Here is a 72,089-nt window from a genome sequence, read left to right as displayed (position 1 = left end):
ATATAATATACAACGTACGTCATACTTTAGAACAAAACAACTCACAAATTTACCTCACTTCTAGCCTTGTTAATATCATTAACAAGGTGAATTCAATAAGCACAAAACCTTAGTCAGATGTTTATAAATTATTTCCCAGACTAAAGGAAATATTACAGACAATAATATATGCAAAAGTCGTAGACCATATCAGATCAGAAATGTATTTACAGATGAAAATCAGAATTAGTACTTATATACATCATTGTGCAAATATAACAGATGGGTTGCATATGCATCAAATATTGGATATCCGGATAGTCCCAATTTACATAAGGCTATTATCATAATTTTCACAACTTGAGGTATTATAGATTTTTTTTACTGCTATGGATATTTTAATCATTTTTCTATACATGACTACTCAATTATTTCATTCTTCAAGGATTTATCAAACTTATAACCCATAAGGTTATTTTAGTCATCTTGACACATAAGGGAGGATTAATCATGTACGACACTCACACGTATGTCAAACAATTAAAACTTATAGACAGAGCTCTTGATCGATGTCATAACACCTTTTGCTATGTATTCGTTGATTTTTCTAAGGCTTATTAAGACTAGAGGTATTTCTGTTATTTTACCCACTCAAGGACATTATGGACTTTCACTCAGGTATAAAAGACAACCACTAACAATTCACGACATTTATAAGAAACTTGTGAAATCGGAGCTATCTTCAAATCATTTTTAATTCACTAATCACATCTAGGGGTAATTTGGTCATTTTACTCGCTCTCTACTCAGGTAACACATCATGCATACATACAAAACATGCAAAACATAACATTTATTGTAACACCCCAATTTAGGAGCTAAATTTTAGAATTATAAACTGGTTGATTTAATTGGTATTTTGGAATAAATTGAGGATTAAATTATAAAATTTCAAAGTTAGAATACCATTTTATAAAGGGCGAGAAATTCAATGACTAAACTCATGATTTGTCCATTTTTCTTTTGAAGAGAATTATAAACCTCTCCCCCCTTTGTTTAGCAGAAATTTTTTCCTTTTTCCTCTCCCCGGTCAATGAATTTAAACTCTGATCTACTCACTATCCGGCCATTGTTCGACTAATCGAAACCACCATCGTGTACGTTGTCGAAAGATGAACAAAACCCCTCATCGTGAATCGGTGTCGTTCGTCGTTAATTTCAATAGGAAGTATTGTCGGTTTTAACTCAAATTTCGTTGGTTTTTCGTTAATTCACTTCGATCCGGTCACCCATTTTCGACACCTCCCACACCATCGTGTTTCTTGCATCGTTCCAAGTCCACCGGTGTCCTCCGTGTCTCCGTCGTCGCCGACGCGTGGAAGGGTGAGAAAGTCAAAGTTTTCGAGGTTTCAGAATCGAGCTCTCCACCGTTCAAAATTGTGAACCGAGCTTGGTAAATGTCTCAAAATACCATAAAATATTTTTTAGAATTTTTTCGGACACCATAGCACTGTTCACACGCCGCACGTGCCACCACTTGAGAGTGGGCTTCGTCTGGAAGCCTGGGGAGTCGTTTGAGAATAGCTGTTTGAGCCGAACCGAGCCGAACCGCCTGGACTGAGCCGTTTACTGTTGATCACTGTTGACCGTTTGACTGCGTTGACTGTTGACCACCGTTGACCGGACCTTTGATCGACGTTGACTGATTGTTGACTTTTTCCTGGTATACATATCCTAACATTTTTCGACGTCCTAAGTTTGATTCCGCAATCCGTTTTGCCAAATTCGGACTCGAAAGCCTCGAAATTGTCAGTCAAACCCGTTGACTTTAACTTTGACCAAAAAGTCAAAATTTTTGAAAAGTCATATTTTATGTTTTTTGACGTCCTGAATCTGAATTCGAAGTTCGTTTCGTCAAATTCAAACCCGATAAGCTGGTTTTTACTGATTTATCACCAGATTCAATCTGTTTTACGTAATTAAGCTCTGTTTTTTATGAAATTTCTGTTGATATGTATCTGAGGAATTATTGGAAGTTGATTTCAAGATCGAGGATGTTCGAATGGAGTTTAAATGGTCGATCAGTATGGCATGAAAATCGAGGTAATACATTACTACCTCTTTATGCTTTATGAAACATGTTGATACTGGATAAATACATGAATGTATATGGTTGGTCTATTATGTCTGTTTGATTATGGATGGATTCGAACCGAATACGGGTTAAGTGATAAATTAGTTAAGACTCTATTGAATTACAAGTTCTGTGATTGAATGATAAAGGAATCAGTCATGAATAGGCAAATTATAATATCTCTTATTAAAGGTACTTGGATGATAAATTATGAGAATACTTCGATTAGGTAAAATTATAAAAATACCCTTATGTTGTAATAAGGACAAGAATTGACTCTAGAAGTTGGATAAGAATTTTTAAAGATATATTGATATGATGAAACTACTGATGTGTACAGAAAATACTGGTTTTGCTTAGGAAATCTGGATAACCGATTTCTAAATCCAAGATTGCTTGTACAATATATTAGAAGTTTTGTTAAGGAATAATTTGAGTTTAGAGATTATACGGGAAAGTGATTAACCCCAGAATCTTTAAATTATAATTATCCTCGTTAGGAGTTAATACCAAAATTATTTTGTTAAAAAATTACCCTTGAGAGATAAAAGTATCCCCAGTTGACCTGGAATGAAAAAGTACCCGAGAAGTTATGCCTCCATCGTTGAATTATTAATTTAAAATGTTAAGATCCTACTTTTGTTCATAAAATTTCTGATAATCCGTAAATCTTTGAGTTGTGAGTAAATACGTGAAGGGTAAATTATAGAAGGTGCTCCTTTGTCAGAATTGGTTGAAAAGGGCTGAAATAGATGATAAGGGAAGATTAAATAATAAGATCGGACATAAGGAAAAGATTGAAATATATTGTATTTGTAAAATGACCAAAATGCCCCTGGAATGGAAATGACCAAGAATATCACCAAAGTCAGGAATGATTGGATATCCAAAAGCTCTGAAATGAATGGAATAAAACTGAGCACCAAAATGACCAAAATACCCTTATGTCCTAGACTAAGTAAATGTTTTGAATTAATTAAGGAATCCAAGTAAATATGGGTGTTGTACTACCCCCAAAAGTTGTGGAACACAACTTAAGTGAGCCGATCAACCTTAATGATATGTCAGTACCTGAACGGCATAGATATTACTTGAATGCGTGTTCGTCTTCTCAAGTTTGGCTCGATGATAATTTTGGAAGTATTCAGCTTAGCTCAACTCTAGATCCCATTCAGTACTAAGAATTGGATATTTGTTCGACAAATCAACCACGAAAACCGAACTGAACTAAACGAAAGTACAATAAGTATCTGAAATTCAAAAAATGTTCGATTTACTCTGAAAAACTCTGAAGTAACCGGGATAGACTTGATTGTTAAATGAAATACGTAACCTCAATGACTGAGGATTAAATAAGTGATTTGGATGAGTCTGGAAACGTTAATGAACATACATGATGAAATGTTTTTTTTATGCGTCATGAACTATAAATCAAGCAGGTTAGCATTTCATAATATCGTGGAAGTGTGAAAATGAAATAAAGAGCATTGGAATATCTATGGATAAGGATTTTAGGTATAAAAAAATAGATACCCCGGAGGGATAAAGAATTGACCAGCCGATAAACATTAGTTATGGGAACTATTCATATCGAGTAACTCATTAATCCGATCAATCGACAAAGATTGTAAAATTCCTGAATCGTTGTTCTCCCATATCAGCTCAAATCAGTCAGGTTATATCTGAAAATACAAGTAACTCAGATGTAAAGATTCTGAATACCCTTTTGATTATGTAGAGCTTCCGAAAAATGTATGAATAAGATATGATCCCGATAAGTCTCAATCTGAATAACTTATGATTCCATCAGTTATTGAACTCTTCCAATAGTGATTCTAAATCCCAACATTCTATCGGTATATTGAAGATTTGTGTTTCTATACCTGATAAGATTATTCTGTACTTCTAAATAATATCTATAAACTCTGGTGGGTTCCCAACCCACATGAATATTTTATCTGATTTTCGATTTGAATTCTGTTCTAACATCTGATCTGAAATTTGTTCTGTTTCCTGACTTGGATTCTGTTATGATATATGAACTGAATTATATTTTTGTTTTCTGATATCTCCGTTTATTGACGGTAAATGTTTTATTAGGAGGTATTATTGGAGGAAGTAGGTTCCTCGGCTTTATGCTCAGGACCTTACTTAGTGTGTTGGTGAGTTTTTGGTTCTGGGGAACATACACATTATGGTGTGTTCGGTTGGAGGGATTACTATGGTTTTTGATAAATGTTTTATGGGAGGGTGTTGTTGGAGGAAGTTACCATTACCGTTACTACAGGCTCCTCTACTTTGTGCTCAAGGCCTTACTTGGTGTGTTGGTGGTGTATGGTTATGGGAAACCTACACATTATGGTGTGTACAGTTGGAGGGATTAATATGGTTTTTGAATAAAAATATGTTTTAAACTGCCACAGTTTAAAAAAATATATATATTTTCACTGGTTTTGCGAGAACACACTAGATAACCTATCCTGATCTCCTGAACTCAGTCATCCGAAATATTTCTCTGAATTGAATGTTCACTTTCTGTTACTACCTGAAATATCAGTAGGATTTCCGCTCAACATAAAATCTGTAGATGCATAAACCAATAAGGAAATATATGCTTATCTGTATCTGCACGTTCTTCAGCATCAGTTGGTAGTTCTGTATTACTGAGCTTTCCAAAGCTCACTTTGTTACTCATCTTTTCAGGTTAAAAGAATCGTATCAGTAAAGGAGTTCTTCCAGCATTATTTGTAGAGTATGGTATATATGATTAGGGGTATTTAATTGTATTTTGTTTTATATACGAGTCTGAAAAGCTGTTTTATTTCTTCATACTGATAAATCATTTTATAAGCTACATGTTTTAATAAAAGTTTTAACTTTTCCGCTATTTTTACAGTGGGTCGCTCCGGTGGCCCTAATTTGACACCTCAGATCAGATCGGGTTACCTGTATCGGTCTGAGGGGGTTACATTTAGTGGTATCAGAGCTATGGTTTGAGTCAAAATTTTCATGATAGACCGACCGATCAAATGTTAAAAAATGTTTGATCAGTGCATGCCCCTATACTACAATCGTACCTCTCTGAGCTGGAACTCCAAGGTTGAGTCCCTATCTGTAACGATCAAACCGAAGTTTCTATCTGTTAAAGCTCTACCTTAGCAAAAAGGAATACCAGTAACGTCTGTCTAAATTCTGTAAAGTACCTTACGAGCCATGTGAGAATTACTCATATGAGAAATTTCGATCCAACTCCAGAAATGAAATTAGGATATATTATGGCTCTATAAGTCTATTTTCGTAACCAATGCTGAGTTGATTCCACAAGGATAAATATGTTCCGATTCTTTTATTGGAATGAGGGAGAGTTATGACGAAAATGTATACTCAGCTGGTTAAGGACTAGTAAAGAAATCATACTTCTGTAAAAGTTATTTGAAGATGTGAAAGAACTGTTGGAATTTTCATTTCTACAATTGTGACATGAATGAATTTCGAGGACGAAATTCTTTTAAGAATGAGAGAATTGTAACACCCTAATTTAGGGGCTAACTTTTAGAATTATAAAGTGGTGGATTTAATTGGTATTTTGGAATAAATTGAGGATTAAATTGTAAAATTTAAAAGTTAGAATACCATTTTATAAAGTGCAAGAAATTCAGTTACTAAACTCACGATTTTCCCATTTTTCTTTTGGAGAGAATTATAAACCTCTCTCCCTGTATGTTCAACAGAAAATTTTTCATTTTTCTTCTCCCTGGTCAACGATTTTAAACTCCGATCTACTCACCGTCCAGTCACCATTCGACAAACCGAAACCACCATCGTGTTCGTTATCGAAAGATGAACAAAATGCCTCAAACCTCTCGTCGTGAATCGGTGTCGTTCGTCGTTAATTTCAATCGGAAGTATCGTCAGTTTTAACTCAAATTCCGTTGGTTTTTCGTCGATTCACGTCGATCCAGTCACCTGTTTTCGACACCTCCCACACCATCGTGTTCCTTGCATCATTCCGAGTCAACCGGTGTCCTACTTGTCTCTATCGTTGCCGGTGCATGGAGAGGTGAGAAAGTCAAAGTTTTCGATGTTTTGGAATCGAGATCTCCAACGTTCAAAATTGTGAACCGAACTTGGTAAGTGTCTCAAAATGCCATAAAATATTTTTTTAGAAAATTTTCGAGAATTTTTCAGACACCATAGCAGTGTTCACGTGCTGCACGCGCCACCCCTTGAGAGTAGGCTTCGTTTAGAAGCTAGGGAGCCGTTTGAGCCGAGCCGAGATACATGGACCGAGCTGTTTACTGTTGACCATTGTTAACCGCGTTGACCGTTGACCGTATTTGACCACTGTTGATCGGACCTTTGATCGGCGTTGACCGGACCTTTGATCGGCGTTGACCGAGAGTTGACTGACTATTGACTTTTTTCGAGTATACCTTTCTTGACATTTTTCGACGTCCTGAGTTCGATTCCGCAATCTGTTTTGCCAAATTCGGACCCAAAAGCCTCAAAATTGTCAGTCAAACCCGTTGACTTTGACCAAAAAGTCAAAATTTTTAAAAAGTCATATTTTTTATTTTTCGACTCCTGAATCTGAATTCGAAGTCCGTTTCGTCAAATTCAAACCCGATAAGCTGGTTTTCACTGATTTATCACCATATTTGATCTGTTTTACATAATTAAGCTCCGTTTTTTATGAAATTTATGTTGATATATATCTGAGGAATTATTGGAAGTTGATTTCAAGATCGAGGACCTTCGAATGTAGTTTAAATGATCGATCAGTATGGCACGAAAATTGAGGTAATACATTACTAACTCTTTATACTTTATGAAACATGTTGATAATTGATAAATGCATGAATGTATATGGTTGGTCTATTATGTCTGTTTGATTATGGATGGATTTGAACCGAATACGAGTTAAGTGATAAATTAGTTAAGACTCTATTGAATTCCATGTTTTGTGATTGAATGATAAAGGAATCAGTCATGAATAGCTAAATTATAATATCTCTCATTAAAGGTACTTGGATGATAAATTATGAGAATACTTCGATTAGGTAAAATTATGAAAATACCCTTATATTGTAATAAGGACAAGAATTGACTCTGAAAGTTGGATAAGAATTGTTAAAGACATATTGATATGATAAAACTACTGATGTGTACAGAAAATACTGGTTTTACTTAGGAAATCGGGATAACTGATTTCTAAATCCAAGATGGCTTGTACAAGATATTAAAAGTTTTGTTAAAGAATAATTTAGAGTTTATAGATTATACGGGAAAATGATTAACCCCAAAATCTTTAAATTATAATTATCCTTATTAGGAGTTAATATCGAAATTATTTTGTTAAGAAATTACGAAATTACCCTTGAGAGGTAAAAGTATCCCCAGTTGACCTGGAATGAGAAAGTACCCGGGAAGTTATGCCTCCATCGTTGAATTATTAATTTAAATTGTTAAGATCATACTTTTGTTCATAAAATTTCTGATAATCCGTAAATGTCCGAGTTGTGAGTAATACGTGAAGGATAAATTTAGCGAAGGTTCCCTTTGTCAGAATTGGTTGAAAAGGGCTGAAATAGATGATAAGGGCGGATTAAATAATAAGATCGAACATAAGGAAAAAATTGAAATATATTGTATCTGTAAAATGAGCAAAATGCCCCTGGAATAGAAATGACCAAGAATATCACCAAACATAGAAATAATTGGATATCCTCAAGCTCTGAAATGAATAGAATAAAACTGAGCACCAAAATGACCAAACTACCCTTATATCCTAGACTAAGTAAATGTTTTGAATTAATTAAGGAATCCAAGTAAATATGGGTGTTGTACTACCCTTAAAACTTATGGAACACAACTTAAGTGAGCCGATCAACCTTAATGATATGTCAGTACCTGAACGACATAAATATTACTTGAATTCATGTTCGTTTTCTCATATTTGGCTCAATGATAATTTTGGAAGTATTCAGCTCAGCTCAACTCTAGATCACATTCAGTTCTAAGAATTGGATATTTGTTCGACAAATCAACCACGAAGACCTAACTGAACTGAACGAAAGTACAACATGTATCTGAAATTCAGAAAATGTTCGATTTACTCTGGGAAACTCTGAAGTAACCGGGATAGACTTGACTATTAAATGAAATAAGTAACCTCATTGATTGTGATTTAATAAGTGATTTGGATGAGTCTGGAAACATTAATGAACATACATGATGAAATGTGTTTTATGGGTCATGAACTATAAATCAAGCACGTCAACATTTCATGATATCGTGGAAGCGTGAAAATGAAATAAAGAGCATTGGAATATCTATGGATAAGAATTTTAGGTATAAAAAATAGATACCCTGGAGGGACAAAGAATTGACCAGCCGATAAACATTAGTTATGGGAACTATTCATATCGAGTAACTCGTTAATCCGATAAATCAACAAAGATTATAAAATTCCTGAATCGTTGTTCTCCCTTATCAGCTCAAATCAGCCAGGTTATATATAAAAATACAAGTAACTCAGATGTAAAGGATTCTGAATGCCCTTTTGATTATGTAGAGCTTCTGAAAAATATATGAATAATATATGATCCCGATAAGTCTCAATCTGAATAACTTATGATTCCGTCAGTTATTGAACTCTTCCAATAGTGATTCTAAATCCCAACATTCTATCGGTATATTGAAGATCTGGGTTTCTATGCCTGATAAGATTATTCTCTACTTCTAAATAATATATGTAAACTTTGGTGTGTTCCTTACCCATATTAATATTTTATATGATTTCCGATTTGAATTCTGTTCTAACATCTGATTTGAAATTTGTTCTGTTTCCTGACCTGGATTATGTTATGATATATGATCTGAATTATGTTTTGTTTTCTGATATCTCTGTTTATTAATGGTAAATGTTTTATTTGGGAGTATTGTTGGAGGAAGTATATATGCAGGTTCCTTGGCTTTATGCTCAGGGCCTTACTTGGTGTGTTGTTGAGTGTATGGCTCTGGGGAACCCACACATTATGGTGTGTTCGGTTGGAGGGATTACTATGGTTTTTGATAAATGTTTTATGAGAGGGTATTGTTGGAGGAATTTACCATTACCGTTACTGCAGGCTCCTCTGCTTTGTGCTCAAGGCCTTACTTGGTGTGTTGGTGGTGTATGGTTCTGGGAAACCTACACATTATGGTGTGTACGGTTGGAGGGATTAATATGGTTTTTGAATAAAAATATGTTTTAAAATGCCATTATTTAAAAAAATATGTATATTTTCACTGGTTTTGCGGGAACACACTAGATAACGTATCCTGATCTCATGAACTCAATGATTCGAAATATTTTTCTGAACTGAAAGCTCACTTTCTGTTACTACCTGAAATATCAGTAGGATTTCCGCTAAACATAAAATCTGTAGATGCCTGAACCAATAAAGAAATATATGCTTATCTGTATCTGCACGTTCTTCAGCATCAGTTGGTAGTTCTGTATTACTGAGTTTTCCAAAACTCACTCTGTTACTCACCTTTTCAGGTTAAAAGAATCGTATCAGTGCAGCTATCAACTTCAGTAAAGGAGTTCTTCCAGCGTTGTTTGCAGAATATGGTACATGTGATTAGGGGACATGTAATTGTATTTTGTTTTATATACGAGTCTGAAAATCTGTTTTATTTCTGCATACTGATAAATCATTTTATAAGTTACATGTTTTAATTAAAGTTTTAAATTTTCTATTATTTTTACAGTGGATCGCTCCGATGGCCTAATATGAAACCTCGGATCGGATCAAGATACCTGTATCGGTTTGAGGGGGTTGCATTTATGAAAATTATGAAACAATACGGAGTTCGAGAGGTACTCACCTTAATTTTCTAGAATTCAACTTACCGACGTTAAGCTTGGCCTTCTCATGAACACGGGTAATTCATAACATGAACACGACTCCTGAATAATTTTCCTCTGACATTAAGAAACTCCATTAATATCTAGTTAAAAGATTCTAGGACTAAATTGAATCAATCCTAACTACTATGCCATAACTAGAACTATATTAAAATCAAAGGGCAAGGCCAAAACTTTACTAACCTCGAGGTATTGATGTTACAATTTACCATTTCTTCTTTTTTACTCTTTCTAACTACTCTTATTATTATTATTATTATTATTATTATTATTATTATTATATATTATATTATTATTATTATTATTATTAATATTATTATCTTATTATTATTATTATTATTATTATTATTATTATTATTATTTTATTAAAGTAAGATGATTATAAATATTATTTGATAATAAAAGTTCAATTATATTTTTGTTGTCGCTAATACTTGATATCTTAAAATTCATTTAACTACTTTTATCAAAACAGCTAAAACCTTTTTCTTTAACTACGTCGGCCCTCCTTAAAGGAAAACCAAAGCTTTCCTTTCTTTTTGTCTTATACACAAATATATATTATAATAAACTTAAAATATCATAACTTTAAAAACCCCCACCTCGATTTCTCATGTTCGTCTCCCTGATCGACTTTTCCTTCTGGTTAACTTTTTAATAACAGATCGTTTTATTATTATTATTATTATTCCACAATAATTATTTTCATTATAAAATCTATTTATAGCATTATAAACTCATACAAATTACCATAATATTAATAATATCCTTATTATTACTCAAACATAACTAAAATAATCAAGCAACGCACATTTAAGCAACCAAACTCTACATTACAACATTCATTAATCACATCAAATAAGTTGAGTATTACCTTTTTTATCTCAAAGAAGAAGAAGAAGCTCAAGCTACATTTCTACAACATTTTCTCTAACTTGAGAAAACTCCTCCAACTTGTTTTACTAGTCAAAATACCAATTAAATATTTCTAGTCAAAAACTTTGTATGAATGAGCTAAAAGATGATTAAGCAAACATAAAATGACTGGAAATATTATGGAAAAATAAATTCTTTTCTTAAATTCTGCAAAAGAAATATCTTTTTTTTTTACAATAGATACCATTTCTTGGTGTTGTTGTGCTCAACTTACAGTTCTTGAAGAGATGAAGAAGAAGCTTACCTTAACTTGTGATGGAAGATTGGAAAATTTCGAGCTGGAAATAAAATGGCTCTTGGAAAAGAAAAATCTCTCACCTTTGAGGAGAGAAGAAAATGAAAGAAAACAAATGAAGAAATGGCACAAGAGACAAAGGAGGAAGAGTACAGAGCATTTAAAATTTCCTCATCTTTTACTTTCTACGTTTCCCACGTGAGGCTAAAAAAATCGAGGAAAAAAGGCACCCTAGGTCCCTGTACTTAAAAACAAAAACTAATTTGGCCCTCTTCCCTTTTTATCAATGTGACCATCCAACTCGAAAAAAAATTTAATGTGACCATTTGACCAACGTTTTCCGTCATTAATCAATGAAACCGTTACTTTCGGCTGACGTGCCACGTTAACTTGTCCAACTCAACCGTTTAATGCTGTTAGAATTGGGTAAATTACATAATTTATCATTCAACTTTAAAAATTTTCAATTTAATCACTCAATTTTTGAAATACTCTTATTTTAATCCCCATAACTTATTTTATTATTATTTATGTATGATGTGGCATTTATTATTATTATTTCTTAATATATGATTAAAATAATATTAATTAAATTAATTACAATGAAATTTTGAATCAAATGGGGCTTGAAATTTTTAATCCTATTCCTAATCAACGCAAAATGTTCCCCTTTTTCTCTAACTCCATCTACATCTCGACCGAGAACTCATAGAACCAGGAACCACTGTGTTGAGCAAGCCAAACGGCTCCCTCTAAAATCTAACCCATACTCCTCGTCTCCTCATCTAACCCCTAGATCGAACACTAAAACCCCTTTCATCTAACCCCTAGATCAAACACTAAAACCCCTTTAAACGAGACAGATCACTCGCCTCCTTCAACTCCAAAGTCTCTTTTACTTCCATTTCAGAAATGAAAATAGTGGCGGCTAAAAATGCTAAACAAAACGCAAATACCTTTTTCCAAAGTAACAGTTATGTTGGTCAAAGATGTAAACCATTGATCAAAGGGTCACATTGAGTTTTTTTTTACGAGTTGGAGGGTCACATTGATTGAAAAAAAGGACGAGAGCCAAATTGGTTTTTTTAAAAGTACGGGAACCTTGGGTGCCTTTTTGCCAAAAATCTACCATTAAACCCTATCTGGGATAATTATCCCTTTAGTCATCCAACTTAATTTGGAGTTCAAAATCTCTAAAAAAATCTACCATAATACCCTATCTGGGACAATTATCCCTTTAGTCATCCAACTTAATTTGGAGTTCAAAATCTCTCAAAAATCTACCATAATACCATATTTAGGACAATTATCCCTTAAGCCATCCAACTTAATTTGGAGTTCAAAATCTCTCTAATGAGTGTTCTAAATTGATAATATTTTCTCGTTAGTTCTTCGATCTTATGGATTTATTATTGCTGATTTGGTTGTATTCTGCTTATTTTCGTGCAAGATCTTATTTTCCAGAATTAGTAGTAAAAAGGGTGCATTATGCATTTTTTTATTATTTGATCATAGCTTGAGACATGGTCATGACTCTAGGCATGACATAGTCTATTGTGGTAGTTTCTAGAAGGTCCAGTCAACAACAATTTTCTAGAACATCTAGTCGTCACCTTCTGGAAGGTGGACGAATAGAGATATCTTAAAAGATTTAAAGTTTGAATTTGGAAAACATTTGAAATTATCTTTAGGATTATTTTTCTTTTAATTTCTATGTTTATCTCTAGGATTTTAGAAGCTATAAATACCCTCTCAGGGTAGGCCTAAACACACAATTTAGATTTCAGTCTTCTTCTTGCTTCTGGTTTTATAAAGTTCTTTTATTTATTTTCAAGTTTTCGTTTTTATTTTGCTTTAAGTTTTAATTTTAAACATGATAAGTATGACTTTTGTCATGCATAATTAATTTTCTTATAAGCCGAAAGGCTAAGCGATGACTCAATTCAATATGAGAGAATTGAAAAGCACCTAACATCTTCAGGATGTCTCTCTCAGTTTTCTGAAAAACTTGGATAGAAAATTGACCTATCCTTTAAAAAAACAAAACATTTTTTTTTCAAAAAGAGCTCGCTAGTCAGGAAGTTGTTCTGATTTAAAGTTGGGAGGAAAGATCGACGAATAACATATCTTACTTCCTGTGAACACACTTAGTAGTGGTTCGCTAAGGGAAACTGAGATTGGGTTTGATTTTCAGAGAGACAACATAATTCAAGTCGGGCTTTTCCTAAACTAAAATTGTTTTTGCACTAACGACGATTGTCGTAGTTGGTTCAATTAAAAGTTGGATTTCCAAAAATTGGGTTTAGGAAAATCGGTTACCAAAGTGAAAAGCAAGTTCCATGGATAATGTCTTGTAGACTGTAACCGACATGAATCCTAAAGTGAAAATCCAATTTTGATGATCAAAAACAAATTGATTCAAAGCGAGGCCTGAGGATGCTTTTTTACTATAATTAGTTTCAAATCTTTGTTTACTTTCTTAATTTTCGCTTTAAATTATTTTTCTTTATTCAATCATTTTAATTCAAAACCCCCATTCTCTTTATTACATATCGCCTGGTTTAACAAATTCAAACATAAATTTGGGTATTTTCAAAGTCCCTGAGAATCGACCATTCTCTTTACTACGTATTTCTTATATTCTATTAAGAAGAAGAAATTTATTTTGACATCAAAATGAAAGTTTTCAAATTGGCGCTGTTGTCGGAGACTTCGCCAAAGTTATAAATTTTTGTTTGCTTTTGATTTATGACCAGGACAAACCCGGGTGAATTAGTGGATTACGACCCATAAATCGAAGCTAGAGCTCGAAGACTTCATGCATAGACACTTCGAGAAAGAAGGAGACAACAATTAGATCCATAATCAAATTCAGAATCAAGTTCAAACAAATTCATTAATACAGAACCAAATCTGATGGTCGATGCCACGATCAGAGAGTTAGTCGAAGCTCCTACTAAACAAGAACCTTTATGCATTGATTTTCCCCAAGGCAAAACTCTATACCAGTTAAAAACTGGCCTTATTAATCTCTTTCCAACATTTCACAGATTACCAAACAAGAATCCACATAAACATCTCACAGAATTTCACATGGTCTGATGTAGCATGAAACCATAGAGAGTAACTGAGGACCAAATAAAACTTAGAAATTTTCCTTTTTCCTTAGCCGATTCTTCTAAGGAATGATTATTTTATTTACCCCAAAATTCTATTACTACATGGGCTCAAATAACTCACCTTTTTCTTGAAAGGTTTTTCCTTGCGGCGAAAGTAAGTGAGTTATGAAGAATAATACTTGGAATCAAGCAACTAGAGGGAAAGTCACTCTATGACTACTGGGAGAGATTTAAAAAGATACGTGCTAGTTGCCCACATCATGGCTTAACTGAGCAAACATTCTTTTAATACTTTTATGAAGGATTAACTCCCTTGGAAATGAAGATGATATATTCTGGCAGCAGAGGAACTTTAATGAACATGACTCCTACTGAGGCTATGGATTTAATTTCCAAGATGGTCGTAAATTCTCAATAGTTTCGCCTAACTAATGAACCACCTCAAAGGGTTAATGAGATAAGTTCATATTCCTTAGAAAATAAGATAGGTAAATTAACTGAAGTAGTAAACTCTCTTGTTGCAAGAAAGATTGGAACCAACAAATTATGTGGAATATGTATATTACCTGATTATCCAACAGAAGGTTCTCCACTGATTCAACATGACACATCTGCTGAAGTTAATGCAGCAGGGAACTTTCCAGGACCTTCCCCAAGGGCTTATAATTCGTACATCAATATTTATAACCCAGGATGGAGGGATCATCCAAATTTTAGTTATGCTCAAAACTAAAGGCCAAATCAAGCTTATCAATCAATGCCAAATCTACAATCGTAACAGCTGTAGAAGTCATCATTAGAATCAATCTTCGAGAGGTTGGCTCTTTCCCAAGAAAAATTCCATATTCGTACTGAAGCATACTTCCAAGAGATATACAAGTAGATAAGCTAACTGGCTCAGATCGTGGGACGTTTGGAATCGCAGGTAAACTTCCATCTCAAACCAAGATAAACCCAAGGGAGAATGTCTACACTATCACTCTTCAGAGTGGTATAGTTGTCGCGCCACCTGTTCTAGAAGATGAGGCATTCCAATAAGAAAAGAAGTCCATTGACTCAGGATCCAAAAAGAAGAAAAATGAATTACAAACGGATCTAACACCATCTCCCTATGTTGTGCTACCATCTTTTTTTGTCAAGGTTAGTGAAAAAGGATAAACAAGATGAGGAAAAGGAAATATTAGTGATTTCAGAAGGTGGAAATTAATATACCTCACCTTGAGGTTATCCGAAAAGTTTCAAGATATGCTAGGTTTTTAAAAAAACCTTTATACAACAAAGAGGAAGTTTACTGGGAACGAGAAGGTAAATATGGGAGAACATGTCTCAGTTGTATTCCAACGAAAGTTGCCACTAAAACTAAAAGACCAAGCTATGTTTGCAATACCCTATAAAATTAGTAAAGTTGGGATAAAGTGAGCCATGTGTGATCTTGGCGCCTCTATTAATGTGATGTCTCTCTCTGTTTATAATATGATTACTAATGAGCATTTGAAAGATACAAAAATATAAATTCAATTTGCCGACAGATTTGTCATATACCTAGAAAGACTATTGGAAAATGTGTTGATGAAGGTAAATGACTTTATATTTTTCACTAATTTTTATGTAGTTGACATAGAGAATGATCGCACCAGTACTTCTTCTGATATTCTATTGGGGTGTCCCTTTCTAAATGCATCACATATAAAATTAACGTAAGAAGCGAGACTTTAACCATGGAGTTTGATGGTGAGATCGTTAAATTTGATGTGATAAGGCAATGGAACACCCAGACAAAGAGGTGAGCATAAATTATGTTGACATTATTGATCATTTGGAAAATGAGTTTATAGAAACTAATATATCTTTTGATATATATGCAGGGAGTTAGAAGATTACAATGAGGAAATCAAGGAGTTGGAATTTTTTTGTTCATTGTGATTTACGTTTAATTCTTTCTAAGTGATGAGTGTTCAGAATCGGTAGTATTTGCTTGTTAATTCTTCGATCTTATGGAATTATTACTGCTGAATTGGTTGTGTTATGCTTGTTTTCGTGCAGGGCCTTACTTTCTAGAATTAGTGGTAAAACGTGTGCATTCTATATTTTTTTATTATTTGGTCACGGCTGGAGACATGGGCACGACTCTGGGCATGACACGGTCTGACGTGGCAATTTCTAGAAGGTCCAATCAGCGGCAATTTTTCTAGAAGATCTAGTCAGCGTGCCTTCTGGAAGATGGACGAGCAGAGTTGCATTAGGAGACTTGTTTAAAGTTTGAATTTAGGAAAAATAATTATCTTTAGGATTATTTTATTTTAATTTCTTTGTTTATCTCTAGGTTTTTAGAGACTATAAATACCCTATTGGGGTAAGCCTAATTTCACAACTCATATTACAATCTTTTTCTCCTTTGTAGTTTTATAAAAGTTCTCTCCTTTATTTTATTTTTCAAGTTTTCAGTTTTTCCTTTTATTTTAAGCTTTGTTTTTAAATATGATATGTATAACTTTTTTCATGCTTAGCTAATTTTCTCATAAGCCGAGAGCTGAAGTGATTACTCAATTCCAACGGGAGAATTGAAAAAGGCCTTTAATAACTTCGGAATATCTCTCTCAATCTCTCTGCTTATTTTTCAAAATCATAACAGTTTTCAAAATCAAAGATTGACTTTGGTCAAGATGTTGTTGCGATTAAATGTGTGGGAGGAAGGATCGGCTTATTGAAAGCACATTCGACTTCCTGGGAACACACTTGGCGAAATAGCCTTGCCAAGTTGGAATTGAGATTGGAATTAATGGTTATTGAAACAACAATTCGAGTCGGTCGCCAAGAACTTAAACGGTAATTGATCTATGACAAATGATGTTGATCAGATCAGTTTTCGAAGCCAGAATCAAAGATTGGCTTGGGTATTCGGTATACAAAATATTCACAGGGATTACCCTTGTATACAAAGTAACCGACGTGAATCTCGAATGGAAAATCTAATTCGATGATCTAAAGGAAATTGAGTCAAAGCAAGGCTTGAGGCTATTTTTACCATATCCAATTTTCAACGTTACACTCTTTACTTTCTTATTTCCACTTAAAATTGCCTTTAATTTAATCTCTTTGTATTACTTAATCCCATTTTAAACAAAAACCCCTACTACCTTTCACCTGGTTAAAACCATTCAAACATAAATTTGGAATTTTACCAAGTCCCTGAGGATCGATCCTTACTTATCTTTACTACGAATTTCCTTAATTATTAATTGAGAAGAAGGAATTTTATTTGACATCAAAACGATAATTGCCACTAATTCTAAAGTTCTGCCTTCTATTTTGCAGGCACATGAGATAGAACTGAAACAAATACCGAAACACTTAAAGAATACCTTTCAAGAAGAAAATTATACTTCAACGATTATTATTTCAGATAAGCTTTCAAAACTAAAAAGATCCGAAGAAAAAACTATGAGAATGCCAAATTCTACAAGGAGAAAATAAAATAATTATACGATCGTAGAATTTCTCATAAGAAAGTTCTTAGTTGGAAAAAGCGTATGAAGTATTTCTCTTAGAACCTACCTATAGTCTGAACCAGGTCGTCGAGCTAACAACGTTAAACAAAAGAGCTTCATGGAACCAAATGTTTTCAATCAAGCTTAAACGAGGAAGATTTGTAAAATTTATATTCGAACAGTAAAAAATTCAGTCCCAAAAGAAGAAAAAATTATCACTCAAAGCAATCAAAGAATATATTCCAGCACCGTGCAACTCGTTTCATTAAAAGACGTATGTTAGCATATCCCTTTTGCAGGCAGATGCATTTTAGCCAAACCCAAAATCACCTTTTCCACCCATTTTGAAACATACATGTTGTCACCCATTACACCATATCCCTTTCTTTCTCTTTTTTTCTTTGGCCGCAGGCCTCACCTATCTCATATTTCCTTATCATTTTCAATTTTAAATACTTATTTTTTACACCCTAATTTCACCCATATTAAAACTTTTCCCCCACGTGTTTTTTTAATCAAACAAAACAAATTGAAAACCCAAACGCATCAATCTTCCTCAAACCATAACACCCAAAAGTAGTTTGACGACTCTTCATCTCCACCGCGCTCGCTGTCGCCGGCCTCACCACAATATTCCACCTACATTGATGTGCTTTTACCTGTTCACTGTTGTTCACAATGGTTGGCACACGGAACCAACAACACAATGACGTTGCACCACCCCCAACCATCCTCGGTGGGCGTCACCAGCTCAACGCACCAACTTTCGTTGAAGTGCCCAATGATTCTAAGCCACAACCACCGAAACTTGCTCCATTCCTGGCACAAGGACGAGGCCACACACCCAACTCTCTGCCCGCATCATACCATTCGACGTTCGTACCCACAGTTTCTCTCTGCCACGGACCACACACTATTCATCATCCCTCTCCGTCGCGCTCACTATCTTCGTCATTCTAGTCCATGCTAATCGTGGCCACTTATTTCTTTCATCCACAACATTCAGTTTTCCCCTCGTGTTCCATGAATTTGATGGTATCTACCCATAATCCTAAGGTAAATTATGATCATATTTCCATTCAATCATATTTAATGTACCATCATTTTTATGATTTTTACAGAGAATTTCGATGCCGATTTTCCACCGATGACACCAATTGACCATGCTTCTAGTTCACATCATCAACTCAGGTAACCCACTTCTCCATCCCACTCCTCCAGCAAAATGACTTTCCTTCTCTTGAGAGTCTACTGCCTGTCCATGAGGATCCAGAACGTAATCGATGTGGTCACTCGTATACGGTGCCTGCTAAAGAAACTTTGCAAGGTTGCTTACAGTTCAATAACGAGGAGTTAGTTCATTTTGAATTGGTAAGGCATCATCTTTTTCATGTGGGTAAATATATTCCGACTCAAACTTTGGAAACTCTACATTTACACGAATCTATACATGCTTACTTTACAACCATTGGTTTGAATTTATATCCTATGATTAATTGTGGCATGTTTTATGAACTTGTCATTGAATTTTATGCCACTTTCACTTTTATATAACATCATCTTATTAATGTTACCTCTCTTGATGACGTTACCTTTCGGTTATGCGAAAATTATTTTTCCATATCTTTTTCTAATTTTAACCTTGTTATGTGGTTCATAGTAGATGTCACAAATCGTGAGTATCTGACTGCTCTGCTTGAGATTCCACAGGACTTTGATGTCGATATGGCTTACGAGGCACTCACTAGATTGACTTGTCATAAGTTCAACGCTCGCTCGACTCGATCTCCTTATATACACGACCTGACCTTATGTTATATACACCATTTCCTGGCTTACAATAACTTAGGAAGAAATGACTCTCTTCTTCCTTGAGCTGAGTTGAACTTTTATTTTTATGGTGTATATTAGCCGATAAGCAAGTGAACTTAGGTTTTTGGTTTGCTCGGGCATTTGAGATTGTTATTCGGTCCAATCACCTGCTTATCCTTGGCTCTTATATCACTTATTTAGCTTCTCGCATTGCTGACCAGATTTACTTATACTTTTCCATAGATGCCTTGGATGAGAGATGATTGGATTCAATGGGCTTACTTGTTAGAACCCTGAGTGTACCATACTTTGTTCCACTTGGTGTCCTTACTCCTTGCAGCGAATAGGTTTTTGTTCGTTGCAATGCACCACAACCACCACCTGCAACATCTCGTTTGGACATGCAAACACAAATAAATGAAGTCTACAATCGTCTCAACACAATTAAGATAAACATTGCCGAAATCCTTTCATATTTTCATCCCAATACCTCTCGTCATGGCCATGTTCGAAAATAAATTTGGGGAGTTATTTATTCCTTCTCTCTTACTTTAATTTTTCATTTTGGGACAAAATGCTTTAAGTGAGGGGGAGTAGAGTCTAGGTTCAATTTTCCTTTGCTTATATTTATGTTTTGATGCTAGTATGTGTTGGTTGGATTTGTGGAAAGTTTCATTGAATTTCTTTGTCTTGTTGAATATTTTTTGCATGCCCTGCTTGTTTTAAAACACATACTTTTTTAGGTTAAGATCTTATTGATAATGGATAGCATGAATTATTATCAAAGTTAGATTTCTTGTGATATTCCATGATTTTGTTTGTTTAAATGTGCTTAGCTCAATATATGTAAACAATTTGGTGAGACTTGAGCTTTTACGAGCATAGCATTTTGCTCTCATTTTTCAGGATTTAGTGTGTCAAATTTGACATTGGTTTTATAGAACCTTTATTTTAAATACCATCAAGATTATAAACGAACATGATGCTTAAAAATGATTTGGGCATCTTGAGCCTATTCCCATTCTTTGTTTTCACCACATTTATAAACCCAAGCCTTTTTTATTTTATCCCTCTTTTCTACCCTTTTTTAGGACAAGTGAACAATTTTTCTGGTGTATGATCATGCTTCATGAGCAGAAATTTTTTTGTGGTGTTAGAAAGGAAGTCACGTGCAAAATTAAAATGTTATTCTCAGATTTTAAAAAAAAGTAGTTTGAAAAAATAGCAGAGAAAAAAGAAAACAGAAAAAGTGGAAAATCAAAACAACAACAAAAGTGTGGAACAGTCAAATTCAATTCGAAAGGAAAGGTGTTGTTTGATGGTTTGTTTCTTTTTATCTTGATGTACTTAGTAGATTGATGGAGTTGAACTTGTTATTTGTTAGATCCTTGTCTTGAATTTTTAGCCATATTTTTAGCCTTTTCCCCACATTTACCTAAGTCCCATTACAACCAATAAAAGACTCTTTGATTTATGCATCTTGTTCTTATTAGTAGTGGAGATTAAATTTACTTTCAGGCCTATGGTAATATCGTGTCGATTCTGACGTTGAGCATTTCTATACCCGAAACACATTGAGTGCTTTGAGTGAATCATGGTAAGGTGTTGAGTTAGGTGGCATTAAGATTGATGAATGACCGGATGTCACAATTATATTTTATCTTGTTCCAGTTAGTGTTGTTCACTTGATTGGTGTCTTGACTTGGATGATCAAAGTGGTATCTACTTACATTGCTTCCTTTGATGTGAGACTTGGCAAAGAAAGGTAAATGAAGTTTTTGGTTGATTTGACTAAACCATACTTTAGGACAAGCATGAGATAAGTGAGGGAGAATTTGATGATTGTTATAATTTGATAATATTTGCTCGTTAATTCTTCGATCTTATGGATTTATTACTGGTGATTTGGTTGTATTGTGCTTATTTTTGTGCATGATCTTATTTTCCAAAATTAGTAGTACAAAGGGTGCACTATGCATTTTTTTATTATTTGGTCACGACTGGAGACATGGGCACGACTTTGGGCATGACACTGATTGGCATGGCAGTTTTTAGAAGGTCCAATCATCATCGGTTTTCTAGAAGATCTAGTTAGCACCTTCTGGAAGGTGGACGGGTAGAGATATTTTGGCTATAATACTTTATGAAATTTATGTTTTATATTACTTTAGCTATGCCAATACATCATTAAGTTTTTCTGAGCGCGTGATGATTTTCATGCATAGGTACGGAGAGAAAAAGGAACGTGAAGTGAGGGGTCTCTTGAGCCTCTTTTCATAAAATCATTCCTAATATCAGTATAAGAAAGACATCATATCTTTGATTTATTAGTAGCATGCATATTACATCTGTACGTTGCTTTATTAGATTTGTTTTTCAATGGTCTTTAACAGTAAGTTAGGGCCATTTTATTTTAGTTAGTCTAGTTATGTCTGTATTTATGAATGAATAATTTATATAAAATAATGTGAGAACTGGTTTTCCTAATTAAGTAATTGTTTAGGAAATTTTATATAACTTATGAAATAGTGCTAAATTGTCTAATTGTTGCTTAAAATTTTATTTGTTTTAAACGTTCAAATATTGTTGTTTATTATTATACACAACTAATGAAATTGTTTTAAAGTTGATAACAAAATGTTTTAAAATGAAACAAATATTTAACGTTTATGATCATTGAATGTCTATAATGTTGATGTAACATCTTTAACTTGTATTTCAAGATATATACATGTTATGGGTGTTACATTTATTGGTATCGAAGTAGCAGGTTTAGTCGATTCTTGGCCTAAACCGAGCCTATGTTATGTTAGAAATATGTACATGCCACTAGAATGTCAAAATTACTGATCAGGTATGGTTTGATGATTTTATTTGTGATTTTGCTCCTGACTAACGTAATTTTTGAAATGTATGTGTTAGATGTCAGAAACTAAGGATAAGGGTAAAGAAGTTTATAATACTAAAAAGTTTTATGTCAAAGTATGAATTCTAGTTACCAGAGGTTGTTTCCTTTGAATCTATGATTTTCGTAGAACGAATCAAAGTTGATTCCAGGAAGTAAAAGTTATATGGAATGGAAAAATCCAAAAATGTTTATGAAGTTCAAAGTTTCTTGGGGTTAGCTGGCTATTATTGGAAATTCTTGATGAAATTCTTTGTTGAAAAGATTTTGATATTTCGATATAACAAATTAAGATAAATGAATTTTAACATTTTGATAGACTTTGGATTTGTTTGGATGTTTGAATTTATATATTTGGTTTAGTTAAATTTATTGCATCATTTACATCATGTTAGATATATGACCAATTTTGCCATGTCACATTGTTTATGAATATTGATTATGAAACTAATGGCTAACGTTTCTCTTGATTGTGATCTTAACAACTTAAACTATATATAATCAATTGGCTAAATGATTTCAAAAACCTTGTTTAAAATCTTTTACGAGTCTTTTTGATTTAACAAAAAAGAGGAGAAGTGTTAAATGTTTTAAATGGGAGAAGTGTTAAAGTAAGGGGGAGTAATTTTTCAAAAACGTCGTTTTTAATTTCAAAATCTTAAAATTACTAAATATTTTTGTTATATTAAAAAGGGGGAGATTGTTGAAAACATTTTGATATTTCGATATAACACATTAAGATAAGTGAATTTTAAGATTTTCAATTAAGGTTTTCTAAGTATATTCGATATAATTATTCAAATAACAAAATATTACTCCAAATCTTTCAAATGTTATTTTTTAATCCTTACTCAAGTGTAAAATTAAGTTTTAATCTTAAAATAATTTCAAAACGATTTTACAAAATATTTTGAACCATCTCGAAGCCAAAAATTCCAGATTGCTCAAAGGGAACTGATTCCCCCCCAAGGGGGTACCGATTCCCCCTGAATGGTTTGGCTCCGAGAATTCCAGTATGCTCGGAGGGAACCGATTCCCCCCAGGGGGTACCGATTCCCCCCACTGTTCAACGGTCGAAATATTTGAATTTTACACTTAGGGAACCGATTCCCCCTATGGGGTACCGATTCCCCCACGCTTCAAGCTATTTTATTAATTGATTTCACACTAAAACGTCTATATTATCTTCATTAATGATCCCCAACGTTCAGAAGTGATTCAAGGTGTATTTAAGCAAGCTTAGATGCCATTGATCAATAACAAGAAACATCAAGCAACTAGAATAAAGAGAGAATCAAAGAGAAAGCATCAAACCTCAAGTTTGAGCATTTCAAGCGTATTTTTCATTCAATATTCATTTTGCTTTCAAGAACACTTATTGTGCTCAATTGTATTCATTCTTGAGTGTTCTTTTCTTTGTTCTAGAATTGTGCAAACAATCTACCTTGTGAGGATTTCCTTGTAAGTTTGCAAATTTGTATTGTTCTCTTTGGGATAGAGTGTTCTCAAGAATTTGGGGTATAATTCTTGAGGGTTTGTAAGGTTACTCTTTGTCCTCAAAAGAAAGACAAATTAGTGAATTTATGGAAAATCCTTAGTGTGGATAGCTAAGGTAGTGGACATAGACTTTGATTGAGAAAGTCGAACCACTCTAAATCATTGTGCAATTTCTATCAATTTTCTGCAAAAGCTTCCACCAAATTTTTTATTTCCAATTCACCCCCTCTTGGCCGATTCCGTCAATCGATTAACTAAACAATTGGCATCAGAGCCTAACTAATTTGAAGGTTTAATCACCTCTTGAGTTGATTCGGGAAGAGTTACATCGATAATCAAAGTCATCAATGGCCTCTACTTCAAACTTCGACTCCGGTCTCGATTCGATGCCTGTCAACAAGCCTCCTTTCTTCAATGGGGCTAATTATGCCTATTGGAAAAATAGGATGATGTACTTCATTCAAGCAAGTGATATGGGAGCATGGAATGTTGTAGAAGAATGATACTTCAAGCCTCTCACTCATCCAAGATTATGGAGTGAAGGAGAGACAAAAATGTTCCAGCTCAACTCCAAAGCCATCCATATCATATTTTGTGCTCTTGGACCAGATGAATACGGAAGAGTTTCATCTTGTAGAACCACCAAAGAAATATGGGACAAACTTCAAGTCACTCATGAAGGTACCGATGAGGTAAAGAAATTTAAAATTAGTATTCTAATGCATAGCTATGAAAATTTCAGGATGAAACCAAATGAAGATATCAAAGCTATGACGGATAGATTCTCAACGATTGTCAATGGTCTCAAATCATATGGAGAGATCATTTCAAATGAAAAGCTTGTGAGGAAGTTAGTTTACTTCCTCCCAAAATCGTGGCAATCAAAGAAGACGGTAATCATCGAGTCTAAGGATCTAACGTCCTTAACTCTTAAAGAGCTAATCGGTTCACTCCTCACTCATGAAACAATGCTTGAAGATGAGGTGGACCTTGATAAGATTGAAGAGACACCAAAGGAGAAGGAGAAGAAGAAAAACATTGGAGTTGCTCTCAAATCCACAAAAAAATGAGAGTGATTCGGATGAAGATGACGATGACGAGGAAATGGCATTGTTTGCCAAACGGTTCAGAAAAATGATGAGACCTTACCGAGGAAGAAAATTCAAACGAAATGAAGGTTTCAAAAATGAACCCAAAAGAGAAGGACCCGATCATTTGCTATGAATGCAAAAAGTCAGGGCATGTCAAATATGATTGCCCACAATTGAAGAAAAAGGGTCAATCAAAGAATAAGCACAAGGCTCATGTGGCTACATGGAGCGATGAAAAAGGTTCCGATGAAGAGGAACAAGAAGTAGCAAACTTGTACTTGATGGCATTCGGGGAAGATTCTAAGGTAACCTCTAACTCATCTGATTTTGATGATTTATCCTATGATGAGTTATTAGAGGAATATAATGGGTTGGATTCGGATTATGAGAAATTGTTTTTAAAATATAAAAATGATGTTTCAAAATTGAAAAAATGAAAATAAACTCATATCCAAAACCAACAACGATCTTGAAAGTAAAATCAAAGATTTGCAAATCAAACTAGAAGAGTTTGAAAAGAAAATTTTGGATTTGCAAAATTTACTTTCAAAGGTCAATGATGATCATCAAAAGAAAATTGATGATCTTAAAACTTCTTTTGATAAAGTTAGAACAAAACGTTTTGAAAATGGAGAAAATTCAAAATCCAACTTTGTTAGAAAAAGTTTTAAAAACTACAATCATAGAGGTCCCCAAAGAACCTCTAATGGAAAAATCATTAGAAGTATATGGGTTCCTAAAGAGCTCATTACTAAAGATAAGGATATCCTACACAAATGGATACCTAAGGGGACTAGGATTTTGGAAACTAATGAATATGGACCCAAAAGAATTTGGGTACCAAAAATTAGAAATTAATCTATGTTTGTAGGAAAAGGAGCATTGCTACAAGGCACGAGAAACAAATCCAAATTCATGGTACCTTGATAGTGGATGCTCAAGACACATGACCGGAGACAAAAACCGGTTCATTGAGCTTAACGCCAAAAATGGAGGAGAAGTGACTTTTGGTGATGATTCAAAAGGTCACATTGAAGGTATTGGTACTATTGGTAATACCTCTTCCATACAAATTAAGAATGTTTTTATATGTGAATGGATTAAAGAATAATCTATTGAGTATTAGTCAATTTTTTGATAAGGGATTCAATGTTATGTTTGATATTAATGGTTGTAAAGTCATTGACATTGTATCTAATCGGATTATGCTTGTTGGTCATAGAATAAGAAACATATACATGGTGCATTTAGATTCTATTGATATGACTAATTTGTGCCTAGTTGCTAAGGATGAACATGACAGTTGGTTATGGCATAGGAGACTAGGACATGCTAGTATGAGTGTTTTGCAACGGCTAACTCAAGGTGATTTAGTTCGAGAGTTTCCTAAGCTTAAATTTGATAATGATAAAATCTGTGATGCTTGTGCTAAAGGAAAATAAAAGCGAGTTTCTTTTAAATCCATTAATGACGTATAAACTAGTAGAGTATTACAATTGATCCATATAGATCTTTTTGGGCCAAGGACTACTAGCTTGGGTGGAAAACAAATATGCATTTGTCTTGGTAGATGACTATTCTAGATATACTTGGGTTCTATTCTTAAGTACTAAAGATGAAGCATTAGAAAAATTCATCACGTTTTCAAAAGTAATCCAAAACGATAAAGGTTACTCTATAACTAGTGTTAGGAGTGATCATGGCACTGAATTTGAAAATCTTGGATTTACTGAGTTTTTTAATTCTAATGGTATTAGTCACAATTTTTCAGCACCTAGAACCCCTCAATAAAAATGGAGTTGTTGAGAGGAAAAATCGAACTTTAGAAGAAATGGCTAGAACCATGCTTTGTGAAAATAATTTGCCAAAATATTTTTGGGCGGAAGCCACAAATACCGCTTGTTATGTTGTAAATCGAGTAATGATTAGGCCTATTTTAAAGAAAACTCCATATGAAATTTTCAAAAATAAAAAGCCTAACATTAGCTATTTTCATCCTTTTGGATGTAAATGTTTTTTTTTAAACAACGGTAAAGAAAACCTTGGCAAATTTGATGCTAAAAGTGATGAAGGAATTTTTCTGGGTTATTCCTTAAATTCTAAAGCTTATCGAGTATTTAATAAAAGAACTTTAGTTGTAGAAGATTCTATACATGTTTTTTTCGATGATAATCCCCTTCCGAGGAAGGATTCTTGTGTGAATGATGATGTAGGTATTATAAATACAAATGAAGTTAGATATGACGTTGAAGAATCATCATCAAAGAAAGAAACAAAAGATGAGGTAACTCATGATCCTCTTGAGAATCCAACCATTGAAGAAAGGGAAGTATCTTATCCAAGAGAGTACAACTATGTCAAGGATAGTGAGATTATAGGTGATCCATCCAAAGGGGTAACAACTCATTCTTCTCTTAGAAATATTTGTAATTATGTTGTATTTATTTCATGCATAGAGCCTAAGAATATTAAAGAAGCATTAAAAGATGAACATTGGATTATGGCTATGCAAGAAGAATTAAATCAATTTGAGAGAAGTAAAGTATGGACATTAATTGAAAGACCTAGTAATAAATCTACTGTAGGTACTAGATGGGTATTTAGGAATAAGCTTGATGAGAGTGGTAATATAGTGAGAAACAAGGCTAGACTTGTTGCTCAAGGATATACTCAAGAAGAGGGCATAGATTATGATGAAACATACGCTCCCGTAGCTAGGATGGAAGCAATTAGAATGTTATTAGCATTTGCATGTTTTCATGAATTTAAATTATATCAAATGGATGTTAAAAGTGCATTTTTAAATGGTTTTATAAAGGAAGAAGTGTATGTGGAACAACCTCCAGGTTTTGAAGATTCAAAATTTCCGGATCATGTTCTTAGATTGACAAAAGTGCTTTATGGTTTAAAACAAGCTCCTAGAGCTTGGTATGAAAGATTGTCAAACTTTTTAATTGAAAAAGGTTTTTCAAAAGGGAAGGTTGACACCACATTGTTTTTAAAGCATAAAGGTAAAGATTTATTAGTAGTTCAAATTTATGTTGATGATATAATATTTGGTTCTACTAATGATGTTCTTTGCCAAGAATTTTCTAAGCTAATGCAAAGTGAGTTTGAGATGAGCATGATGGGGAAGCTCTCATTTTTCTTGGGACTCCAAATCAAGCAAAGAAAAGATGGCATCTTCATCAATCAAGCTAAGTACGTCAAAGATATGCTCAAGAAGTTTGGACTAGAAAATGGGAAACCTCATGACACTCCAATGAGCTCTTCTACAAAGCTTGACTTGGATGAAGGAGGTAAATGTGTAGATGTTAAATTATATAGGTCAATGATTGGATCTCTACTTTATCTAACCGCAAGTAGACCTGACATTATGTTTAGTGTTTGCTTATGTGCTAGATTTCAATCATGCCCTAAGGAATCACATTTACTAGCTGTTAAGAGAATCTTTAGATACCTTAAGGACACTCCTAGTTTAGGACTTTGGTATCCTAGAGACTCTAGCTTTAGCTTGCATGCCTTTTCTGATGCTGATTATGGAGGATGTAAATTAGATAGGAAAGGCACCTCTGGTACTTGCCAATTCCTTAGAAATATGCTGATTTCTTGGTTTTCAAAGAAACAAAATTGTGTTGCATTATCTACCACTGAAGCCGAATACATTTCAGCTGGTAGTTGTTGTGCACAAGTTTTATGGATGAAACAACAACTTTTTGATTATGGAATTGAATTAGGTACCATTCCTATCAAGTGTGACAATACTGGTGCTATTTGTCTCACTAAAAATCCCATCCAACACTCTAGAACTAAGCACATTGAAATAAGACATCACTTCATTAGAGACCATGTCACTAAGGAAGATGTAGTTCTAGAATTTGTTGATACTTTGCACCAATTAGCAGATATCTTTACAAAACCTTTAGACAAGGAAAGATTTTGGACACTTAGGAGAGAATTAGGTTTGACCAATCTATCTTCACTTAGTGTTTAAAATAATTTTAGCATTTTTTAGACTAAATGAAAAATGCTTAGAATAGTAATTTTTTTTATTGCATTCATTACTATTAGTTAGGGGGAGTTTATGATTCTTGATGAAAATTAACTTTATATTCAAATATAGTTAAAATATTAATTTGATTGTTTGAACATGATTAATTTTTCATTGCCCGATTAATTCTCAATATATGAGTTGCCAATACCACTAGAGAAAGTTAATTTAGCATTTTGTGTGTTTAAAATCAGATTTTAGCATTTTGGTACAGAGGGAATCGATACCCTCATGAGGGAACCGATTCCCCCTTTGAAGGGGAACCAATTCCCCCTAAGGGAATCGATACTCCCCTGGGGTTCTGGAATTTAACACGGGCATAACACCCAAAAATCCTAAAACCCTCTTCTTTCTCTCATTGTCGTTCTTCCCCTCATTGCCACCGTTCTTCCCCTCTACTCTCTCAAATCTCTATTTTTCCTCGAATCAACGATTTTAATGGGAATTCACTTCAAATATCATCTTCTAAACTTGCTAGCATCATTAAAATTGTGCAAACAACATCAAAATCCACTCAATCTCATCTTTCAAGGTAAATTTTTCTAAACTCTCTATTTCATTGATTTTGAACATAGGACTAGTTTTAATTAGTTCTAGATAGAAATAGTGATCGGACATTGATTGTTTAGTGATTAGAAACTAGATATTACAACTAATTTCATAAAAAAACACAAGAATTTTCCAAAAATTTTGAATTTTTCGAAATAAAAAAAAATTGTTTTTCAAATTATTGTGTTTTAATTGAATTGTGTTGTTGTTATGAAAACTATACATATATTGTTTTTTAAAATCCTATTTTTCAATAGTTTTCAAAAACTTTGCCCATTAGGATTGATTTAGAGAACCTTGAAATATTGAGGACTCAATTGAGTTTTGGGATTGATTGAATTGCATACATGTGTTTTCTAAATTGTAGGTTATCCATTCTATTCCGATTTCCTAAACCATGTACAATCCTAAACATGCTAGGTCATCATCTAGTCGCTCACACCGTCAACCAAATCCACCTCCAAATCCTCCACCTATTCCTGAAATTCCAATTCCTAATCCTAATCCAGTTGATCCCAATTTAACTATCCAAAATTCATGCTTCAATTATCCTGGTCCCAGAAATCATCGTTTTTGGTATTATCAATATTTTGACTCTTACAAAATTAGAGAAGAACGTATCCCTTCTCTTCAAACTATGTTAGATATTAATTTTAAATATCTTCCTCTTTTACAAGAGTGGAAATTTGATAAATTTTGTGACCTTGAACCTATAGTTTACCATTAACTTATTCGCATATTTTATTCTAATGTCGTTTGTGTCAAAAACCGAGCTCAAACTGAGACCATAGAAGTTCGTTCCTACTTCCTAGGACAATTCTTACATATTAACTCGGCCTACATAGCCAAGGCATTAGGATTAGATAACGATGGTATTTCAAATGAAAAATAAAATTTAGGTTCTCGTTATAAAAGAAGGGATAGTGCGAGTGTCTTAAACCTTCGTGAGCGTTTTCTTCATCTAATGATTTCTTGGTGGTTTCGACCATCCGGAGGTCGTTATTCTACTCTTAGAGCCTTGGATCTTTGGTGGTTACATTGTTTCAAAAACAGTATTAAAATAAACCTACCTCAGATCATTTTTGCTGAAATTGTTGAAACCGTAAATCTTGTTCCTAACAAGAAACTTTGTTCATCTCTAGTTTACGGTTGCATTTTGAGTAATCTATTTTCTAAAGCAGGACTTAGAGTTGGTCTAGATGCCTCCTTTCCTCTAAAGAAACAAATTAATCTTGTTTTCTTAACGAGAGTGGAATGGATAAAGGATAAGGAAACCAGTGAATAGGTTCGATCTTCTGAAAATACTCCGGGTGCTAGTTCTTCACGAGCTCCACCAGAAGGTGACGATGATCCTGAGCTTCAACAATTAATGCGAGACATTGATGAAGCCGAAGATGAGCCTGAACAGCCCGAGGAGCAACCCGAGGAGCAAGCACAACGAACGCATCAAATGCCTCCATATTTTCAATCTTTTATGGAGACATTCGATTTCCGATATGCTACCATGGATTCACGCTTTACTTCTATAGAGTCCTATTTATCCACAATGGGAGCTCAACAATTAGAAATCCTCCGAGAGATGTGCACAAACAACGCTTCGATGAATGAACGTATTGATGCACTCTCACATGAGATGGCCGCTATGCGAGCTCCTTTTCCTCCTCCCGATCCGGATGTTTGATTCTATGTTTAGCTTTAGAGCTTTGAACTAAAAGATTATTGTTTCAACATTTTGAATATTTTGGAATATTTGATTTCGATATACTTTGGATTTGTTTGGATGTTTGAATTTATATATTTGGTTTAGTTAAATTTATTGCATCATTTACATCATGCTAGACATATGACCAATTTTGCCATGTCACATTATTTATGAATATTGATTATGAAACTAATGGTTAACGTTTCTCTTGATTGTGATCTTAGCAGCTTAAACTATATATAATCAATTGACTAAATGATTTCAAAAACCTTGTTTAAAATCTTTTACGAGTCTTTTTGATTTAACAAAAAGGGGGAGAGTGTTAAATGTTTTAAATGGGAGAAGTGTTAAAGTAAGGGGGAGTAATTTTTCAAAAACGTCATTTTTGATTTCAAAATCTTAAAATTACTAAAAAAAATTGTTATATCAAAAAGGGGGAGATTGTTGAAAACATTTTGATATTTCGATATAACAAATTAAGATAAATGAATTTTAAGATTTTTAATTAAGGTTTTCTAAGTATATTCGATATAATTATTCGAATAACAAAATATTACTCCAAATCTTTCAAATGTTATTTTTTAATCCTTACTCAAGTGTAAAATTAAGTTTTAATTTTAAAATAATTTCAAAACGATTTTACAAAATATTTCGAACCATCTCAAAGCCAAAAATTTCAGATTGCTCAGAGGGAACTGATTCCCCCACAAGGGGGTACCGATTCCCCCTTGAATGGTTTGGCTCCGAGAATTCCAGTATGCTCGAAGGGAACCGATTCCCCCCAGGGGGTACCGATTCCCCCCACTATTCAACGATTGAAATATTTGAATTTTACACTTAGGGAATCGATTCCCCCTATGGGGTACCGATTCCCCCATGCTTCAAGCTATTTTATTAATTGATTTCACACTAAAACGTCTATATTATCTTCATTAATGATCCCCAACGTTCAAAAGTGATTCAAGGTGTATTTAAGCAAGCTTAGAAGCCATTGATCAATAACAAGAAACATCAAGCAACTAGAATCAAGAGAGAATTAAAGAGAAAGCATCAAACCTCAAGTTTGAGCATTTCAAGCCTATTTTTCATTCAATATTCATTTTGCTTTCAAGAACACTTATTGTGCTCAATTGTATTCATTCTTGAGTGTTCTTTTCTTTGTTCTAGAATTGTGCAAATAATCTACCTTGTGAGGATTTCCTTGTAAGTTTGCAAATTTGTATTGTTCTCTTTGGGAGAGAGTGTTCTCAAGAATTTGGGGTATGATTCTTGAGGGTTTATAAGGTTACTCATTGTCCTCAAAAGAAAGACAAATTAGTGAATTTATGGAAAATCCTTAGTGTGGATAGCTAAGGTAGTGGACGTAGACTTTGATTGAGAAAGTCGAACCACTCTAAATCGTTGTGCAATTTCTATCAATTTTCTGCAAAAGTTTCCACCAAAATTTTTATTGCCAATTCACCCCCTCTTGGTCGATTCCGTCAATCGATTAACTCAAACATTCTTGATGATTGCTTTTCCACTTATCAAGATACTGAGAAAGGATGTCCCATTGTTATGGATCGAAAAGTGTTAAGAAAGCTAAGTTCTTAGTAATTCTGATGATATTTACGTTATCCTCCGAAAAGATTTAAAATGAGTATAAATGAGTGTAGTTGTTGATCTACGAAAATTGAAATGTTTCAAGATTATAGTAACTAGAGTAGGATTATAGAAGTGAGAAAGTGTATAAAGAATAACAACAAGTAGTAAAGTGGAAACTTACCGTAAAGAGTGAAATGCATGAATAAATTGCTTTAAAAAATGATTGGTTATCTATGCAACATGGTTGGGGTAGATTGTCACATGAAGTGATTGTTTCTAAAAAATGTGAAGGGTTTCGAAATAAAAGTAATAGGTGAAAAATGTAAAGTTATCGCCTAATATGATAACAACAATATTGGCAACGAAATTGACATTAAAAGGTTGTTCAACTTTTAGGTAAAGATAATTAACAACTAAATATCTGAAGTTAAATTGGAAGTTTTTTTATAGTTTCAGAGTTTTCATATGTATTTCTTAATAAGTTACTCGGATAACCTCCTGGTCGAGAAGTGGAGCTTAAGATTAGTATTTTTAGGTATAATACCTATCACAATGGTCCCATACCAAATTGTTCCAACCAAACTCGGAGAACTAAAGGCAAAATTACATGAATTACATGATTGGAGTTTTATTAGACCGAGTGTGTTTCTGTGGGGTACACAAGTATTCTTAGTTAAAAACAAAAGATGGATTGATACAATTATGTAGGGATTACCCTTAGCTGAATAAAGTGACGGTAAAGAATGAATACTATTTTCTAAGGATTAATGATCTATTTGATTAGCTTAAAGGTATTTTAGTGATTTCAAAGATTGATCTTCGATTTGGATATTATTAGTTAGTGATTAAAGAGGAAGATGTTATGAAGATAACTTTCAGAACCTAATATGGTCATTATGAGTTTGTAATGATGTCAATTGGACTGACTAATGCCCTACAACATTCATAGATATGATGAATTTTTGGTCGTGTTTATTGATGATGGTTTGAGTTTATTCTAATACTAAAGAGGAACATGACACTCACTTTCGCATTATACGTTAGACACTGTGAAATGTAAAGTTATATGACATGTTGTCAATATGTGAATTCTGGTTATTGTATATTGTTTTTATTGGCCATGTGATTACAATATAAGAAAACAAAGTATATTCCAAGAAAGTACAAATTATAGTAGAATGGAAATTCTTAAAGATGTTATGAAGTTCGAAGTTTCTTGGGATTCATCAGTTCTTATCGGCGATTCATGAATTTTTTTTTATAATTGCTTCTCCACTTGTTAAGATGTTTAGAAATGATGTGTTATTCGTTTGGACTGAAAAGTGACAAGAAAGTTTCGATGTGCTTAAGAAGATTCTGAAAGAAACGTCAGTTTTAGTGCAATCAAAATCAAGTAAAGATTCTGTAATTTACAGTGATGTGTCTTATAATAGATTGGGATGTGTATTAATATAACAAGAAAAAGTGATAGTCTATGCTTCAAGACAATTAAAGATGCACGAACGAAATTATCCGACCCATAATTTGGAGTTAACAGCTGTAGTTTTTGCTTTAAAAGTTTGCACTACTAATTATGATGAGCAGTATTATATTTATATAAGTTATAAAAGTTTGAAATATATGCTAACTCAAGAGGAATTGAATCTAAGGGAAAGGAGATAGAATGATTTTTTTAAATATTTTGATGTGATTATTGATTATCATCTTGGAAAGGGTAATGTGGTAGCTGGCACACTTAGTCGAAAAATATTATCTTCTTTGAAAGCTTTAGATGACTGGTTTTCAATAAAGAATGATGGTGCGCTTGTTGCAAAGTTAAGCTTGAGACTTGCATTGTCATATTAGATTAAATACCTTCAAAGCAAAAGTATTTCTTAAAGTTTCATCTCATAAAAAGTTCTAAGATTTAAGCATCGAGTCCTAGTATACTAATTATATTTGGCCATAGGGGATTAAATTGGGGGAAAATGTTGAAAAGTTTCATATGGTCTAGAATTGATATTAGAAGTGTTCTATATGATTCAGAGATTAATTTGGATCAATTTGGAACCTTGAGATAGTAAAAGGGCTAATTTATAAGTTTTGATAATTGTAGGATATTATTGCATAAATGTGATAATTGGAGTGTTCAATGTTGAATTTTTAATATTTGAAATGTTGTAATTTTAAGTTAAATAAGTAATTTGGGTCAAAGTGTAAATTTGGATAAATTTGGCGATGGAATTCGAATAGTCTCAAAAGTTGGGATTTAATTGTGAATTTTCAAATGTGATGGTATTATTTTAGTATGAAATTTCAATTCTGGAAATTTTATATTAGTATGTTGATTTTTAAGTTTAAATATTGGATTTGGGATAGAATTGTAAGATTATTAAAGTAGGTGGTTGAATTCGAAAAGTCCAAGGAAATAAAGGATGAAATTGCAAGTGAAGGTTAAAGTATTGAATTGAATATATATTTAAGGTGCTGAAAATTTTAGTAATTAATGTGCAATGATCGTTATGGTGAAGGATCATTATGAATTTAATGGAAAAGTTAAGGTGAATTCTAGAAAGAATTCATAATTAGTGGCTTGATTGTGCAATTGGCAAAAGTTAAAGAGCTGATGAAGGAAATAAATATGTATGGAATCAAATGATCGTTTTTTGAGAAGTTTGAAATTTTGATGGAAAATATGATTTAGTTTTATAATGATTTAAGTATCGATTTTATTTCTATCGAATTTTATATTTAAGCTTAGATTATGTTAGTTCGAAACTAACATATAATTTGAATATTTTATGTTATTTTATGGGTGTCATCAGACCAGAATAAATCTAGTGATTCAAGTAATTTGAAAGGGGAGAAAAAGTGCGGTTGAGAAGATTATCGTAGAGAATATTCGATAGCGAGGCAATGGTGAGTGCATAATTAATTTATATTTATGTTATTGAACGAACATTAATGACGGGGTTCTATGATAAGAAGTGACTCCTAAACAATATTTTATTTGTGATTCACGCACATATGTTCATTTGGAAAGCTAACAGATTTATGGAATAAGCTAAGGATGCTAATTAAGGAAAGCTGCCTAGAAATTATGATTCGAACAGTATGTTTAGAAAATCACCATAAATTATAAAGAACTGATTATGAAATAATATCTACACCGTTGGATTTGTATATCATTCTAGTTTCATTTAAAACAAATGGATACTGATTTTAAGTAATATACAAAAAGATATGAATTTTTAATCGAGGATAGGTCAGAAAACATGGCAGCAGATTCTGCTCAAAACAACTTATGTAAGTCAACTTTGAAAAATCACTATAAATTGTACAAGTTGAACTAGAAGGAGTGTTGTATATGGTTAGATTCATATTCGAGTTTGTTTTCCATTTATACATTCGGAATAATTTTTAAGTATGTATATTAATACAAAATAATATTTATTTGAATGCAATGAAAACTACCAGAGTATGGAATTTCAATAAATTATGTAATTAAAGCAATTGAAAGCAAAGGATTAAATCTAAACCTTAGTGAGGCTTATATTTTGACTTATAAATAAAGTGTCAAAGTGAAATTTATTTATTTTGTTATTATGATTGAGGATGACTTGTGATAAGTCAAGCTCGTACTATTTAAAGTATGTTTCTATTTTAAATATGGATTATTTCCATTATGTTAATATAAAATTTTATGAATGATATAGGGTATGAAATGCCCAAGTTTATGTTTTACGATGATGAATTAAAAAATGATTTTGATTTTTAAATGTTGATTATTAAATGGTTACGATATGATTTAAAAGTCCATTGTATGTTGCATCGAGAGTCGTAGGTTAAGTTATGGTACATTCGTGTACATTATAATCTGCACCATTGGTGCATATTTTATGATTTTCACTTGGAGTGCATCTTATGATGATTATTACGATTGACACCGTGAAGTGCCCAGTGCACACATTATGTTCAACTCACGTACCTTGTATTGTTTTACATATACACTGGGCTATAAAAGTAAATATGAAAGTTATGACAAGTATATGAAAGAAAATAATATGAAAATGAAATGAATGTGCTGAAGGATGTTCGAATAAAAAAATATGAATTTTTTATGATATTTGATGTTGATTTACATTATTTTTGATAAAATCATGAGATGATGATTTTCAAGTTTTCAAGAAGAAAACAATTTGAATAGCTTAGTTTGAAAGTTTTAATTTTTTATTTAAATTACAATTTTATGTTATAATACTTTATATAATTTATGTTTTATATCACTTTAGCTATGCTACTGCCTCACTAAGGTTTTCTTAGCGCGTGATGATTTCCATGCGTCTGTACACATAGAAAGAGGAACGTGAAGTGAGGAGCCTCTTGAGCATCTTTTCAGAAAATCATTCCTAATATCAGTATCAATAAGATATTTTGTCTTTGACTTATTAGTGGCATGTATATTATATATGTACGTTGCTTTATCAGGTTTGTTTTTCAATGGTATGTAATAGTAAATTAGGACCATTTTATTTTAGTTAGTCTAATTATGTATGTATTTATGAATGAATAGTTTATATATAATTATGTGAGAATTGGTTTTCCTATTTAAGTAAGTGTTTAGGAAATTTTATATAACTTATGAAACAACCCTAAACTGCCTAATTACTACATAAAATTTTATTTTTTTTAGAACATTCAAATATTCTGATTATACACAATTAATAAAATGGTTTTAAAGTTGATAACAAAAAGTTTTAAAATGAAACAAATTTTAAGCGTTTATGACAAGTGAATGTATGTAATGTTGATGTAACATCATTAACTAATATTTCGAGACGCATACGGGTTATGGGCGTTACAAAATCGATTTTGATCTCAGTTTCCCTTAGCGGAATGCCGCCGAGTGTGTTCCTAGGAAGTCAAACTGACTAACATCCGATTTTTGCTCCCAACTGTAAAATAGAACAACATCCAGACCAACGTCATTTTTTAACTGGAAGTGTTAAGATTTTTAAAAGTAAGGCCGATTGCCAAACTAATTATCCAGAAAACTGAGAATGTAACCCGAAGGTATTAAGTGCTTTTTCAATTCTCACATTTGGAATTGAGTCATCGTTAGCTGTCGGCTAATAAGAAAATTAGCTAAGCATGATAGAAATCATACTTAGCATATTTTATGAAAACAATAAAAGCATAAAGTAAAATCAAGTGAAAATTAAAAAAGTATTTTTTATAAAAATAAAAACAAAGTAACAAAGTAAAATTGATGTGTTCAAGCTATATCCAATTAGGGTGTTTATAGCTTTATAAATCCATAAATATAGAATGGAAATTCAAATGCAAATATTCAATACATAATTCTAAGTGTTTTGAATTCAAAATTAAAACTAGACTTCCTAAAAGATCTCCTCGAATTATGCTAACTATGCTACTTCCAGAATCTTCCCAATGCTAACTGGACCATCTAGAAACTAACACATCATATTCGTGTAGTGCCCATGTCCTTGACCATGATCGGATAATAAACAAATGTGAACAACAATCTTTATCTGCTGGTTCTAGAAAGTAGAGCTATGCATGAAAATAAACATAACAGAACCAAATTAGCAGTGATAAATTTATAACACGAAAAATTAACAAGTAAATAATGTCAATTTAGAACGCTCACCAGTTAACTTATATTTATAGTATTAACATTTTTATTTTAAATAATGTTTAAGTTCGTTCTAAATTCTTAATTGATTATTAGGAAAAATTGAATTATAAAATGGTAGAGTATGAAGCTACGGCTTCATCTCATGGTTCTATTAATGTGGATGAGATTGAAAATAAGTTATTGATGAAGTTTTTGGTCCTGAAATATATTGTTGAGTTCGCTGTCGGGGATCATTTGTTATCCCGACCAATTATTTTGGATCAAGCTCGTTCCAATACATGTCATCACACATTCAGTCTTCTCAATAAGAAGTTAATTGATCAAAACAACATTTTACTGAAATGGATGAAAATTTTGCTCAAATGAAAGCCAAGGGTGAAACAATAAAAACATAGAGAATGGGAGAATCAAAGAGAAAAGTGAGAGAAGAGAGAAAAGTAGCATATAGAAAGATATGAAGAACTTCAAAATCAACTTGAAGTTATGAAGCAGATGATGCAGCGGAATCAAGTGAAGAATTCTTCATCCCAAGTATTTTTAAGGTTAATGCTTTGTTTATTCTAGTGAACAATGTTGAATTACGTTACATTTCAGTTGGATGTTTGTAAACTTTGATTTATTCATATTTTTATGTATTTTTACTTAAGTGGAATCATAATTAGATTTCAAGGTTGTTATTGGATATATTGTTACAAGTTAAATTTGAATAATAAAAAGTAGGAAAAAACATTTTGAAAATCAGTTGTGATTAGCAGTGCTTTAGGATAAAAAACACCACTAATGGAGTACATAATTAGCGGCGTTTGTGTGGAAAGCCACCACTATATAGATAATTATTATTGGTGTTTGTGTCTAAAACACATCTAAATAACCAAACATATTTGGGCGTTTGCATCGATGTTTTATATATCATCACAATTAGCGGTATTTGTATCCTAAACACCGCTAAATAACTTTACTTTTTGCGATGTTTTTTATCCAAAATGCCGCTAAAGAACCTAACTTTTGCGGAGTTTGTTAACATAAAATGTTGTTAACACTTGCGACATTTGTTTTGCCGGCGTTTCTTGTGGCATTTTTTCCCCGATAGTGCTTTTAGCGGCACTTTAAAATTCCATTATAGGACTAAAAAAAGACCGCTATAGACAATGGTTGATCCATAAATTTTTTTGAGGGTGGGCATACATATATTAATAATAAAAAATTTGATACGATAAAATTTTAAGGTGGACACCATAGAATTTCAAGGTAGGCACAAATATATTAATGAAGAAAACTTCGAGTTATAAAGAAGAAAATTTGAATTTGAGGAACTTTAAGGGTGGGCATCTGCAACAGGTTATAGACCTATTATGTTGTAGTGTCACTAAAAGTTTAGGAGTAATAGAATAATTATTAAATTTATTCAACTGCTACAATATAAATTTTGATAAGTATAAAGATCATTTTGTAACTGCTAAGTTTCAATGATAATTTTGCATTAATTAAATCAAGTGTAATGCCTATTTTGTATTAATTTATAAAGTTTAATAGCTACTTTATAACTTCAAACAAAGGAACTTTCTCGAGTTTTTAATTCACGTCTGGCTTAACCAAGATTTGAACACAAGTCATTTATTACATCCTCCTTATTTTAATATCAGTAGATCATGCAAAGCAACATTTTTACTTTTAGGGTAAATTATGAATTTAGTACCTAAACTATCAGTTTTGATATGTTTTAATATATAATCTTTTAATTTTTCAAAACTATATCTAAAGTTTAGTTTTTATTTCATTTTAGTACCCCATTGTTAAAAATTTTAGTACACCATTCAAAATTTAACGTTAAGTTTTGAAAATATTAAAAGTTTAGTTACTAAAAAGAGCCAAAACTTATAGTTTAGATACTAAACGCGTTAAGTTTTTAATGGAGGGGTATTAAAATGAAATAGAAACTAAACATTTAATATGGTTTTGAAAAAATTAAAAGTTTAGATACTAAAACAGATTAAAACTGATAATTTAGATACTAAATGAATAATTTACCCTATTATTTAAAACCGCGAGAGTAGGTGTTCAAGCAGCAGGAGCATCCTCGAGTTTTGCATTAACGTTTGGCTTAACACTGTATGGATCAATGTCCACAGTTGACTTGTATCCTTCATCAGTCACTTCTACATTGCTGGTAGACTTCTCCAATTTTTCTTTGATTTTGTCCCATTCAATTGTTTCTTTTTTAGTAATCTCAGTATAAACCTGCAGTTGAAATAGATCTAATTTGTGTAAAAAAATGATGGAATTGTTTCATTTGGTTGTCACCAACAAAGAAAAAAAGTTAAAATCTTGGGTAAACTACATATTTAGTCATCTACCTATTTTTATAGTTCTGTTTTGATCACCCAATTATTATTTTTTAAATTATACCTAACGTTATGTGTTAGTTTCGTTTTGATCACAAGAGAAAAAAAACAGAAATGTTGTGCGTCATTAACTTGTGATAACAAATCAGCATCAACCTTAATTTTTTTTAACTACAGATGACTAAAACAAAACTAAAAGGTAACATTAAGTATTGTTTTAAAAAAGAATATTTGAGTTACCAAAACAAGAAATTAATGTCGATAAAAAATCTATAGAAAATCAATGGAAAATTATATGCACCTTGTTATCATCTAACGTATTGCTCCACGCAACAACCCACTTAATGTCTTGATTGACGACGAACACAAGCCCGCCTTCGGAGCATCCTAAAAAGGAATCGGCCAATTGCATAAAATATCGTGTCTGTTGCGACGGAACATTTACCGGCGGCTTTGAGGTTCCACACCAATCTATTTTATCAAGCCTGCCGAAATCTTGGTCGGTTCTATTGTTGAGGTACACCTCCGTCGATATCGGAGGACCAACCTTGCTTGGAGCATTCATCGTCTAAGTTTGATAGTTCCAAGTACCTTACGCTATTGGTTTGGTTTCGTTGTAGACACCCATATATATATATATGCTAGTTTGCACCCCAAATGACGATGGACCATCTGTTCACACCCAGCCAGTAAATAAAGACAAGGGTAAACTACTTATTTGGTCACCCACCTATTACTTAGTTTCTCTTTTGGTCATTCAATTATTATTATTTTTTTAAAAGAAAATCTTGCCTAGTGTTAGGTAACATTATATTTTTAACGGTGATGTTGATATGTCGCCATATGATATTGCCATGTCAACATTAAAATTAATACGAAAAAAATATCACGTCATTATCACTGTTAATTTCCTTGGTAAACTACGTATTTAGTCATCTACTTATTCATGTGGTTTCGTTTTGATCACCCAACTATTTTTTTCTTTCAAAATCATATGTAACAATATGTTTTAGTTCCGTTTTGGTCACCCGTCATTAAAAAAATTAAGAATGATGTTAACGTGACACCATAACGTAACGTCGCCTCAACATTGAAAATGGTTTTTAAAAAACATCTCATGAGCATCACCGTTATTTTTTTTACAGCGGAGGAATAAAACAAAATTAAAAAAAAAACAACGTTAGATATGATTTTGAAGAAAATAATAGTTGAATGACAAACAAAAATTAAATATTAGGTGAGTGATCAAATAGATAATTCATACCCATAAAAGTAAAAATACTGCCTAAATAAATATTTTTTTTAGCTGGAAATTACAATGAAACACTGGTCCCTCCAAAGTGTAGAACTCTGGACCATCATTATGCTTGATTTTAACTTTAATCGTCTGTACCATGTGGTTGTTATAACTATATTGCAAGATTAAATATTTCAATATTAGCTTCTGACATGTATGTTTCACGTGTTGGTTTTACTTTAATTATTTCATATGTGGTTGTTATAACTAAATATCTCTCTTTACTATATAAAAGACTATATATTTTAATATTGGCTTTGTCTCGTGCGATCTGTTGATTTTAATTATTTTAATTAATTTTTTTATAATTTATTCATTAATATTGATGCTTAATAAAAATATTTATCTAATTTATTTTTTATTAAATGATTAAGTTATATTTTTATGATTATTTAAAAGTGTATACTAATGTTAATTTAAATGGTAAACTATCCATTTAGCACCTAAACTATCAATTTTTGTTTGTTTTAGTACTCAAACTTTCAATTTTTCAAAACCAAATCTAACGTTTAGTTTTCATTTCATTTTAGTATCTCTCCGTTAAAAACGTAACGCGTTTAATATCTAAACTATCAGTTTTGGTTCGTTTTAGTGCCTAAACTTTCAATTTTTTCAAAACTTAACGTTAAATTTGGAATAGTGTACTGAAATGAATCAAAAACTAAAGTTTTTAACGATGGGTACTAAAATGAAACAAAAACTAAACTTTAAAAATGCTTTTTAAAAAATTGAAAGCTTAGATACTAAAACGGACCAAAACTAATAGGTTAAATAATAAATACGTAATTTTAAACGAATTTTAAAGTACTATTCAAAAAATAGTATTGTGGTGGAACTCAATTAATATTAATCTACGTAAAAATTAATAAAATATTGAAAAATAAATTTATTAATTTATTTAAATTAAAAATAAAAATTGAGATATAATTTTATTAATTTATTTAAATTTGAAATCAAGAAAAATTCTCCTTAAGTAAATATTTATACCAAATCTTGCATGCCCATGATTTTAAAGTCGAATTATTCCATCATTCCAAAGCATATTGGAAAGTGTAACACCCTTACCATGTCCAAAAGTTTAATCATACAAACAATGTTACTCTCCAGTTTTAAAAGAGTTCGATTTTACAATCGATTTGAACTCCATTTTTTTTTTTGGAATTTCACTACAATTAATCATCATACATGGATCAAATTGTGTAACACCCTCAAAACGATGTGGCTGATTCGATCTGATTCGGGGTGTCACATTAAGGTCACCGGAATGACCCAAGTAAAATTCCAGGAAACATAAAATTTTTGTTAAACCTTTTCAACCATAAAACATTTTATAAATAAAAACACAATTTAAAAAATAATTCATTCATATAATAAAACAATAACTGAAAATGCCACATATCAAATAAATTACAAACTCAATATAAAAATAATGTGACCTACATGCCCCCTAATTCTATGGGTATCGTACTCGTGAGCTATACCGAGGGAACTCCCATTGCTGATGTCGATATCTGCTGATGTCGATATCTGCTGATGATTGATTCTTTTAACCTAAAATAGTAAATAACAGAGTGAGTTTTGGGAAAGCTTAGTAATACAAAACTATTAGATAATGCTAAAGGACAAGTAGATATGACAAAGAATAAAACTTGCTTATTGATCCTGAAATATATAGATTCTAGGGATGAGTTGAGGTTTATTATTTAAATCTTCATGTAATAGCCATGAAACCTATAGTTCAGAGGAGGCATTCATATGGAAAAATTTAAGAGATTGAAATGGGGTGCCTAATGTGTTCCCATAAAACCATAAATAAGTGTGCGAGTAGTTTAAAAACAGTAGTAATTTATTTCAAGAAATAGATTTTCAAATCACATTAATACCCTCTAACCAAACACTGATATGTAGTTCTGCATAATTGCATCCATAAGGACTTACCCTAGGCCATTTGGGCGTAGGAGCCAACCTAATGGAGCACCTTGGGTCCATAAGGACTTACCCTAGCCGAAGCGTAGGAGTGACCTAAAGGAAGTACCCCCATGTCCATAAGGACTTACCCAATGCACAAAGAAAAGCAATCACCTGAGGGGAGTTCCCTCATGTCCATAAGGACTAACCCAATACACAAAGCAAAGGAGCCACAAGAGGTGAGTGTCTCTAGCTCCATAAGGACATACCCAATGCACAAAACAAAGGAGCCACCTTATGGGAGTTCCCCCGGGTCCATAAGGACTTACCCTATGCACAAAGTGAATGAGCCATCCTAAGGGAATGCCTTAGGATCCGTAAGGTCTTACCACTAGACCCATTGAGCCCAAGAGCCCACCCTTGGACCCAAGGATGGCCTTAGGTTCATAAGGAATTACCAACTTAATCAGATCTAAAACTGATGAACTCCATAATACATACTAGAAGTACCCCAATATAAATTAGAGAAAACACATAATAAACAATAATCAATAATATTAGAGGTCAGGAGCCAGATATCTTATATAAAAAAATAGAGATTAAAGACTGGATTTTTATTTCAGATATCAAAGTCATATTTTTTTTATCAAAGAAAACATCTTTTTAGGGATTATACTAGAGGATTCAGATATTTTTTAGATGCACTAGGTAAATATCAAGAAGGAAATATAAACTTCTGCAAGTTGATCGAATTTCGGAGATGAGATTCTTACAAAATATGTTCGGTTTCTAAGTGACTTAATCAAACCTTTAGGATTTGCTACTTCAGGAACACTTAGGATTCAAAGGCACCATGAAAGTATTTAGGAACTTTTACATCAAAATTTACTAAGTTTCAAATGTAACCAGAATGATTCCAACATTTAGGTCATCCAAGGCATTTTAGACATTTTGATTCTTGAAGAATTCTTAGTATTCAAGATTTATACTGAATTATCAGGAGTTCGAGTCCATTCGAACCAAAAGATCCCAACACTATGATACCTGTCAATTATTCGGATTGAGATACTTCACGAATTTTCACCTCTTATAGTTGATTTCACTAGTTGAACTGATCACCTTTAAAATCATCAATGAGCAGATCTCGAGAAGATAAACATGCTTTGGTGGGTCTTTATCTTATTTATGTATTGCAATAGTATCAAGAATGATAGACATGTTTGGGTCGTGCTTCATAACCTTTAAGACCATAAAATAATTAGCTTTACATGTGTTTTTAAATTTATTCCATGACATAAACTTAGTTTTAGGTTGTGAGCGTATATAGATAATTTCAGCACTCAAAGTTATTCTAGTCATTTTGGTGCTTATCGTTTGCTCATTAAACTTGGTATTATTCCTTATCAGTCTTCTAGTCCTTTATACAAGTCGTAAGAGTTTTATTCAGTTTACTTCCTTTTTACCGTATCTGGATCGAGTTTTGCAGTAATTAACTACACATAATTTACCAATAATATTCATTCATGCAATCACCAATATCAATGTGTTCCATAAAGCAAGCAAAAAGTAGTAATGTATTACCTCGATTTTCAAGTCACATCACTCGATCATTTAAATTCTATTCAATCTCACTTTTACTTGAATTCGAGGTCCCAAAATATCTCGGATACATAGCAAAATAATTGATGCTAGAAACAAAACTTAATTGGGAAAACAGATCGAATCGAAGGATAAAACACTGAAAAATAATTTATTAGGTTTGAATTTAGTGAAACAGACTTTGGATTAAGACTTGGGACGTTGAAAAACATATAATACGATTTTTCAAAAAATTTAACTTTTTTTTGTCAAAGTCAACATTCAACACTAGTTAGGTCAAAGACCAACTCTAGTCAACAGCTCGTGACTCGGCTCGATTCAAGGCTTGGTTTAGTTCCTGCTTGACTTAAACGGCTCAGGTGGCTCAACTTAAATGACTCGTACCAGTTTTGCTAATTCAAATTGATCCAACCGATTCAAGAGGGTCTCATGGCTGGAAACTTTCCCCACATGCAGAGAGTGATGCGTGGGCACGTGCGGTGACCTTAGTTGTCAGAATTCCACCAAAACTTCCAGATTTGTAAATCAAAGGCCGATGAGTCCGTTGTGGTGCTGTTTTCTGATGAATGTTAACGAAAAAGAGCATTTCAAAGTATCAAAACTTCTTCAATGATGATGGACAAAGCTCTATGAAAAAGAAACGATAATGGGGTAAACGGATCGAGTTTCGGTTGGAACCACTCAAGGAGTTCAACGGCATAGGCCGTGAGGACATAGGACACAAGAGTCAATCAAAAAATTGAAGAATATCAAGGGTGGGAATTTGGGTTTCGATGAGTAAACAAACATCGATTCACGATGAATGATGACATTTCAAGGCAAGGGACAAGGGGTTTTTGGTCAGATAGATGTGGTGCTTCAATCAGTGGTGGCGGTTACAAGCACGGTGGTGATTCAATGGTGAAGGCGACGAACGACGATGATGGGTTTGATTTTTAGGGATTTGATTCAAAATGGATTAAGGTTTTAAAAACCCCATCTAAAACTCAAAAATTTATTTTGTTTAAAATAAAACTAGAACAGTGCCTTAACCGCTAAGGCGTAGACACCCATCACCTATAGGTCAGGAGTTTAAATTGCGTCAGCCACTCCGTTATGTTTTTTCTTGGTGGCATAAAATGGGTAAATCAAGGATAGGTCCTTGAACTTCTTAAGATTTAAAAACTGGCCTAAAGTTTTCAGAACCTTTTGAATTGGTCCCCAAAAATTAATTAGATGAATTTAATTTGAAATTAACTGAAAATAGGGGTGTTACAAATTGAACTCAAATTATAACACGTAGCATTATTTAAAGTTAAAAAAAAAGCATTCAAGGACTAATAAACAAACAAGTGTAAACATCATGGGTATTACTAAAATTTATCAAATTACAGTTCTAATATCTCACGTGCCCCAAGTCATTAAAAATTATTAGATCGACTAGGCTTACCATGTCATTTGTGGCCAGAGTCGTCTCGAATATTTTTGGGTACTGAGTGAAAACTCAAAAAAAGGCTCTTATAAAAAAAAAGTATATTCTATCACTGTAAAAAATTAATTTAATATCATAGAAAATGATCAAATTTTTTTAACATTAATTTTATTATTTTGTTAAGAAAACACTTTAAATAAGAGAATAAAAAATTGAATGTGGTTATGAATTATGATATGAAGTTTGATTTTGAATAATAAATTTAAAAATAAAGAATAATGTATTATGTTATCATTATATTGAGATTGGAGAAGACTATGAGTTAAATAATATTGGTAAATTGAAAAAGACAATTTGTAAAAAAATAGACAAATATGATTAGATTTAATCCTAGGTTTTATCTTATGTAATGAACCTTGAGACTATCTGAGATGAGTGCTAGAAGAGATCGTCGACCTTCTCGTGTGTAAGGTCAATCTGCTAGATTCGCTGATCCGATTGAGGACCTACCACTGCCAATAGTAGACCTTCCCGCCCCTTCTTGCCATTCAGTTTTGAGAGATCCACCACTTGCTCCTGGTATAGATATGACGACACCTGTTAGAGGAGCGTCAATTGAGCAGACATTTTTTTAGCTGATTCAGGGGGCAGTCAGAGCAGCAAGTGTCACACCTGAAGTTCCAATTACATAGACCTTGTCGCCAATGTGGTTAGGACCTTTTGAGGCCCAACTAGAGGAGATCCTACTGAGGCCGATGACTGGCACTATCATACTAAGAGGCGCGTGGATCAACTGGGTTTGGATCTACAGAAGTGATATTTGGGAGACATATCGATGTTGAATGGGAATGCACATACTTGGTTGGAGTCTGTAGTGAGCAGTGTTCCTACTGATTGCCTAACGTGGAATTTCTTCAAGGAGCTTTTAGGAATAATTTTCTTGGAGAGTGCTATATGGCTAAGAGGCGACTACATTTTTAGGATTTGGTTCAGGGATATATAACAGCCTCTGAGTATGAGATGGAGTTCTTGAAGCTATTGAAGTATGGTACTAGCCTGATTTCTACTAAGAGATCACCCGAGGACTCAAATATAAGTTGCGTAGGCAGGTGGTGACCCATTAGGATGAGGTATTTGATACTCTGGTGAGCAGAGCGACAGAAATTGAGGAGGTTGAGGCCATGGCTCCTGTTAAAGGCCAAGTAGATCAAGAGCGATCTAGGAGGACTTCTGACCCAACTGAGTCTTCTGCATGCCATGGGAAGAGGACTCGTACTTATGCTCTCTAGAGGAGTAATACCAGCTCTAGGCCTGCAACACCTTCACCCCCAGCAATTAGTCGCGATGATTTTTTAGGTTTCTCTCCTTTGTTGAAATGTGAGCATTGTGGCAATCATCATGGGGGAGAATGTTAAAAAAATGGATACCTATTATCGATGTGGGTCTAGTGAGCATTTCCTTAGAAATTACCCACATCTAGCCATTTTAGAGTGTGCACCTACTCAGACTCCTGTACATTTATAGCCTTATGTTCAAACCCCAGCTAAGGGACGTAACTAGGGGAAAGCTTCCGGATCTATTTCTAAGGCTAACGCTAGAGCCCGTTCACATCAGAGTAGAGGGCCAGTGGTATCTGTGGCTAGGCAGTCAGTTCTTATGTATGCTACTCTTCACAACTCTTATAAAGTATTAGTAGATTTCACCTATTGTTAAAAAACAAGGTAAATTTTCTGGTGAACTTAACGAGTAACAAGTCGAGCAACAAGTTTTTTTAATAAACACGAGTCGAGAAAAATTTTAACGAGCTTAATGAGCAACGAGTCGAGTTGATCAACAATTTTTTTTAACGAGTACGAGTCAAGCACTGCACAGCTCGTGATCGACTAGCTCGATAAACAACCATAGTTCCGACATTAGGGAACACCTAAGGACATCAACACAGAGAAAGCACCAAAAGGCAAACAAAATTGCAAAACAATTAAAGACCAAATAATTAAGGTAAAGATCTATTTGGAGGCAAAACACTAAACAATATCATAATAAAAAGATATTTTTTCTCCTTATAATAAAAACACCATACATGACTCAAATTACTTGAAACATCAAATAACATCTTAAATTTAAAATATAAAAGCGTACATTAACGGAAAACTTTAACACAAGTCATTTATTACGCCACATTTCTAAATTTAGTTGTGCATTCATAGCACATCTTAAATTTTCTCAATTTTTGCATTCACGTTCGGTTTGACCTCGTTCAGATTAATGTCAACAGTTGATTTGTATCCTAAATAAGTCGCTTCTGCATGTTCTTTAGATGCTTTCACTTGTTCTAGGTAGAAGTCCCAGTTAAGATAAGAGTCGGTAGTAATCGCAGTATAGACCTGCAGTTGAAAAAGATTTAATTGAAGTAAAAATTGTTTGTTACTATCAAAGAAAAAATAGAATAACATTGAATTGATGCTTACCTTGTTGGCTTCATCCATCATATTCCTCCACACAATAACCCACCTAATGTTATCTTTGATAACATACGCAGCTCCGCCTTCGGAGCTTCCTGCATAGGAATCGGCCATGTGCCTAAAATATCGTGTCTGTAGCGACGGAACATTTAGCGGCCGATCTCCTCCCCCGTACCAATCTTTTTTGTCATAAATGCTGAGATCGTAACCGGTTTGGTTGTTAAAATACACCTCTGTATATATTGCAGGACCCTTACCAGTTGGAGCAGCCATTGTCTTAGTTTGATATTTCCAAGTAGTTTATGCTATTGATTTGGTTGTGCTGCGATTTGTGTGCTATACTAGACATCCTTTTATATACTAGTTTGCAGCCAAGAAGTTATAATATTTTTTATTTTACCTTGAAATCACATCGGAACACGTGATTTGTGCATTGGGCAGAATTGAATTAAGTCCATGTGCTGATCTCTCCGATGTGTAACGCCCGGGAACATCATTAACTGCTTTAAATGTGGTTGTTATAACTATATTGCAAGAATAAATATTTGGGTAAACTATACAATAGTCCTTTGACTATAGGGTACTTCTTTATTAAGTCCCTCGACTAATCAAAGATACAAAATCATCATTCGACAATAAAGTGTTGCTTTCCTGAGTTCCATAATTATTAAAACTTATAAAATGATCAACCAACTATTCATATGTTCCAAACTCGTCATTTTTCGTTAAAAAATTGGTGTATATATGATTTGGACATTAACATGATGACTTGGATATGATAGTTGTTTGAGATTCTGAATAACATTAATTTTTTAACGGAAAATGATGAGTTTGGTTAATGTTTTAACGAGTTCAGACTAACGTTAATTTTTTAATAGAAAATGACGAGTTTGAAACATAAGAATAGTCGGGCGACCATTTTGTAACTTTTAATAGTTGAAGAATTTAACAAAGCAAAAAATGATAATCAGATGACCATTTTGTAAGTTTAATAGTAAGGGAACTCAATAAGTCATCACTCTATATATAGTCAGGGGAGTATTTTGTGTCCTTTGCCCTAAATATTTAAATATATTTTGTGTTGACCTAATTTGTTCTCCTTTTTAAGATATATATATATATATATATAATACTATAAATATTTCAATATTCAACTATCATTATCATCCCATGTGAATTTTTTTAAGTTTTCTATACTTTATTTAATTAATAAAAAATTTAGTTTGTGTTTATGAGAAAAATCTGGTTGTGACTATTGTTGGCACTTCAACCCTTTTAATTTGGATGAAGAATTGCGGTTGGTGGTTTCAATGAATTGAAGAAGATGGTATTCGATGTGAAGAGCAATAATCAAGAAGTAAAAAGAGAGTGCAAGAGTCCTTCTCTAGTCATGTATGATGCCTTATATACTGACCCTATTTCGGATGTGAGGCCTAAGGTCATGATGTTATTCATACGATGACATGGCTTGTAGATATTATTGCCATATTGTAGATTTGGCTAGGGCATATCATGTGGGACAAGTAAATTTGGCAAGGTCATATTGCAGATTTGGCTAGGTCATGTAGATATTAATGTCATATTGTATATTTGGCTAGGTCATGTAGATATTAATGTCATATATATTGTAGATTTGGCTAGGGCATATAATGTTAAGGGAATGTAGTTGTTCAAAGGACATAGAACACTAGAGGCTCCTCAAAACTCCATTGGCTTCAATAGATGGAGGACCAACAACAAATGTGTGGTTTGGAGAAGGAACAACACTTGTCATAGATATTATTGTCATATTGTAGACTTGTGCTGTATCATTGGTGTAGTCTGAAGGCATAGAGCTATGACCGTTAGGAAGAAGTTGTGCTGTCCAATTATTTAAGAGAAAAGTTAGGGATAAAATCCCTAATTACATCCGTACGAGTGATCCAAACTCTTGAGAATGTGTTGAGGGATTGTGTGATCGACTTCCAAAGCAGTTGGTAACATTATTTGCCATTAGTTAAATTCGCTTATAATAACAATTATTAGGTGGGAACATTATTCGTTACTAGCTAAATTTGCTTATAATAACAATTATTATTTGAGAATATTATTTGTCACTAGCAAAATTCGCTAATAATAACGACTATCAGGACAAATTCCATATGATCCGTAATCATATGAAGGAGACTTTTAATAAACATAAGTTATATAGCAATATGAAGAGGTTGGTCCGTTTTTGAGATTTTAATGGTATGGAACAAATATAGAAATTAGGTCCTAATAATAAGTATAGAAAAAATTAAATTATAACAACAAGCAAAACTAAATAAATTTACTTGTAAATTGGTTTTTTATTATGTTTAATAAATTACCTAATAAATACATTAAATGTTAAATAGAAAATAATAAGAAATTTTATTAAACATCAAATTCCTCACACAAAACAAGCATGATCATCTTTTAAATATGTACATGTTAGATTTTAATTTTCTCTAAAATAAAAAGTAAAAGAGTAATTTAAATATATCACATCAACATCGTTTGGATAAAAAAATATAATGTTAAATGTGATTTTGAGAAATAATAATAATTTGATTACAAAAAAAATTTAAATAATAAATTAGTGAGTATATAAATAATTATTATTTTTTTAATCATATGTGAAATTACAACTTTGAGCCGGGGGCAAGGGAGATACCTCTTGCCCATGCTCAAGGACGAGCCTGTGAAGAGGAGAAACTAAAAACATTTAAAAACATTTTGGAAAAACTGGGACCCACACAAGGGGTTTAGCCACTTTACCTGCGACACCTTCAAAGCATTAATTGCCACGAACCCATAATGTTTTTTTTATCTGGAAATTGCATAGGAATACGTGTGATTTGTAACCGGGAAAAATTGAACTAAGCCCATGTGCTGGTCTCTTCAAAGCATTATGTTTTTTTATTGTTTTCCATGTGGTGCTTGTAACTATATTGTTTCATGTGGTAGTTGTAACTATATTGCATGACTAAATATGTTAAGGGTAAATTATACGTATAGTATTTAAAGTATCGTTTTTATTTTTTTAATATTTAAACTTTCAATTATTTTTAAAATCATGCCTAAAGTTTACTTATTGTTTCATTTTAGTACCCGGCATTTACTTTTTATTTCATTTTAGTACCCATCGTTAACTTTTTGTTTCATTTCAGTACCTAAATTTTTAATGGCGGGGTATTAAAATGAAACAAAATGTAAACTATATGTATGGTTTTGAAAAAAATTAAAGTTTAGATACTAAAATAAAACAAAAGTGATAGTTTATGTATTAAACATGCATTTTACTCATATTTTCGACATATGATCCACATGTTGGCTGTACTTTAATTACAGTAGAAACTCTTTAAATTAATACTCGGTAAATTAATAAACTCTCTAAAATAATAAATTTGTCCGGTCCCGACTTGGGCCAATGTAAAAAATTGAAAAACTCGATAAAATAATAAGATAATAATTTTTCATGAGATCCCTTTATAATTTTCGGTCTCAAGAAAATCATAAATTAATAATTCATATAAACTGAAAAAAATATATTACCCTCTATTGAAATATGATTCAATAGTTGTATATTTTCCTTTAAAGTTCAAGTCTATTTGGAGCTTATTATTAATTTAACTCATCTCTTGCAACGTAATTCTAAGAGGCATAGATTAATTTACCTTTTTGTTTGGTATGTACAATATAATTACTGCTTTTATTAATAAATTAATAACTCTCTAAATTAAAAAATTTCTCCGGTCCTGACATTATTAATTTATAGAGTTTTAACTGTAGTTGATACCAAGTTGTTATAACTAACTTATTATTTTCTTAAAATAAATGCACGACTTCAAATATTTTTAATATTTAATTATCATTATCATTATGCATGAATTAAATAATCTCAGTGATTTATAGATTCTTATTATCTTTTGAGGTCTCGAGTTATATCATCGCATATATAAAAATATGAGTTTTTAATATTAAATAGTTAATAGTCTTTAAACAGATACTATAGCATATTCATCTTAGATTATTAAAAAAACTATCACTATTATCCCATGTAAATTTGCCAATTACATTGGCCAATGTTCCTGCATGTACCAGGAATCTAATTCCCGTTCCCGTTGGAGTAAAAATATTTCTTTAGTTACTTTTTTAAGTACAAAAAATTAATTAATATGAGAATGCATATATAAGATAAGAATACATCACTTTTAAAGTAAATAATATTGATAAAATAAAAAGATTAGGATTGAAAAAAATATTATATACTTAAAATTTATAGTTTAAGACTTTTAAAATACTAAAATCGAGTTTTAGCTCAATTGATATTATTGTTATTATTGAAAAAATTGATTTTTTTAAACTTTGACGCATATTCTTAATGAGTAAAGGTGGAGGTTCGAATCATAAAATTATAGTTTTATATTTTATTCTATGAGATCTTTACAACGATATATCATATACTCAAAATAGTTAAATGATAAATAAAAAATTAATGCTCAAAGTAAGCTACTTGTTAATTATGCTCATCAAAATGAAAAACTTATATCCCACATTGGTTGGATACAAGTGTGGGAAAGTTTTATGTACATGAACCAATTTGTGTATTGTAATTGTGCAATAAAATTTTTTGCTTTTTGTACAAGTGTAAAGGGTGTAAATTGGGTTGCATGCCAGATGTTGCTAAATGTTTGGCTTAATCAAGGGCATGTGAATAATTTTAGCCCAATACGAAAAATATTTTGTTGAATAATTTTTCAGTGTGAATCTCAAACTTAAACCATGTAAACTTGGACTTTCAAACGTTTTTGGTGACATAAGAAGATGATGTTATAGTTCATGTTACTGCTTTGCTCATATCATTGTCGTATCTTGGAAGACACACGATCAACGTTTCTCTAATATCATAGGAAGGATTAAATTTATCTTAAGAAAACAATGTAAAGAGGCCTCAACAACATTGTTTATCTAAATCCACGACTACATATGAATAAACAATTTCGTTCTTTAATTTTAATTATGTATTTATTTTTTTGTTCAATTCAATTATTGTTCTTTAGATTAATATTTTTCATTTAATCTTAAGACAGATCTGATACTTATAATCCTAGACGAAAAAATCTGATATTTTTTAATCTTAATATAAGACATACATACAAATTATTTTATTTATTTATTTGATTAATCTAGGGTGATTATAAGTGGTAATATTTATTCTGAAGACTTTCAACCATTTAACAATGAACGCTTAAATACCCTGTAAACGTTGGTGGTCGAATCTAAGACATCTAAAGATAATAATCAACTTTAGTCCTTTAATTAGGGGATAATTCGATTTAGCCCTCGCCTTAATGCCCAATGATCCATTTTGATTATTCCACTCAATAATTTAGGGTTATTATTAGAGCCTCCACTTTAGCCTTAATTTCACTTTATTCCTTTAATTAGGGGATAATTCAATTTCGCCCTAACCTTATTGGTCGATGGTCCATTTCGATTACTCGATTCAATAATTTATTAGGGTTAATATTAGAGCCTTCATTTTTAGGTTTAGTCCTTTAGGTTCTTTAAATTTCATAATTTGACACTTTAGGTTAGGGGAGCCTTAATTAACCCACCTAGTATAATTTGGTTCAATAAATTAATTGTTTGCTCACATCGTGATTTCAAAACAAGGCAATGTTCATTTATCAAGAAGTTAATAGTCTATCATCCGCATTATGCTCAAGCGATGACACTGGTAATTCCCGAAGTAAGTGGACATCTTTTTCAAAACCCTACATCATGATTTCAAAATCATCGAGGCAATGTTTTTCTTTTGAAATTGATAATGAAACTTTTGCAAAAATGCTCGAGGGTGGTCGTTACTGATCTTGGTAAACTAACATCCTCTTCAAATTTTGCATCTATACTGGGTTTTAAATTAAATAAAACATCAAACTCAAAATTTTTGATTTTAAAATATAGGGTAATTGAATAGGTATTAATTTTTGGGCGATGTGGGATGTTAATCCTTCTCCACACGTAATTAACTAACTAAATTCGCTTATAATAACAATTTAGTTGGAAACATTATTTGTCACTGGCTAAATCCGCTTATAATAACAATTATTTGCGAAAAAGAAACTTTTGGTCCCAAGCCTGATTTGGGAAACCCAAGCCTGATTTTCTCTCTTATAGGTGGATCTGTAATCACAAGTTATTTAGCAATATAAAGACGATAGACTAAATAACATTTTTTTCATATATAAAAAACCGGAACATGTTTTGGGAAACCCAAGCCTGATTTTCCCTCTTATAGGTGGTAACGAAAAATAGAGGGAAGCAAAACCTATTTTGGCGCGTAGTAAAGCACGAATCCACAAACCATACAAGGGGCTTAGCCATCTACTCAACACCTTCAAAGCATTAATTACAACGATCCCATAACATAATTTTGTTTTAACTGGAAATTACGTTGGAATACGTGCGATTTGTAACCGGGCAGAACCGAATTAAGTCCATGTGCTGGTCTCTTCAAAGCATTATGTTTTTCTTATTGTTTTTCATGTAGTGGTTGTAACTACATTGCAAGACTAAATACTTCGCTGTTAGTTTTCGACATATGATCCACATGTCGGTTGTACATTAATTATTTGATACCAAGTTGTTATAACTAATTTATTCTTTTCTAAAAAATATACGACTTCAAATATTTTTAATATTTAATTTTCATTATTATCTCGTACAAAGCAAATAATTTTAGCAGTTAAGTGATTGTTTTTTTAGGTTTCGAGTTGGAGTATTGCATATACGAGTATGAATTTTTATTTTTAAATGATTAAAAGTATTTCAACAGATATTATCATGTCGGATTTTTATTGGATGCGCTTGTTAATCTTTATAGCAATTTGTTACTTCTTTAGATTTAATACACACATTTATCTAAAACAAATATTAGTATATGATCAAACAAGTGTAATACTTTTTATTTTTTCCGTTCCTCCATATAATAAAAGAGCCATACATCACTTAAACAAAATAATATTAAGAGAAGATTTACGTCACCTCTTTATTTTTAATTAAGTAAAGAAATGTTACATTTTTAACATAAATATTAAAGTTCGAACTCATATAAAAAGAGACAAGATGAATATCATATGCCACTTAATCTGTTCAATGCAAGCAAAGCTGCAATATTACGAGTTAAAACTACGATAATAGGAGATCATGCAGTATTAGTCCTTACGAGTTTTCCAATAACGTTTGGCTTAACGCTGTACGGATCAATGTTAAGAATTGACTTGTATCCAAGTTTTGTCATTTCTACATGGCCGTCTGACTTTACGAGTTGTTCTTTGTAGAAGTCCCAATTAATAGTACTGTCGGTAGTAATATCAGTATAGACCTGCAGTTAAAAACGATTTAACTCATGGTAAATTTGGTTCAATTGTTTCTGCTACTATCTAATAACAAAGAACAAGTAAGAGTAAACTACATGTTTAGTACCTTGACTATCAGTTTTGTTCCATTTTGGCCATGCAACTATTTTTTTGTTTCAGAATCATACCTAACGTTTAATTTTAGTTTGACTATGAGTTTATGGTCACTCACCGTTAAAAATTAAAGAATTGTTAACCTAACATTTTTTAATGTTGATGTGACATTATCTTATGGTGACATATTAGCATCACCGTTAATTTTTTAACGAACAGTGACTAAAATAAAACTAAAAATAAACGTTAGGTATGATTTTAAAACAAAAAAATTGTTGGGTGACCAAAATAGAACAAAAAAGATAGTTGCAGTACCAAACATGCAGTTTACCCAAAAACTAACGATGATGTTAACGTTATATTCTTTAAATTATTTTTCAATGGTGTCGTGGAATTGCCTTACGGAGACGCATCAGAATCACTTTTAATATTTTAACGATGGGTGAATAAAATAGAACCAAAACGTAACTTAGATATGATTTTGAAAAAAAATAATTGGGTGACCCAAATAGAAACTAAGTAACAGGTGAATGATTAAATAGGTAGTTTACCCAAGAAAAACAAATAGGATCCAATAACAGTCAAGTACTCAAGTTTGCTTTTTTTTTTAACATAATGATGAGTTTGGTGCGATGGTATTAAAATGGAATAAAACAGAATTCATGCATACCTTATTATCTTGATCTTTCATATTCCTCCAGACAACAATCCACTGAATGTTTTGTTTGATAAAATACGCCATTCCACCTTCCGAGATTCCGACATCGGAATCGGCCATGTGCTGGAAATATCGTATCTCCTTCAATGGAACATTTTCCGGCTGTTTTCCAGATCCATACCAATCTTTTGCTTCCGACAAGTTGAGATCTTCGACGGTTTGATTGTTAAGATACACATCTGTATAAATCGCAGGACCAACCTTGCTTGGAGCAGCCATCGTCTTGTCTTAGTTTGAAACTTCCAAGTAGCTTATGCTGTACTAGACACCCATATATACTAGTTTGTAGCCCAAAAGATGAGAAGAAGTTGCTATGAAAATAAAATAGTGCCCGCATTTTTATATTTTTTTATCTGGAAATCACGTGGAACACGTCTGATTTGTGTACGGGTAGAACTGAATATAAGTCCAATGTGCTCGTGGATAGAAAGATAAGAGAGTTGACGGGACGGTATTCCCCTGAAAATTTATTGTGAGGATGATCATTCTAATCTAATTTATATTATTTATAATCATCACGATTTGAATTTCTAACATTGTTTAAAGGATCTAGCGCCTTATCCTATTACACCAACCGATTATCGGTAAAATTTTTAAATTCTAATATAAATTAGACATTTTTTTTTGTATTTTGAACTGATATTTTGATTTTATCTCTTGAAATTTTATAATTTCGTTTTCTTAACATAAAATCTTATGTAATGTGCTAATCTCTCTAGAATGTTGTGGTTTGATTTTACTTTTAATCGTTTTTATTAGGATTAATTAAAAAATAGTCAAATTATATTTTTTTAAGTGCCTAAATTATTTTTCTATCAATGTAAGTGCATTTTAAGTGTATGGTTCCTCACTACCATTAAAAAAATTCATGTCAACACTCAAACTGTGACATGAAGTGTATTTATAATTTCTTTAAAAAAAACATTTAAAAAACTTATAATTATTATTGTTTAAAAAAACCTCAATCTTTCTTTAAAATCTCAAAAACAAATTCTCAAAATCCTTATTTTAAAGCATCAACCCCACTCATTGGTCGTCCCCTGCTGCTAAGGCCCTCTCCCATCGTCAGCGGATCATCCCTTGTTGTAGCCTCTCCCCAAAATCCAATTCTATAAACCCAAACCCTATATCTCAAGATTCACATCCCTAAATACCAATTAACAGGTGAGTGGGTGATCGTCGGGGTGATGATGATCGACGACAAAATTAATATATTTTATAGTTTTATTAATTTTGAGGTACTTTTTGAAAAGTATTAAAAATTAATATATATTTTTTTTCAAAAATTTATAAATTTTATTTTTTAAAAAATTAAAAAGGAAATGAAAAATTTTACCACATGTCAAATATTGATTGGTTGATTGATTTTTAACAGATCTTTTTAGCAATCATGATAGAAAACACTTAAAATAATAACGTCGTAAACGAAAAAAATTTCAAATACCTAAGAAAAGAAAAGAGATCTAGTTTAATTTTTTATATTAAGACTTTTTAATTAAATGGTTGTTATAACTATATTGCAAGACTAAATATTTCAAACTTAGCTTCGGACATGTATGTTCCACGTATTTTTTATACTTTAAGCATTTCAGTTGTGGTTGTTGTAACTAGGTCGCTCTTCTTTACAATATAAAATACTCTTTAAATATTTACATATTAATACCGGACATGTAACACGAATTAAGTTGCTTTAGTGATCAAATGAATAGTTATTATTTTTAGAAGTTTTAAGTTCGAACATCAAAGACTACAGAGGTTGATGAACTTTTATTATCAAATTATTAAAAATATTTAAAATAAATACTACATTGATTGTTAATAAAAAAACTTTGGATATGTATGTTCCACGTGTTGGTTTTATTTTAAATTATTTGATTTTTGGTTGTTATAACTAATTTTCGCTTTTTACAATATAAAGACGGTAAATATTTTAACACTATTTTTTTTCTTCTCTTGATCAACATGAAATCCAAATATATTATATTTATTCTCAAACTCTTCACAGTTTGAATTTAAAAGAAAATATTAATTTACTGGTGAATCAAACAGAGTCAACAAATTTGGGGTTGAGAAGAAATTTTCAAGAGCTTTTTACATTTAACAGTTGAGTGACCAAAACAAAAACAATTTGAATGTTTAATGATAAAATTAAAAAAAATAAAAGTAAGTGACAAAGATAGAAACTTGGACAAAGTTGGGTGACAGAAAATATATTACCTTGATAACTAAAAATAAGTTTAACTCCAATTTACATAAAATTAATTAATACAAATATAAGAATAATTTAAATACAATAATACATGAAAAAGTGTATACAAGATACAAATAAATGAATCAATCTACCATAACTTATTTATTAAATAAAAAAAGGTTTCCAAAAAAATATATAGTAAAATTTATAGTGTAACATTTTTAAAATTTTGAGTTTTATTTCAATTGTTATTTTTTTTGTTACAACAATATAAAAATTATGAATCCGAGCGCGTAATATTCTCTAATTCAACATGCTATGACTTGGCACTTTATAGATAATTTATGAAATGTAAAAATAGGGTAAATTATACCAATGACCACTTAACTGTTGCCTCATTTTACTTTAACTAATGATCTTCTAATTTATCAATTAGACCACCTAACCATTTAAGTGTTGTCAATCAAGTCACTTGCCGTTAATACTTAACAAATAAGGTGACGTGGCCGTTAAATATTTTGGTATGATTACACATTTGGCCATTGTTGTTTACATATTCTATCAATTTAGTAATATTTTCAATAAACTAAAATAAGTGTAACACTAGAATAAGATGATGTCAAGTGTCATTGGTGGCAAGTGTAACAATTCGATCGGAGAGTTAAGTTTATTTTAAATTAATATATTTATTTTTCACCAACCAAAATGAGGCCTTTAGATGACCTTTTAATTTAGATGCCTAGAATTGTATCGGCCAATCTCATATTTTTCATGTCAAATCTTGAATTTGACATGTTTTTGGTATATTTTGCCATTTCATTGTTGCTTGTACCAATGAGTACGTCACTGACATAGAAAATAGAATGATGTATCCAATGTTTGTAGTTTTGACATATACATGTTTTCCATATTCATTTATCATGAAATTGTTTGTCATCATGACACTATCAAACTTCTCATGCCATTCTTTTTGTACTTATTTAAGTCCATACAAAGACTTCACCAATCTACATACTTTCCTTTCTTGACCTAAAACTACATGACCCTCAAGTTGTTCTATATATTTCTTCGACAAGATCTCCATTTAGGAAAGTTGTTTTAACATCCATTTGATGTACTTATAAATTTCACGGAGCGGCAATTTCAAGTATAATTCTTAAGGTTGTTATTCTTGACATATGAAACTATGTATTGATGAGTGTTTTATTTCGTTACTATTTTACTGTTAATTACTCCTTGTTATGTATTTGAACTGTTGATTTGGGGCATTTTTATTTTTTTTAATGCAGGATGTTGGATTCCAGAAATAGTACTAAACAAGTGAAATTCTGTAGTTTTATTTTTGGAGTCAAGGCTAGATTAGTGGACATGACTCTGGGCATGTAACCCCCTAGACCCGATCTAGATGTTATGACCCAATCTAGGCGGTCATATATTAGATACAAAGTTTCATTTTTCATATTTTAAATTCACTTCGTTAAATATAATCCATAATACAACATGGCGCAAAATAAAAATAAAAAATATCCATACGGTAAACATATAAAGTTACCAACGTCAGAAAACAAAATACTGGTAATACAATATATCAAGATAGTAGTAAAACACGTGTCACCAAAATATATCAAAAGTGGCATGTAGAAATATACACTGAATCAAAAGGACGAACGATCGACCCTACTGATGCAAAGTTTGCTAACCTATTGTCAGATAGTATCTAAAAAGTTAAAAAAGATTAAAGAGTGCTAAAAAGCTCAGTGTTCCCCTTACGGTGAGTAAAAATGTTCAGATAAATATTTCAGTAAAAGTTTATTTAAAGAACATGTTTTTTAAAACATGAACACTACCCCTATCCGAAATACTAAAATGTGTAGGTTCTCCTGAACTATACACCCACATATACACACAAAAGGGCCTTATACTAATAGTATAAGTACCTGCGGTAAGGTCTTAGCTTGTGCACTAAGTAGAGGTGTCTACAGTAAGCTCTTAGTAGTCATACACTATGTCTGAGATGCTTTCTCCAATTATACCCTAATGATAGTGAAAACAACAATTTAGTTTACAAAACATTAAATCATGCCAAATTCCAAAATCATATGAAAAATACAGTAACCAAAGATCATGTCATTAATATAAGGAAACTAGATATCAGAGGTCAAAACATACAATAAAATAGATGTCATGCAGTCTGAATATTTAATATCATCAGAATTTTAAAACAGTTTAGACAGAGAGTTTAAAATGATACAGTAACACCAATAGGAACACACTTGAACCAGTCTGAGAAGTCTGATATAGTAGCCTACTATTGGGTCTGCCTATCATGATTGACGGTATCTCTAGATCCTACTAATTGAAAAACGAGGTCACAAGTCTAATATAATAAATAATAATCCCTAAGTAGGTAATTTACAAAAATATACGATAGCTCTCGAAGAACGTGCATCGGGTTGATTTTTTGGACAAGAAACATATGATCTAATCGACCCTTGGTCAGGGGAATCACAAGTACCTTCACGAGAATATAATCTCATATCAATTTCATAATATAATTCCAAATAAATTAGCAAAAAATACTAAGCATTTTTTTGATTAACGGGCTCGATTTGGGGCTTTCGGATCAGAATTTGATGAAATGAATTGTAAAATCGAACTCAAGATATAAAAAATGTTAAAAGGGAGGTTTTTAGAAAAAGTCAACGCCGGTCAATGGTCAAGAGCTCGGCTAGGCTGTTTTGGAATTTGGGCTAGTCAGACGGGCCAGATCGGGTCAATAGGTCAGGTTTACTTACTTTTAGAAGGTTCACTGACCGGGAACAAGCCCTACACGTGGTGGTTGTGCGTGGGGGCGCGTGTGCGGGTTATGGCGGTTGAAAAATTACTAAGATAATTAAAAATTATTTTGAAGCGTTTAGGGCCACTTACCAGGATCAGTTCAAGTGAACGGTGGAGATCCTGATTACGCTATGCCAAAAACTTATTCACTCTCATGCCTTCACTCATCAACGACGGAAGCCATAAAATTGGTATTGATGGACTCAGGACGACGCAAGGAACACAATGGTAGGGGCGGTGTAAAATAGAGCTATGGTCGGTGATGAAACATAGTTTAAACGTGGCTTGGAGAAGAAAAATAAAAGAGGAAAGAGAGTGAAAAGAAAAGAAAAGAAGCGGGGTTTCCAAAATAGGTTGGTCTAACTTTATGGGACGTAAAAGCACCAATTATGGGAAATGGAAAATCATGGCATTGGTCATTGAGCTTTTAAGATTTACTAATTTAGATCTGAAACTAACCGAATTAGCCGAAAATCAAAATTAATACTGAAATAAGAAATTGTAAATTTTAGCTCATACTTTGGGGTATGATAATTCTCCCCCCTTAAAAAGAAATTTTGTCCTCAAAATTTACCTGATATGAACATATGCGGGAATTAGTCCTTCATCAACTCTAATGTCTCCCAAGTAGCTTATGAGGGACTGCAGTTGCTATACTGGACTGTAACCATTGAAAACCACCTATTCCAAAGAACCGTCTCGTTCTAGTCTAAAATCTGAACAAGTTCCTCCTCATAAGACATATCAGGTTTCAAAGCCATATCCTCAACTTGAATGATGTGACTTGGATCCGGACGGTATTGTCTCAGCTTAGAAACATGAAAAACATCATGAATCTGACTAAGCTGGGGAGGCAACTCAAGTTGATAAGTAACATGTCCGACTCTCTTCAGAATACGATATGACCCAATAAATCTCGAATTCAGCTTGCCCTTGCGTCCAAATTTCAACACCTTCTTCCACGGAGATACTTTCAGAAATACCTGATAACCAACCTCAAACTCAATATCCTTTATCCTCTAATCAACATAAGATTCCTGTCTATCAAAGACCTCTCTCATACAATTACGGATCAATATGATAGTATACTCAGTCTCTTGGACTAACTTTGGATCCAAAATCCTCCTATCATGCAACTTAATCTAACATATAGGAATACTACATTTGTGTCCATGCAGAGCCTCATACGGTGCCATGCAAATGCTAGTCTAGTGGCTGTTATTATAAGCAAACTCGGTTAATGGTAGGAAATCTTCCCATCTTCCAAGGAAGCCTCGTAACATGTCCTCCAAAACTTGTATCACTCTCTCAGACTGGCCATCAGTCTACGAATAAAAAGCATTACTAAAGTTCAAACAAGTACCCAGAGCCTTGTACAGAACCTTCCAGAATCTAAAAGAGAATCTCATATCTAGTTTAAAAATAATACACAACAGAATACCATGAAGTCTGAAAATCTTAGAAATATACAACCTAGCCAGCTTTTCAAAGAATAATTAACTCGATCTGTAATAAAATGAGCTGACAAAGTGAGTCTATCTATAATCACCCAGAAATAATCCTTTTTAGAAGTAGTTAGAGGCAAGCCAGTCACAAAGTCATCATAATTCGCTCCATTTTTGTTCTGGAATCTTGATAGGCTGCAACAAACCAGATGAATGTTGATGCTCTGCCTTGTCCTGCTGACAAGTCATGCACCTCTCCATATAACTAGAAAAATCTTTCTTCATACCAACCCAATAGTAATACTCCTTGAGATTATTGTACATCTTGTCTCCACTAGGATGCATAGCATAAGGGCTACTATGGGCCTCCTGAAGAAAAGTCTGTCTCAACTTATCATCCCTAGGAACACAATAACGACCATCGAATCACAAAATATCATCCTGATCAAGGGTATAATCCAAGCTCGAACCCTACTAAACTTGCTAGATAATGGAAAGTAAGAAGCTATCTAAGAGTTGTTTAACCTTAATCTCTTAGCTAAGGTCAACTTAATATGCAATTCTGGTAACAAACTACCATTATCATACAAGCTCAACTGGAAAACAAGGCTCTTATATCAAAACTTTCTTACGGCTCAAGGCATCGACCACCACATTGGCCTTGTCCGGATGATACTATACCTCGTAATCATAATCGTATAGAAGCTCTAACCAGTGACACTGCCTCAGGTTCAACTCATTCTGAGTAAACAGATATTTCAGGCTTTTATGGTTGATATCAATATAACAATTCTCTTAATAGAGATAATGTCTCCATATCTTCAAAGCAAATACTACAACATCTAACTCCAGATTGTGGGTGGGGTACTTGCGCTTATGCGACTTTAACTGGTGGGACGCATAAGCTAAAACATTCCCATCCTGCATATGAACACATCCCAATCCAGAATGAGAAACATCACTGTAAACTAAAAAATCCTTTTCAGACCCAGGTTGGGCTTCAGTCAAAATAATCCTCAAATTTTCAAAACTAGATTACTGAACTTCAGACCATCCAAATAGAACATCCTTTCTCAATAGCTTCGTCAGAGGAACTATAGCCAACTAAGCCCAAGATGCTATGGATGTCCGAGACATTCTTGGGTTGCTTATAGCTCAAAATGGCCTCCACTTTACTTGGATCTACTTGAATACCCTCAACTGAGATAATATGCCCCCAGAAAAACCACCTCGCTGAACCAGAACTAGCACTTGCTAAACTTGGTATACAATTTATTCTCCCTCAAACTTTGCATAACGATCTTCAAATGCTTATCATGCTCTGTTCAGTCTGGGAATACACTAGTACATCGTCTATGAATACGACTATAAATTGGTCCAAATAGGGTTGAAACACTCGATTCATCATATCCATAAAGATAGTAGGGGAATTAGTTAACCCAAATGGCATCACTAAAAACTTGTAATGCCCATATCGAGTACGGAAGCAATCTTCGGGATGTCAACATCTTTCACCTTGAGGTTGTAATAACCATACTTCAAGTATATATTCGAGAAGACAGTATCCCCTTAAAATTGGTTTTGACTATGAGCTTGTTCACCATCCAATAATCAATATAGAGTATTAATTTCCTATATTTCTTCTTAAGAAAGAGAACTAGAGCTCCCCATGACGAAACACTGGGACAAATGAATCCCCTATCCAAGAAATCCTGGAGTTGAACTTTTAATTCTTTAAGCTCTTTAGGGGCTATATGGTAAGGAGCCATTGAAACTGGTGTTAAAACGGAATAGACTTGAATCTTAAAATCAACTTCTCTATCCGATGGTAACCCATACAATTCCTCGGGGAAAACATCGAGAAATTCTTTAACACTCCAGATTCCCTTTAAGGCAGATCGGGAACCCCTATTATATAGAATATAAGCAAAGAACGCCTTAGAACCCTTCATGCTCATAATTTTAGCTCGTTATGAACCCTCAAAGTTCCTCGATCATCAATATCTTCATGTTATTAGGAGTCTTCATAACAACTCTCTTAGTCTCACAATCGAGATTACCTCAAAGCTTGTCTAACCAATCCAGGCTAAGAATCAGGTAAAACTCTTCTGAAGGTAGCTTCATTAACTTAGCTAAGAATATCTGGATCTCTATAGGACACCATCTATAAATTTAGTCCAAGTCTATAGTTTGGTATACAAGACTCTGAACTATCATTAGACTCTCGGTATTCTCAATTGGGATATTTAGACCCCCAAAAATAGAATACTATACATAGGAATGGGTAAAAACAGAATCAAATAAAATAAAAGTATAAAATTGAATATATAGTAACAATACCTATAATAACATCAGGCTCATAGCGGTCTTGTCAACATCTGGCAGCATAAACTAACCCAGGTTGTCTGGCCTCAGTCCAAGCTATACCCTACTTTGAGAAGATTGACTACGAACCCCAACTAAAGGCTGAACTTTACTTTAAGTACAAGCAGGTGTTTGAACTGATGTCTGAGTAGTAGGAGCTGACTCCAAACAATCCCTCAAGAAATGGTCGCCAGACCTACACTTGAAATAAGTAACCTTCTTATTTCTACATTCTCCAAAGTAATATTTTCCATAGTGCACACAAGTGACCATTGATGGTGTTCTAGAAGATCCACCCTAACTAGAACCTAGAATTATCAGTATAGCTGACGCTGTAAGCCTAGTCCTCATACTGCCTCTTTAAGAAGACTCGTATCTACCTTTCTTATTGGATCGCGTAGAAATGTCAACTGAACTAGAAGGCCTCCTAAATTAGTTTCGATCTCTATCCCTCCTACGCTCCAAACCCACGCGCTCTAACTCCTCAGTAGTCTTGGCTATCTGAATAGTTACACATTCAATTAATTTATAGTCATAGTTTTAATTTAATTTAAAAAATAAATCATTTAATCAGGAAGTACCACATGTCAACAAGTTATTTTGACATATTTCAATAGTGACATATGTCACATCTTATTAGAGAGATTTTAAATTAAATTTAATATTTAATTCAATTAATTTTTCCACCAATTAGGTGGTGAGGTATGACCCTGAAAGATTGATGCCTTTGGGTCAATTCCTCTTAACAATAAATGTTTCTTCTCATTTTTCTCTTGTTAAATTGGCGGTGATATGTGTCACCACCTAATTAGTGAGAAAATTAATTAAATTAAATAATAAAATTAATTAAAAACACTTCATTTAGGTGGTTACACATGTCATTATTGAAATGTGTCAAAATAACCAATTGTATGACTTTTTTTTTGAATTAAATTAAAACTAAGACAAATTTTTTTGCTCGGCAATTATAATTTTTATTAATATAACTATAAAGACAATAGTCAAGGAGAGTGTCTCGTTAAAAACCTCTGAAATCCTAAAAGGATGAAAAGAGTACTTTCTCCCCGACAATATAAAAAGAGTTAACATCGAACAAAAAAATCACCCAACAAAACATAAACCCCAAGCTTACAAAATCACTCATGCAAAAAAGAATCACCAAAGTGCACGACAATACCCATTCTAAAAGCTCACCTAACAATTGCATGAAGCATAGAATAACTTGATGACATCCTTTGCTAAACCAATGCTTGAGCTTGCATGTTTCACATTGTGGTTCGACTTATTATCACATTAAAACCCACAAGCTTGCTTGATCATAAACAACTGAGATAGCTCTACAAAGGCCTTGTTACATGCCAGAAAACTGCATTACACGAAACTCAATCAAGCACAACACTCTACAGTACAAATTAGACCTTCCAAAACGTTCACAGTTAAGCCTCGCTCTAAATTTATTCCCACCCAATTCTCAAACTGTGTGAAATACTACCAAGCTTATAACAAGAAACGGCACAACATTCATTCCTTTATCAGCTAAACAACCATTGTTTTGTTGCTTCTACAAATATGAAAAAACTGCATCTTTCCAAATTTACAACTCAATTTAGCAATTTCCGACAACAAAGTCCACCAAAGAAATATCAATGAATTCGCGAGAATCAATCCGATCCTTAGACCTTAATTTCTCTCACCCTTGTTTCCTTGGATATGAGAGCCTTCGAGATTATGAATAGCTCTTCTTGCACCCTTCATATTAGAAAAACGAACAAAACCGAATATGTTTCCCCTTGCTTCTCTTTTTGGGAATGAAAGAGTCCACAACCTCATCATATTCGTCGAAGATAAGCCGAAGCCCTTTGAAATGGAGATATTATGGGAGATTGAAGACAATCAATACGACACACTTCCCCCTTGAAAACCTACTCTCCAGATTCGCCATGATTAAGAAGAATTAGATGTATTGCACTTTTAAAATTAAGACTAAATTGAAATAATATGTAACTACTGAGAACCAAATGTATAAATATATCAATTTTATTAACTGTCACTTCAACACTTCAGTCAAATATTAATAGTGATTGGATATATTGAAGCCAATTAAATAGTTAAGTGATCATATTGACGAAATTTTAAAATTATAGTTAGGGCACTACAACAAATTTATCAATCTATGATGAAATTTCTATATAACGTTGCAAATCACGTCATAAAATATACTATAAATGTGATGTTTTTTTCGTTTTCGTCACATTTAGTGATTCATGATATATTTTTATGGCAATTTTAAAAAATTGTCATTGATTTTCTTCATTATATGTTTGGAGTCAAAATTTACCTCCAAATTTTTTTGGTAGGAAAACTTTTAATGACGTTTAGATAAAATGGTGACGTTATGAAATTGTCCCCAATAAAATTTAACTATTAGCGATGATTTATTATTATAATGATATTATTTGTATTAGTGACATTACGGATTTGTCACTTATAGGTTGTATTTTGTGACAATTTGATTCGTCATATATTTTAAGATATAGAATATGCCATTTTATTTGTACCACAAATAGGTTTAACATAACGAAAGCAACTATTTGTCACATTCTCTTGTCTTTTATATAACAATTTTAAAAGACATCATGAGATTATGTTACTTAATATTTGGCATCAGGAATTAACAAAAAAATTGTGGAAATTTTTTTAGTGACATCTTAGATATGCCACTAATTTAAAAATCTTATCAGTGATAAATTTCATATGTTTTTTTTAAATTTATGTATTATATATATATTTAAGATTTATTTGTTAATATATATATGTATATGTATTTATACGTTCAAGATCTCTTTTACTGTTAAAAAATAATCTTTAGTTGATCATGTTAAAGAAGAGTGCTAATAAGATAATCAAATATGTTGTGCCCCTAAATCGAGATTAAAATAATTTTTGGGTTTAAATTTGATTTTTGATATATTAATTCTGAATTTTGGATTGAATTGGAAAGTTTGTAAAGTTTCTATAACCAATTCATAAGTTTTAAAAATGTGAACTATAGACTAATCAGGGACTGGACCTTTAATTTTACCCTTTTGATTTATATTAAAAAAGTTCTTTTAATATATTTATATGTATGCTTAAGTTTAAGAACCTTTTACTATTAATATTTTTTGGATGTCGATTTGAGTCACACACTTGATTTTATTGGGTGAGTATCTAAATAAGATTTTTCTGCATAGACAATGACTCAAACTTTAGACTTGCTTAAAAGATATTAACATGCATACCACTTGAACCGATCCCCGTTGATACTGTTATTTTTTAATTAATCGAGTCAAAGTCTAAATATCACGTTTTAAAATCGAGTTTAAACAATTTTTTTGAGTTAAAGTTTTATTTTTAATAAATTAATTTTAAAATTCAAATTAAATTTATTTTAAAAATGATTAGGTTGTCTCACTTTGTGAAAAGAATAATTAACGAAGTTATAAAGAGAAAAACTTGTTCGTAAAATAAATAATAATAATAATAATATTAGTAGTAGTAGTAGTAAAAATATTGATGAAAATATGTATCTTCGAGGAAATGATCCTACAAAAAAATAAAAGAAAATATATATTAGCAAAATGTAATTATGATAATAATAAAATAAAATGAAATTACCAACAATCAGTATTTGTGCATTAGATTCCACGAAGAAAGGTTAAAAGAAAAGAAAACAAAGAACAATTCAACGGTTAGCTACATTTACAATATAATCCTTATATGAATGCAAATTTTGCGAAGGATGCCCTCCTCTCAAGATTAATTAAAAAGATAACATCCAATGAATTAGGACAACATCACATTGACTACCATAATAAAACAACATTATCTTATTTGAAAAAACGACGAGAAATTTGATAATGATAACCACATATCACGAATAATTAAAAAGATAACATGTAATGAGTTGAGCAACTCGTGAGCAGCTCGAAATTAACTAAGTCAAAACTTAATAAAAATTGATTCGACTTGAACTCCAGAGTTAAGTCGATTAAAGTTCAACTCGACTCAATGAGCTTACGAGCAACTTGTTAATTATTTTTATGATTTTTTAGTAATCATCTTAAAAAATTATTTAATTCAAAAAATTACTAATTTACTAATGGATAATAAAAAAGATGATAAATTACTAATCTATTACTTTTTTAATAAATAATTAAAAATACTAAATTAATAATCAATAATTATTATTTTACTACACCCAAAAATAAACCCTAATTATTATTTTAATGTATTTATGGATGATTATTTTAGTGTTAGACTTTAAATTTGTTTCCTACACTCTTTTGATAATTTTTTTAAGTTCTATATAGTATTAGTATATTCTACTTATAGTTAAATAAAAATTTTAGTGAGCTTAATGAGCAACGAGCTTAATGAACAACGAGTCGAGCAACAAATTTTTCTTAACGAGCACGTGTTGAGTAAAATTTTAACAAGCAACGAGTCGAGTCGAACAACAAAATTTTCTAACGAGCACGAGTCGAGTATTGTCCACCTCGTGATCCACGCTCGATAAGCACACCTAATTTAGGATATTCATGTTAAACTATATGATTTTTATTCTAAATGATTTAATCGGAAAACAAGATGCGAATACACAAATTGAGCATTGGTTTAATCATATTAGCCAACTATCACGAGTTATTGAACAAATTTCCCATTTTATGCACAACTATCCCAAAAGGTTCCAGTTCCTCAAAAATGGTATATCACTATGTGAATGACAAGCAATTTATAATTGCATACTAAACAATAACTTACTTTTTTTAACTGTTCAAAACCATCACTACCACAGAATTCAAAACCATCACCAATGCTGGAAACTAAACAATGAAACCAATGAAGTCCACAACTGTTCCTATGAATTAAACCCACTCAATGTCGGCATGTTTCCTACGCCACCATAACATAGCAGTATCGGAAAGATATAAGGCAGCGGTCTTTACCTTGGCGGCCTCGTCGTTAAGGTCGATTCCCTCGAAGTATTGCTCCATCCGCCATAGGTAGTTTTCGACTTCCTTGGCGTCTCTTGCCCCGTTGAACCCTTGTGGCTTGGGGCACTCGACCCTCGGGGTGGAGACATGGTTAGCACTCCCGCTAACGGCGGCTCTCTTGCAGAGCGTCAAGTCCTCCCGCATCCCCTCGATGCTTTCACGGACGGCTTGGATCATATCCTCGAGCTGTATGAACCGAGCTTCCACCTCGTTGTTGGTCTCTTCGGCATTTCCTTTGAGTGTGTCAACTTGCTCCAAGACATGGTCCTCCAACGTCTTGAAGTCGTGCTGGACCCTTTCCAGCTTCTCGCCAAACTCTGCCACCATCGGTTCTATGGAAGTGCTCTCGCGGGCCTTACTTT

At 32.5% G+C, this 72,089-nt stretch overlaps 3 protein-coding genes across 3 annotated transcripts; all 3 read right to left on the bottom strand.

The window, feature by feature from the left end:
• Positions 1-40,670: 40,670 nt before the first annotated feature.
• On the bottom strand, positions 40,671-41,576 carry LOC120129461. Its single transcript, XM_039146953.1, has 2 exons — positions 41,279-41,576; positions 40,671-40,873 (listed from the first exon to the last, which is right to left on the bottom strand). The coding sequence occupies exons 1-2, from the start codon at positions 41,540-41,542 to the stop codon at positions 40,694-40,696; spliced, it is 444 nt and encodes a 147-aa protein (XP_039002884.1). The 5' UTR covers positions 41,543-41,576; the 3' UTR covers positions 40,671-40,693.
• A 7,702-nt stretch (positions 41,577-49,278) lies between these two features.
• On the bottom strand, positions 49,279-49,968 carry LOC120129486. Its single transcript, XM_039146970.1, has 2 exons — positions 49,661-49,968; positions 49,279-49,576 (listed from the first exon to the last, which is right to left on the bottom strand). Exons 1-2 carry the CDS (start codon positions 49,925-49,927, stop codon positions 49,406-49,408), a joined length of 438 nt encoding a protein of 145 aa, XP_039002901.1. The 5' UTR covers positions 49,928-49,968; the 3' UTR covers positions 49,279-49,405.
• Positions 49,969-56,867: 6,899 nt separating this feature from the next.
• On the bottom strand, positions 56,868-58,084 carry LOC120129454. Its single transcript, XM_039146947.1, has 2 exons — positions 57,806-58,084; positions 56,868-57,047 (listed from the first exon to the last, which is right to left on the bottom strand). Exons 1-2 carry the CDS (start codon positions 58,070-58,072, stop codon positions 56,868-56,870), a joined length of 447 nt encoding a protein of 148 aa, XP_039002878.1. The 5' UTR covers positions 58,073-58,084.
• Between the last annotated feature and the right edge of the window lie 14,005 nt (positions 58,085-72,089).

Source organism: Hibiscus syriacus, unplaced genomic scaffold (assembly GCF_006381635.1).
Source record: "Hibiscus syriacus cultivar Baekdansim isolate YM2019G1 unplaced genomic scaffold, ASM638163v2 tig00110500_pilon, whole genome shotgun sequence".
Taxonomy (NCBI): domain Eukaryota; kingdom Viridiplantae; phylum Streptophyta; class Magnoliopsida; order Malvales; family Malvaceae; genus Hibiscus; species Hibiscus syriacus.
Note: the sequence above shows the minus strand (reverse complement) of the source record. Positions and strands in the feature narration are given on the sequence as shown.

What these genes read in the sequence shown, in the direction of transcription:
- LOC120129461 (XM_039146953.1), bottom strand. Translation starts at nt 41,542, where the DNA reads ATGAATGCTCCAAGCAAGGTTGGTCCTCCGATATCGACGGAGGTGTAC. An exon ending in ATACGTTAGATGATAACAAG is followed by an intron (nt 40,874 to 41,278) that starts GTGCATATAATT and finishes TTTCAACTGCAG; the next exon opens with GTTTATACTGAGATTACTAA.
- LOC120129454 (XM_039146947.1), bottom strand. Translation starts at nt 58,072, where the DNA reads ATGGCTGCTCCAAGCAAGGTTGGTCCTGCGATTTATACAGATGTGTAT. An exon ending in TGAAAGATCAAGATAATAAG is followed by an intron (nt 57,048 to 57,805) that starts GTATGCATGAAT and finishes TTTTAACTGCAG; the next exon opens with GTCTATACTGATATTACTAC.
- LOC120129486 (XM_039146970.1), bottom strand. Translation starts at nt 49,927, where the DNA reads ATGGCTGCTCCAACTGGTAAGGGTCCTGCAATATATACAGAGGTGTAT. An exon ending in TGATGGATGAAGCCAACAAG is followed by an intron (nt 49,577 to 49,660) that starts GTAAGCATCAAT and finishes TTTCAACTGCAG; the next exon opens with GTCTATACTGCGATTACTAC.